This window comes from Apium graveolens, chromosome 10, assembly GCF_009905375.1.
Source record: "Apium graveolens cultivar Ventura chromosome 10, ASM990537v1, whole genome shotgun sequence".
In the NCBI taxonomy this organism is placed as follows: domain Eukaryota; kingdom Viridiplantae; phylum Streptophyta; class Magnoliopsida; order Apiales; family Apiaceae; genus Apium; species Apium graveolens.
The window spans coordinates 126,579,860-126,651,948 of record NC_133656.1 but is presented as its reverse complement, the minus strand read 5'-3'; the positions used below and the strand labels follow the sequence as shown (position 1 = coordinate 126,651,948).

The window sequence follows — 72,089 nt, the reverse complement described above, 5'->3', positions numbered from 1 at the left end:
AAATATTGAATATTTGACATTTCCATAATTTTATAAAAATAAAAATATAATTTTTGTGGACTTTTACCTCCCGGTAGGGGCCAAAACGTCATTTTTCACGAAATAAAACACTTCCTAAATTATCTGGATGTTCAGAAAATTACTATGATATAAGCCATATGATGCAAAATAAAGCGACTTGCTCTATACTAAATATCAACTATTAAAATGAAATTTAAAAAGTATAATTTTTAATATAAATCCATTTAATACGTAACAAAATACCTAAAAATATCCCAAATCACACAGAACACATATAGCAAGTAACGGATACTCAATTATGATCAATCATAATTTATAAAACATAAATCAACTAATACTCATTTAATATATCACAAAATAATCATAAATTTTTTGGTCGTTACAAATAAGTTCATTCAACCGTGGATTAAGGGGTTAAAGATATTAGAAGCAGCTATTAGGATTAAGTGTAAAAAGTAGAAAGAGTGAAATTAGTTGTATAGTGTTGTATATGTGAAAGAAATCTAAGTGTTAAATACCAAAATATTGTTAAGTGGAGAGAACGCTTAGAACAAGTCTGTTGTAGATTGATACCAATTATTCTAAGTCAATGAAATGCTATAGGTAAACCTTATGGATTTGGCTAAGTAGTCACATAACATGCCTATTTTCTTATCTATATCTAATATATGTGCAATCCAGTAACTAGGTGGTTGTGAGACGGTTTATTCGTAGTAAAATTACTAAATTACCGCTTATAATTGTATGTTATTAATTATTCTCATTTAATATACATGTATTAATTACATCTAATTTAAGATGCCTGTATTCACTACTCTAAATCATTATTATACAAATTTATTACTAAATTATTATTTGATCTTCAATAATTATTACTATATATGGATAAATTAGATACTTTTTTAGGAAAAAAACATGATTAGTGTATGTAGACTTAAATATGAATAATAAAAATTCTTCTTGATTCTAACAATACAAGATTATATCGAAATTTATAAAGATATATGTGATATAATGCTAAAAATCTCTAACCGTATTTATATATAACAAATATTGAGTTTTCATTAAATGGACAACATATAGTTCGAGTCGAGGGGATAATTAATACAACGACACATACTTCAGTCAAATCATTAATCATGTACCTCACTCATCGCAATCGTACTCATAGCATTCAAATATGTTGATTATTTTGAAAGAATATTTTATTCAAATTTTGAAAATACCCAAGCCTTGTACGCAAAAATAATAGTACTAGAGAATTTTACTGTTTCATCTTAATGTTAAATATCCCAAAATATGTCGAGCACCAATATAACCGCACCCCAAAAAGGCAATAACTAGTTATATACACAAACAAATATTTTAATGTCATTAATTCATCAAAAAATTACATGAATATACCATTAAGAACTATAATAAAAAAATATCAATTCATTCGGTCTAGACCTTGCCCATGCATCTTACGGGTTATATAGAGCTAGTTGCTTGATGATAATATGAGAAATTTGCATGATAGAAAGATAATTTTTGTTAGTGGTAAATACTATATAGGCAACCCTACTATAGGTATACAAATGTACACGGAACATTGATGGAATATTGCAAAATTTTGCCCAAACATGTGCCTGTACTCTCTTGTGGCGCACTTGGCAATTTTAAGGTTTATTTTCTCCCAAATCTTCGACACAATTAAAGAATGTAATGGCATATGGGCTCTCCTCTTGTGTCCATAAAAATGCAAGTATGCTCGAGCACACGTCTACGAGCACACGTCTATGAGAATGTGATAGGTCACGTCTATGAGACTATGACATATGTCTATTTTGAAGGCTATCTTAAGTAAAAATATTAAAAGCTTGTATTGCTAGTTCATTGTTTAGTGTGCTTTCTCAAAGTAATAGATATAATTATAAGTGAGTTTTAATAAATTGTATCTAGTGCGCACTATTTAATTTTGTGTTGCAACAATCTTCATGATTGTTGGCGTAAGTACCATTGAGGGTTAATATTCTTGAATAAAGTGTATTTACCACCGGAACTTGTAACTATTTTTTTTTCATTCTGATTTGTGATTCATAATATAAATTTTCAAAAAATGAGATTTAGTTATATTTAGCAGGCCCTCTTTATAACTCTAGTTTGGACTTAACATCAATAATGCTTACGTGAGCACTTATAGTACCATAAAATGCAAAGACTTTCAAAGTTTTCTCAAGAATATAGAAGTTTAAAGACACTGAAAATGATAGTTACTGAGGTGATGAAGGAGTTTTTGTTGTGGACACTTCATATTTTGTTACCCGCGCGTGATTCTTAAAGTAGTGAGATCAAATATTTTGCTTGAGAAAAATACCTCACAACTTTATTCCATGATACATAAACATTGGGCTATACGACTTGCAATACTTGAAAGTAGTCAGATAAAAATATTTACTTGAGGACACTATTGAAGAAAAACGAACTGCAAATACTATGTATATATGTAATATATATATATATGTTTATGTTTAAACGAGAGAACAAGTAAGAAGTAAAGCTGATAAACTTATTATTAAAACCAACACGATACAAATATATATGAAAGACTATTAGAGAACTACTACCTACGAAATAGGAAATGATAAAACAGAAATGCTAAACAGACTCCATACTGCTACTAACTCCTAGAAAGACTCAGGCCAGTTTGCAGACCAAGTCAGGCAAACCAAAAACCCACAAACACGCACGTACATCATTTATTTGCATAAATAAATAAATGAACAATGTTTAGATTAAACCAACAAACAACCCCTTAATCTAAACTTGTTCTTCTAGATTCTTCACACCCAGGAGTTGTCTCATTTTCTCAAACTTCACAACTGGTAACGCCTTTGTGAGGACATCCGCTTTCTGTTCATCTGTCTTAACATACTTGATAATTATTTCACCATGTTCAACGCACTCCCTGATGAAATGATATCGAATGTCTATGTGTTCTTCCTATCATCTATGTTTCCCACCAGATCGCTATCCGAGTAACCAGTTAACATATTATTCTCACTATTCTTCGAGTATACCAGTCCAAAACTCAATGTTCCCTTAACATAACATAATATACGTTTGGCAGCATTTAAATGCATATCTGTGGGACGTTCCATAAACCGACTGACTATCCCTACTGCATACGAAATGTCGGGACGTGTGTGCATAAGGTACCTTCAACCTCCAATCATGCTCTTGAACTCCGTAGGATCTACAAGCTGACCTCATTCATCCTTGGTAATGACCAGTTTTGGATCCATAGGATACTTGGTGGGATTGCAGCTTCCCATGCCTGCCTTTTCCAAAATTTTCTTTGCATAAGCGGTTTGTTTTAGCTCCACGAAACCTCGTCCCTGTTCTACTTCGATGCCCAAATAAGAAGCAAGATTTCCCAAGTCGCTCATTTCAAAAAGAGCATTCATCTTTTCCTTGAATCATTGTATCACCTCACTGCTTGTTCCAGTCACCAATAAGTCGTCCACATACACAGCAACGATCAAGACTCCATCTGGTTCTTGTTTAGTGTACACGGCATGCTCGTAAGGACAGCGTTTTAGACCCATATTTTCAAGACTTTTACTCAGCTTAGAATACCAAGATCGTGGAGCTTGGCATAACCCATACAACGCTTTGTACAATCTGTATACTAAATGCTCCTGTCCTTCCTTCACGAACCCCTCCGGTTGTTTTACGTATACCTCCTCCATCAACTCACCATTTAAAAAAGCGGATTTAACGTCTAAATGATGCATTTCCCGCTCATTTGTTGCTGAAATTGCTAAGAGAAGAAGGACTGTTTCTAGACGTGTGACGGGGGCAAAAATTCTTCAAAATCAACCCCGTACTCTTGAACGTACCCCTTAGCTATAATCCGGGCTTTGTGTTTCACCACCTCCCCTTTAGTGTCCTTTTTTAATTTATAAACCCACTTTAAATCAATTGCTTTCTTTCCCGGTGGCAATTTTGTCAAGGCCCATGTGTCATTTCTTTCAACCGCCTCAATTTCCTTCTCCATAGCAAGTCTCCATTCCTGATTCTTAGAGGCCTGGGTGTAGTTTATGGGCTCATCTACCCCCATCAGCATTAACTCATCCATCAACTCCACTTTCACTGTGTCATCATATATGTCTCTGATGCTTCTGTGCCTTTGCCTCACAGGTTCAGTTTCAGTGCTATCACCAGAGTCTTCAGGGCTTATAGTTGAAGTTGCTCGTGAGTGCTCACTACCATCACTGTCTACTACATTCCCAAAAATGTATAATCCATCCGTCTCACATGTGCTTGAATCAGCTACAGTCTCTACCTCTGTGGAATCACCTGCTGCTTCTGTCTCAGTAAAATGTGATCCAAAAATAGTGAAATAATTTTTCTTTGAGTGTCCTCCGTCTTCTTTTTCAATTTGGGACCAGTTCCATACTTTATTTTCTTCAAAGACCATATCACGACTTACACAGACTTTCTTGATGATTGGGTCAGATAGGCGATATGCCTTTGTTCCAGGTTCTTTCCCCAAGTTTATCACAATTCGGCTACGATCATCCAACTTTGTTACTTGTGAACTAGGAACCTTCATATGAGAGACACAACCAAACACACAGACATGCTTTATATTTGGTTTGTTTCCCATCCATACCTCATAAGGTGTTTGATTTGACAATGCTCGAGTGGGCAGACAGTTTAAGATGTATACTGAATGACGTACGACCTCCCCCACAAGAATAATGGCAGTTGCATCGACTTCAGGAAGCTCCTCGCCATGGCCACCACTGTCCTGTTACGCCTCTCGACCACACCATTTTATTGTGGTGTGTACGGGGCAGTGTAGTGGCGTAAGATTCCAGTCTTCTTATAGTATGCATTGAACTCTTTTGAGCAGAATTCCCCACCTCTGTCCGTGCGAAACACTTTTATCTTTTTTTTGAGCCAGTTTCAACTTGAGCTCTAAAATGTTTGAAAGCAGCAAATGCCTCGTCTTTACTTTTTAAGAAATACACCCATATTGCCCTGCTGTAATCATCGACCAAGAACAGGAAGTATATGTTCCATCCTGATGTTTCTGGCATTATAAGACCATAGAGATCACAATGAACCAGCTCAAGAGCACATGTCACTCTATAACTTGCCTGAGATGGAAAAACACTTTGAGTCTGCTTCGACATTAAACAATCTGTATAAACTTTCTTTGGTTTTGCTAGTGTGGGAATGCCATCAACCATTCTATTTTTTGATAGAAGAGTCATTGCCTGAAAATTAACGTGACCAAGACGACTATGCCATAGCCATAAAATCTCATCTATCTTTGATATTAAACATTCAGGTTCTGGACATTCTAAAACAATTTTATATAGTCTATTTGAGGATCGTTTAACTTTCATAAGCAGCACACCCTTGTCATCATAAATCAATAAATAAATACCACTCATAACAACTCTATTTCCACATTCAGATAGTTGTCCTAAACTTAAAATATTGTTGCACAAATCAGGAATAAAATATACCTCTTTGAATGCTCGTTCCTCGCAATTTTTGCATTTGAAAATGATTGTACCCTTCCCTCGAATGCTTACGGTTGAACCATCACCAAACCGCACCTCTCCTGTCACCCTTTCATCTAGTTCAGTAAATTTAGAGCGTTGTCCTGACATGTGGTTACTAGCACCATTATCCAAATACCAGATATTAGAGCTTACTTCCTTGTGTTCAGTACCGGGAGCCAACCTGGGTGTTGTGTATTTCTCATTCAGCAAAACTTTCTTCTCCACACACGCAGCCATAAGCAAGGCTGGTTCATCATCATTTATTTGTGTCATATTCACTTCTAATTTCTGTTCCTTTTCAGGTTTTGGTTTACGGCACTCTGCTGCAAAATGGCCATATGCCAAACAGTTGAAGTAGCATATTTTACTCTTGTCTCTGCCACCACGATTCCCACAATAATCTCCACCATTGTTACGTCCTTTGAAGGATGATTTCCTTAACCATTCCTCCCTTGTAAGCAGCAGTTTCCCTTCGTCAGCTTCTCTTTTAACCCACTCCTCTTCCGTGAGTAATAACTGGCCACTACTGGGTTCACTCGAACCACCAAGCCTCTCTTTATGGGCCTTCAGTGACCCAACCGCTTCCTCTACTGTCATACCCTCCAAATCTCCAAATTGTTCGATTGCGGAAGTGATTTGTAGAAACTTAGTTGTAGCCACCCTTAACAACTTCTTTGCCACATAATTCTCTTCAATGGTCTCGCCTAATGCCCTGATGTTTGCAACCAAACCATTCAATTTAATACAAAAATCGTCGAGTTTCTCTGTATCTTTCATTTTAAGTGCTTCGAACTCTGATTTTAACGTCTGGACCATTGCTTTCTGGACACGATTAGCACCAAGGCACATTGTCTTTATGGCGTCCCATGCTTCTTTAGCTGTCTCTTTCTCTGCTACGATAACAGCATATCTTCCGGAATTCCTTGTTAAATCGCAGCTAAAGCCATTTTTTCGAGACGTTCTTCCACAGCAGCCTTTGGATTTTTGGGTTCTATAGCATCCCCCACGGCATGAGCTTGCATATAGACTTTCATTTTAATAGCCCAGCCTGTGTAATTACTACGAGCCAGCATTGGATAGTTCAGTGTCACTCTTGTTTCTTTGACTTTACTTGTCTCCATCGTTATTCTTTTGGACATGTATTTGGGCATCCGTTACGAGCCAAGCTCTGTTACCAAAATGAAGAAAAATGACCTACAAATACTATGTATATATGTAATATATATATATATATATATATTTGTTTGTGTTTAAACGAGAGAACAAGTAAGAAGTAAAACTGATAAACTTATTATTAAAACCAACAGGATACAAATATATATGAAAGACTATGAGAGAACTACTACCTACGAAATAGGAAATGATAAAACAGAACTGCTAAACAGACTCCATACTGCTACTAACTCCTAGAAAGACTTAGGCCAGTTCGCAGACCAAGTCAGGAAAACCGAAAACCCACAAACACGCACGTACATCATTTATTTGCATAAATAAATAAACGAACAAAGTTTAGATTAAACCAACAACTACATTACAACTTTATTGTGATGATGTGTAATATATATAGCTTATGATTGTATTTTAGAACCAATTTCTATGTATACTACGTTTTTGTTGGAGATCACGGAGAGCTTATGTTCCGCAACTATAATCTTGCATAAAAACATTGTAAAACATATTATTTTTTGAATAATGTTCTATAAAGACCATTATTTTATTCAAAATCTTAAATATCATACATATATCTCATGTAGAACATTACAAAATATTTTATTCTACGAAACATGTTTAATTTGCAGAACTTTTGTTGAAATTGCGGAACTTACACATTGTACTTATTAAAATTAAATGATTTTTAACAATTTTAATGAATTTGTGGTTTTCGTAGAACATACTTCAAAAATATATATATATTAAAGTGTTTTCATTGTAGAACATAGGTGGTCTCCAAGGTCTGTGATAAAAATATGGTATCCATAGAACTTTTGTCTATAATTTTATTATTGTAGATATCATAAAATCTTATTAATGTAATAATAAACTTTTTTGTACAAAGGAGAGTGATAGGTAGTTATAGTAATAATTTTATCATATAATATTGATGGAGTGAAATCTTTGTGAAAATTTATTATTGCAGTGTTGCTCCTTCATCTTAAGGCGTCTAAGCCTTATCTTTGTTATAATAATACATTTCATTTGGACAAAGGATAACTTCAATATAATGTGAAAAAATTATAAATATCACATATAAAACATTCATTTCGTGGGGTCTTTAGTTTTTACTAATCCTGCATGGGAAACTAAAAAATTAAACCATCCTTTTAACTAGTCATGGCCTCCAAGTGTCCATTATAATTATGAACCATTAAAGAAAACTTACATTGATCAGCGTCAATATTCGCTTTAAGTGTGTCTTTTTCCGATTTTATCTACTTCTCAAGACAATCTCCTATTATAAGGGAATCGAAAGAGATTACCTATCTTGAGCATTATATCATTTTTCAACGGTTATTGAGTCATAATCACTTGTGTAATTGATGATATCGATAAATATAGACAAATATATATCATGCATGCATATAACTAACCAATATAAAAGTGTATTATATATATATATCTGTGTGTGAATGTTCAAATATCATATAAGGAAGTTAAGGGAAAGCAAGTACAAAGCCATACATATCATTTCGCTAAAAGTGCTAATTTGCAATGATTTTTTAACCATTACAACAAAAGTGTTGTAATAGTTTACTTATCAGGAATAAAACTACACCTCATGTTATAGTAAACATTACCTAGTGTTGCTTATTAATGATGGTACTGCAACATTGTGCAACTATATGTTATATAGTGTTGTATTAGGTATATGACAAAATTATGTGATGACGTGGTAGGTGATTAGACATATGGGTCACACATAATAGACCCCATTTTCTAAAGTGTTATACAATGTAGCAGGTGATTTCACAAATGTGTGCCCGAGTTTACTAACGTGGTAATCCAACAAAGGGTCCCACTTTGTGGACATGACAAGACAAATGTCAAGTGACATCAGAACACAAGGACCAGTATGCTAATTTGGCACACCACATAGCAAGTGTACATGCAAGCCGTCTCACTTTGCAGATGTGTCATGACATGTGGCAGGTGAGTTCGATAGTCTGCCCAATTGTCATGTGTCAGTGTTCCAGTTCGTGGGCAGAAAACCTTGAATTACTTGTCAAATCCCACCATAGCTGGTGCAACTCTCATTTTTTGTTGCATATTTTAAAATAAAAGCTTAATGTAATGCTTATTTGACGTATTGCCATATTAAAAAATATTGAATATGAGCATTTTTTACATAGTGTATGTAAAATTGATAATATCTTGTGAAGAAAAGTATTTTGAAAAAAAACTGTAACGTAGACATTTGATGAAGTTAATGTGATACATGTCCACATGATTGTGATTGTTAAGGTACATAATAACCATATTTCATTTTAATTTTAGCTCAAACGAACTTTGTCCATTCTCTTGAAGTCAAAGTATTGATCTTAGTATGGGTTACGGTTGCACCGGTCTTCCTTAATATTTATATATTTTTGTTTAATTTTATATAATTTTATTAAAATTCTATATAAATAATTAAATTCTAAATAATGATAATATAATTATAATTTTAGTATGTATAATTTTAATTTATGTTCAAATAGTATAAATAGTATATTATTGGTGAGATCTTATTCATAAATAATAATATAAATATTTGTTGATAACATTTAAATATGGGAACTTATATGTATCTTTATAAATAATAATATAAATGTTTATTGTTGAAAACCTGAAAATTTGTGGAGTGTATTTTTTATAATATTTGAATCTAACGGTTGTAATTATTTGATGAAAAAGATTCGACCCTATTGATGGGAATGGATAACCAAGATGAGGGTTAACCAAATTATAAATTATATTTGAGTTATTATAGTACAGTATAGATTCTTATTTGTCCAAACTTGGAATATTAATATAATCCACACTCTAAATTAACGCGGCCTCACCCTGTAGATTACTTTCAACCTCTTTTGCTCAAGTCGGAATGCCTAACAGTCAAAATTGCACAATCTTTCATATCTCATACACAATATATTATTTACATATATTGTGTGATAGGATATTTAAATATACTAGATATATTTAGTTTATTATATATATATAAATAAATATTCGTTAAATAAATAATTAAAGAAAAATAATGTAAACCGTTAAATACGAAAAGAATATTGACTATCCATAAATATTCTTTGGATTTTTTTGAAAGAATATTAGTATTGTATTTATAGTAGTTTATTTTTTTGGTATATATGTTTCAATCTTTATACTATTGATATGGATAATTGGTTAGAAAATAGGTGCAACCTAAGCTGTCAAAGAACACTAATGAATATCACATATTGATATCTACTATATATAAAACTATACAATCGTATCTGATATCTATATATAGATACATTTAGTTTATTATCTATAGATATTTGATAAATATAATAAGGATATCTATGATATCTTCGCATGTGAATAGCTAGCCTCTTCAAACCCTAAAAAAAGCTTTGTCAACCTCTCTTTTTTTCTAGCCTCGGTTCGGGGCTTCCATCGGGTTTTACCGGTAGAAAGCCTCAAATCATCTATTTTCCTTACTTTGGTCGTATTTTTCAATAATACTCCTCCCCGGGTAAGGATTTTTATGGTTCAAGATTATATTTTTGTTTGATAAAATCTTTGTTGGGTGAGATTTGTTCCTAATTTATTTGGGTTTTATTTATTCTCTCCTTGTGAGAGCTTGGTGTATTTTTTTGGTGTGTTTTGGTGTGATTCGATGTCCAGGACGTCAGATCTGCCGAATTTTCAGAGGTTTGATTGAGTGATAAAGATTGACGTGGGATTGCAATTATGACCGATAGCTCAAACTAGTTTTGGGGAAGGTGATACATGTCTATATATCAATTTCAACAAATCGCTTGTTTGTGTCTTCTTAAAGACTAAATTAATCAGCGATATGATCTGTTTTATGTTTGTTCGACTCGATTGTTCTTGTAGATGCCGTATGGCTTTTCATTATTGAATTAATTCTGATTTTTTTCAAAAATAATAAGGATATATACTATCCACCCATATCTATTAAATTTTTATCCACGTTACATATCATTTTATTATATATCCATTAATCTTCACAGGATTGACATGAAAAATTGTTATAAATTGGATGCAACCCAAGTTCTTTAGCAACCACAAGATACAAATTCAAAAATCAAAGAAAGATGTATAAGTTTTTGGTGGTGGACGATGATGAGACATTGAGAACTCAAATTTGTAACATGCTTCAAGAATGTGAATACGAGGGTATTATTTTGTATTTATCTACTAATGTATATCTTGAATTTTTTAACATATACAACACTTGTATATACACACACTCCTCTTTAAAAATCTTTCCACCTTATGTGTGCACTGCTAATGATTTTCTTAAATGAATTTCAGTAATGTGTGCAAAAGATGGTGCTGAGGCTTTCATGTTAAGGAATGATTTGTTTGATCTCGTTATTGCTGAAATACACATGAAAGACATCAACGGTGTTCAACTAATGCAACAAATTCATGAAGAATTCAAGTTACTATCAGTTATTTGTGAGTTTGAGTTATACAATATTATATAAGATTAAAGTTGAATAAACATAAGAATAATTAATATTTACAAATAAATATATATGACAATGATTTACCTTTATTTGTGAGTTGATTTAATCCTTTTTTGCTTTGTTATGGATATAGACACTGATATATTTTAGTAGTTTTAATATATTCACATTCTTTTTTATATGGGTCAGATATATCCTATATTTTTCAAAGCCTTTTATTCACTTTTAAAGTTATACATGTTCTAATAATTATTGTTATGTATAAATGGAATAATCTTATATTTTTACATTCAATTTCATTACCTAATTGTTCTCATACATGCAGCAATATCATCTGATAATAAAAGGGAGGTTATAATGAATGCAATTAAGAAAGGAGCACAAGGAGCACAACAGGTCATTTCGAACACAACGGGTCATTTGGAAGGATAGTATTACCATAGATGATTTTAAAAACATATGGCAATATGTGATACTATGGAGAAAGAAGATTTATGAGGAGGTAGCTCATGTACTTTATTTATTTTTCCAATTAACATGTGTGTATGGGAGAGACCTAGAGGGAAAGATGTAGATAAATGAAGATAGAGAATGTGTAATTTTCTTTGTTTCATAGAAAAATAAGTAATAGTTTGTTAATTTGTGGTTGTGTACAAGGGCAAGGATAAGCAACAGGTTGATCTCTCACCCAATCAAGATCTTAGTATCTCCTCTAATGAAGATGTTAGTGTCTCATGTGAGGATGAATGAGGACACACAAGGGGGAAAGTCACATTTATGAATGAAGACAAGGAGAAAAGTCATAATTCATATCTTCAAATATTTGTTCATTGAATAATAATATTGAGTTTGGGAGAAATTTTAATGATTCTATTAATCTTTCTTTTTATGTACAAAGTGGGTGTTAGTTTTTTACTTACTTTTTTTTAATTTAAATAATTAAATTTAAAAGAAATATATAAATAGAGGTGTTACATATTTATTATGTGAATAAATTTAAAAGGAGTTACGTATCTTATTTCTAACACCCCTTTAAAAATAATAAGAGGAGATATTACTTAAAATCCATAAATCTGCAAACAAAGCACTAATATATTTCTAAACAATAATTAAACAGTTTAAAATCTCCAAAATAATATTAGTTCTCCAAACTTTCAAAATTAATAATATAAATGTTGAAATCTCTAAATAAATGATTAAGTCTAGATACTCATAGAGTCCGAAATCCTAATCAATAAATGTGTACCCCTCCACCATACAGTCGCAGAAGGCATGAGCCAAATATCTAGTACGAATATGGAATGCAATTTATAAAACAAAAATCAGAAATGAAGATTTCACAATTTATAATAAAATAATAATTTTAAAAATAAGTATGGCTCAAATAACGAGGGTTAAGATATTCCATACCGAGATCAGAACAGATAAAAATACACACATTATAGGGTACGCCATGTGTGAAACGAAATGGACAACGTGTACGACATATACAATGTCACCTTATATCCAGTCACGCATTGAACTCTAGGTGCACCCACGTATTATGAACAAATATAAGAGCTAACACAAGGATAGGTCGTGACCAATCACACTGTCACGCACGTGTCATGTCACTGGTGCCGCAATGACATGGCATTAATACCCCTACACCTCGTTAACTCGGTATACCCTATACCCTATATTACTCTAAGGGTCAAATGAAAAAATATTCTCGCAAAATTTTAAAAATCACTTGAGACAAATAATTCAGATTTCCATAGTGGAGGGTGCAATAAATAAATTTTAAAAATCAAGACATTTAAAATTTTCCAAAATCAATTTTCAAAACAATTTTCGGATGTTAAAATGATCAAACAATATTAATGGAGCAAATAAAATATTGAATTCAACAAATTAGGGATATTTTATATCTTGTAGGAGTAGCGCCGAATAAAAAGAGATAGAATCCGTATCTCGAATATCACAACTAAAATACTAACAAATCTGCAATTGAGTCAATAAATTTCGGGCCCGCGATCTAAATACAAAATTATAATTTATAATTAATATTTTATGGATTCTTAAATTAGTTAATAATTTATTTGAAAGCAATATTTATATTAATCTAAAATTGTGCGGCAGCTGTACTACTGATTTTGGCACTACAAGACACTACAACCACACACGTTAGAACCATATCCTCATGTATAAAACAGGACATGTACCAAATTCAGAAATGGATCAAGTGAGCATAATAATTAATCAAATAAACAATATAAATATACAAACTGATGTTGACACCTAGTCATGCAACAATTAATTAATTTAATTCACCACTATAATCATTACAAATATATTAACTAATTACAAAACTAAAACATACGTATACTATTAGTTCATCTGATAATTAAAAAAGTTTTACCGATAATATACATAAAATCGATAATGAGTCTCCCCACATATAATAATAATAATTGTTTGTGACATAACTAATAAATATGAAACACGCTATAAAAACTATTTTATTTTATTAGCGAACTCATGATTTGGTTAATTACTATAAAAATTACAACTTTTAAATAAACATGATATAATATAATTGAAACCAAATAACCATTCATGACTTCATATAAAATTAAAAATCAAAGAGCAAAACCATCATACACTAAACATATATAAACATAGTATTAATTATTAACTCAAAACATCAAATAATTTTATATAGGTATTAATCATCAAATCGGAATCATATATATATAAATAAATAAATATAGAGTAAAGTTCTTTGGATACTAACAATTATGCTTCAAAACTTATTTTAAAATATATAATATTCATGTATATTATATATATACCCCCTTAAAAAGAATTTCGTCCCCGGAATCAAACGAAACTAAATATTTGTACCTGATTCAAAACAATGCTAATATATCTCACGAATAGAGTCTTCTAACTACCAAGTCGTCTCTCTCTCAGAATGACTTTTACACAAAACCTTCACAAACAGAATGGTGTTCTTCCTGTAGACTCACTCCTCTCGAGCTAAAATAGCCTCAGCTTCTTCCTAATATGAAAGATCTTCTCTAATATTATGTAATGTCACGAACCCACAGTACTAACTAGCAGAAATATGCATAATATCAATTAAACTGTAAATTACTACAAAAAGATAGAATATTAAAGCTACAAAGCTTAGCCACAATCCCCGGATCTACAGGAATGAGTTTGAATAATATCTAACATCTTTTAATATTACAGACCAAAATATCTTAAGTCAAATTACTACCAAATTTTAAACCCAAAGTTTATAAACATTAGTGAACTACTAGTTCCCCACCTTCTCCAACATCTGATGGTAGGCATACCCCGAGTCCCCGAAAGTATTACGTGCTGTTTGCTTGAAATGAACCATTTTCGGGTTTCACTGAAGGGATAAATTTAATAACAATATTAATGAGCAAAACGCTCAGTAAGTAAATAATAGTGAATAATAATGCATCATATACTCAATAAGACGATAACAGAAGATAATCAATAATATGAAATCTCAAATAAAAGATAAAGTTTTTAATAAATGAATGGAATTGGAAATCTCATGGCTCTATGAGCGATGAGGGGTGATCAGCCCACATCAAAGCTCCAAACCACATAACAAGTGATTCACAACTATTGAGGATCATCGGCACACATCGGAAATATAAAACCATCAGAAATATAAAACCATCAGGCTCCCCGCTACTGATGTTTAACAGTGACTAGCGCCTCAGTCTTACTAGGATATACCATCCAATTTCTTTTAATCAATTCATTTTAATTTCATAGGGTTTTTGGTCAAGGACAAGATAACAAGGGTTGGTATTGTCAAGGTTCAAGTGACATGTTTTCTAAAATTGAGGAATGTTATTAAGATCAGGGTTCCCAAAGAAATAATTCAAATTTATGTGGGGTTTAGGGTTCACATGATATATTAAGGGATTATTTAGGGGTATCGATGAGGGTATGAGGTAATATGTGATGAAAAGAGTTCAATTCAAGTATGAAAGCAGTTAACTAAATCCCAGATCTAATCATTAGGTTATGTTAGGGACTATTTAACTCTATTAAAACTGTAGTCATGCATTAACAGGGTATTTAATCACAAGAAGCAGAATTATAGAGGTTAGGTGAGAGTTCACTTGCATGGATTACCCTTACTGAACACTTGTATGGAATCATCTATGGGCTCCTTTCCTGGCCTCCTACTTGGACCTATAATAAATAGTATCCTTGTCATAACTTTTGCTAACTACCCTTTCATGTATACTATAAATATATATATACATATATACACATATATATTCTTAAATTCTACTAATTACAAGTAATATGTGCATCACATAAAACACATAACACATAGCAAGAAATGGCATGGCAATTTATCACTTAATTAATAGTGCATACCTAGACTCTTTTTACGAACTTAGTCACTTAAGAAATTAACCATATAACATACAAATATCATGACCAGTACTCCTAATTCTCCTTAACAGACCTCAACTCAACCTAGATTTAGTAAGGCACACTTGTGCCTCACTTTAAATAACTCACAACTGCAATACACACTACTTAAGTTACCGAATGTACACCTTGGCACCAATTGTGTGCCTTGGAAAAAATATAGATTTCTACCTTGGGCCTTTGCTATATTCTGACTCGTATGACTTCTTATGAATTTCAGCTAACTTTAGCAATTGGTTTGCCATCAAGGTCTCACCTAAAAGATACACAAATGCAATGCACTTCTCTAAAGTTCCCAAAGGCAACTCTAATTGTGACTCTCGTGTGTTTTGGTGGAAATAGGGTATCTACACCTTGGGTCTTCACTGCAAACCAACATTAAGACTCCAAACTGACTGTCAAAGTTGGAATGACTCAAAGACGTCACTCAAGCCTCCCTAGGCCATAAGTGGAAGTGGACTCAAAACTGCCTCCCCTGATTTCCAAATTGCCCTGTTTTTACCAACTTAATACTCACTTATCTAGTTCATTTATTGATTTTAATGGCTTGTTAAGCTTCCTACGACTTTATTATATCTATTTAGACCAAGGACCCATCAAGGCCTAACCTTTGACATGATGAGAATCAATCAAAAGTCAAGTTTACTCAAATATGCCATGTTCTGAGCTGCTCTCGGGTTTGTGTGTGTGCACCTAACCAAATGCAAGTTTTTATTGATTCTAAAGATACTGGACTCAAGTATGAACCAAGTTCCAACTCCCCTGAGCTTAGGCCTACCAAGGCCTTAATAAAACTCATCTAAAATGACCTAAACTTATTGTATCTTGAAGAAAAAATGGAATGCAGGAATTTAAACTTGATAAAACAACATTTTTAAAGAAAAAGACTTTCAAAAATAACATGCATGGTCATTTTTATAAAAAAATTACCCAAGATCAACACTTTAAACATTAGACTCTTAAGAAATCATTGCCAAATGTTTATAAACAAGATTATAACTTGGAAAAATAGAAGTGTAACACCACTCCAAGATCACATCTTCCTCATGTCTATAAACCACCATGGTTGAAACCTTGAGTTCACAAGAACTAAGGGCTTAACTCCGACTATAACAATATGCACCCACAAAACTAACCTTAAAATAAAGATACTCCTCTAAATTATGAAGGCCTTGGCTTGAATAGCTTGAGAAGTGAAAGAAAATGAAAAAAACTGAAGAAAAATGGCAAGAGTGGGGCGGGGCTGTGCTTATCCGAGAGGGAGGGAGGAGAGGAGAGGGTGAGGTGTTTGAGTGGGTGTGAGGTGAAATGAGCGCATTTCCTTGGTTTTGATACTTTGATTTGATTAAAAGTGGTAGTGGAATGAAGAAATTATACAAGTGTCCCTCTTGCTAGTTATGACAGAAATTGCATGCAAGGTTAAAGGAGTAAACTAGCAAGTTAGTGGGGTTGGAAGTTATGGTATTAGCCTTCGACTCTATTATAATCTAAAATGCATGCAAGGGTGTACTAGTAATCTATTAAATAATAAAAGTATAATTAAAAAGAATGGACTTTAGTAAATAAAATACAACTCCATAAATCACAAAATTAATACCATAAATACTATGAGATTTTAGAAGTTTTATAAATTTGTTCTCAAAAATTTTGAACAAGAATATATTTTAAAAGAATTTTCTAAAATTAATATTCTAATATATAAGCCACATAAAAAAATGATTAATAACTCTCAGCCACATAAGAAAATACATGTAATTTGATTTTAAGCCACTATTATACGAATTATCATTTATTGTCTAATCGCAACTTTTATTATCCAATCGTGATAAACTCAAAAATTAATTAATTGCGTAACGAAATTTTCTTGCGTACGCTTATAAATAATCTAACAATGTTCGCAATGCCACACAATGAAGAATGTGCATGAACGTTGGTTTAAATAACCAAGAGAGAGAAGGAATATTAAAGGACTATAGGTTTGATTAATTATTAACTGCAGAGTTAACTTAATGATTTAACCAAAAATAATATTTTATTGATGCGCGTCTCCCTAGACTGAATTGTAATGATGACAATGATATATATTCATACATGCACATTTAGCAAATAAATTCACTTAATTTATCATGCATATAATATAATACATCAAAAATTCCCAATGTAATATCTTCAATAGTATTCAGGACATATCAGGATTTGATCAATATACATCGGGATTTGATCAAATATAAATGAAAAGGAAATTATATGTCCCAATTAACCATACCAAGTTCATTGACAAGCTTTGTAAATGTTGTTTTAGGTAACTGCTTTCGTACTTGAATTGACCCTTTTTTATCGCATAATTTCTGACATCTATTACATAAAATATTATATAGTGCACAAAACAGAATATTATATTACATTCATATCAAATATTTACAGGTGTTACAACCTTCCCCCCTTAAAGGATTCTTTCCCCAGAATTTAAGTAAACAGATGAGGATACTTATCTAACATATCACTTTCTAATTCCAATGTTGACTCTTCAACTTTAGGATTTCTCCACAAAACTTTAACTAAAGGAACTATTCTATTCCTTAACACATGAGGATACTTATCTAATATATCACTATCTAAAATGCTAATCGATTACTCAACATAAGACAAATCTGACACAATTTCTACTGGTTCATTCTCTATGATGTATTTGGTGTCAGGGTTAAACTTCTTAAGAAATGATACATGAAAATGTTATGAATATGCTGCATTTGAAGTGGTAAGGCCAACTCGTACGCCACTCTTCCAACTTTACCCAAAATTTCAAAAGGTCCGACAAATCTTGGACTCAACTTTCCTTTCTTGCCAAACCTAGTTATCCCTTTCCAGGGCGACACGTTCAATATAACGGTTTCTCCTATTTCTGAGTGGATCAGCATACTTTTGTTGTTTATCCTGAGCCGCAATCAATCGGTTACAAATTAACTCTACAGCTTCTTTCATTTGTTAAATCAGTCCGGGGCCAATTACCTTTCGCTCTCCAACTTCATCCCAATAAATCGGTGCTCTACACTTTCTTCCATAAAGAGCTTCATACGGGGGCATTCCAATATTGGCATGAAAGCTATTGTTATACGAAAACTCTACCAAAGGCAAATGTTCATCCCAATATCCTTTGAAGTCCAAAGCACAAGATCTCAGCATGTCTTCTATGGTCTAAATAGTGCGCTCACTTTGTCCATCCGTCTATGGGTGATAGGGAGTGCTCATCTTGAGTCGAGTTCCTAAATGTTCTTGGAATTGTTTCTAAATCTGGAGTTGAAACTAGGGTCTCTATCTGACACAATAGATACTGGAATTCCATTACGAGTGACAATTTCCTTTTGATACATATGAATCAGCTTGTCCATTGAGAATTTCTTGTTAATCGGTAGGAAATGAGCCGACTTGGTCAATCGATCAATTATTACCCAAATAACATTGTGATTAGATTTTGTCCTTGGTAATCCAACTATAAAGTCCATTGCAATGTGCTCCCACTTCCATTTAGGTACCTCTAAGCGTTGAATTAGTCCACTTGATTTATGATGTTCAGCTTTTACTCTTTGACAAGTGTAACATTACTAATCCATTATGCAATCTCCTTCTTCACATCCGGCCACCAAAAGTTCCGTTTCAAATCTTGTTTCAAATTCCGAGTTGTGAGCATCCTTTGAAATCTCATTCTTCAATATTCCATATTCGGTATCCAAATTCTTGATGAGAATCTTAGAATTCCTTAGTTGTCTTTTTGAGTGTAAATCTCTGCTCCGATCAACTCATTCATCCTTTGATTCATCACTTTTTCTTGGCACTTCTTAATCTTTTGTAATAATTCTGGTTGAAATGTCATCGTACAAATTATTTCTGTAGGTACATTTGGAGCTCGAATCTCAATTCCAATTTTCTCAAATTCCTTTAATAACTCTTGGGCCATAGTCAACATATTCAATCTCTCTTTGCGACTTAAAGCATCCGCTACTACATTCGCTTTCCCGGAATGATAATTGATCATGCAATCGTAGTCCTTAATCAACTCCAACCATCTTCATTGCCTCATATTTAATTCCTTTTGAGTGAAACTGTACTTCAGGCTCTTGTGATCTGTATATATCTCGCATTTCTCTCTATATAGGTAATGTCTCCAAAGCTTCAAAGCAAATACAATCATAGCCAATTCCAAGTCATGAGTTTGGTACCCTTGCTCGTGAGGCTTAAGTTGTGTTGACGCGTAGGCTATCACCTTCCCTAGTTGCATTAAAACACATCCCAATCTTTTGTGTGATGCATCGCTGAATATTACAAAGTCTCCTTGATCGTCTGACAGGGCTAATACTGGAGCGGTGACTAACTTCTACTTCAATTCTTGAAAACTCTTCTCACAACTCTCCGTCCATTCAAACTTCTCATTCTTTCGGGTTAATTTTGTCAATAGTACTGCAATCTTTGAGAAATCCTTCACAAAGATTTGAAAATATCCCGACAATCCCATGAAACTTCTGATTTCAGTCGGGGTCTTCGGTCTTTCCCAATTCAATATAGCTTCTATCTTCGCTAGATCAACTCGAATACCTTCACTTCCGACAATATGCCCTAAAAATTGAACTTCTCGCAGCCAGAATTCACACTTTGAAAACTTGGCGTATAACTTCTCATTCCTTAAAGTCTCCAAAGCTATTCCAGATGTTTAGCATGTTCTTTTTTGGTCATTGAGTATATTAGAATGTCATCGATAAACACAATGACAAACTTGTCCAAATACTCCTTGAATGCTCAGTTCATCAAATCCATAAAGGCGGTTGGCACACTTATCAATCTGAATGCCATAACTAGAAACTCGTAATGTTCGTATTCGGTTCTGAAAGCAGTCTTCAGTATGTCATCCAGTTTAATCTTAACTGACGATATCCCGATCATAAGTCAATCTTCGAGAAGTAAGCTGCTCCCTTAAGTTGATCAAACAAGTCATCAATATGAGTTTTTGAACTCTCATACTTCCATTTTTCTTTTTCACAAACAGAACTGGAGCACCCCATGGAGATACACTCGGCCTTATACCTCCTTTATCCAATAACTCTTGTAGTTTCCTGGCCAATTCCTTCATTTCTACTGGTGTCATACGATAAGATGCCTTCGATACAGGTTCCACGTCGGGTGCTAACTCGATAGAAAAATCAATTTCACGGTTAGGCAATAATCCAGGAAGTTCGTCAGGAAATACATCGAGAAATTTTTTAACTATCGGGATACCTTCTATATTTGGCGTCTCCTTAGATCTATCAATTACATGAGCCAAATACCCTTCACACCCTTGTCTTAACAACTTTTTCGCTTGAATCATCGTCAAAATGTTTTAACTTGTTTCTGCCTTATAAACTCTACTTTCTTTCCTTGAGGGGACTTAAGAATTACTTTCTTCTTCTTATAATCTATTTGAGCACCAAGTTCTTCTAACCAATCCATTCATAATATAACATTAAATTCTCCTAGTTGAAAAGGTATAAGGGAATCAGGGAAACTATAGCCTGAAATCTCTACTTTACACCGGGGGCAAATACTTTTAACAGGTACTCGTTCCCGATTAGCTAAAATGATAGATAAGGGTTCAACTAACAGTTCAATTTCATAATCCAACTTACCAACAAATGATTCAGATATGAAAGATCTAGTAGCTCCAGAATCAAATAGCGGTTTAGCATTAATGTTGTTGACAGAAAGTGTACCTGCCACAACTTCAGACCTTTGAACAACATCTTTGATATTCATGCTGAATATCCTTGCATGAGCAGGATAGGAAGGTGGGAACACTGGAGTTGCAGATTCAAAAGGTAGATTTGAGGGTGGTTGAAGAGTTGGAACAGAAGATGTCATTGCTTGATTGTAAGGGGCGGCCGCCAATTGCATCAACTTGTTATTTCCGGGGGTCTTACAATCCATAGACATAGACCGCTATTTCCATACTTGAAGCATGTAATAGGAGGCTCCGGGTTCCGGAACTCATTCGCATAATGACCTTTCAAATTACACTTATAACAAATGATGTCAGCCTTATTGCAGTTATCAATGTGTCTCTTGTTGCAGAATTTACACTACAGACTTGTTGCTTGCTGGGATCATTGACCACTTGGCCCTTGAATCCTATTCTTCTGAATTTATTATCACCCTTCCTAAAGCTTCGGGGTCCTCCTAGGTTCTGGAATCCAGACTTCTTGAAATTCTTGCCACTTTAGCTCCCTCGAGCCAATCCTTCACCATTGCTTCCAAACTTTCTTTTCTTACTCACTTTCTCCTTCAAGTTTTGATCACTTTTTCGTTCAATTACCATTTCCTTCTGGACCACTTCAGTATATGTGGCCAATTCAAAAGTAGCCACTCTGCTTCGTAGCCAAGGGTTCAATCTCTATTGAAACCTCTTCGCGCTCTTTTCATCCGTGTCCACATAATCTCCAACAAACCTAGCCAATTCAGTAAATTTCTTCTCGTACTCTCCCACAGTCATTCTTTCTTGTTTCAATTCAAAGAACTTCAATTCCATTTGAGTCTGTATACACTACTAGAAATTTGTCAATAGACATCATTTATTAGCCGATGTCTATTTAAGATCCAAGCGATGTCTTTGCATGCGATGAGAAAGGTAGGTGCATTACACATCGCTTATTAGCCGATGTCTATACACAGTTTAGACATCATTTTTCTTAACAATGTGATGTATTTTTCTTCAATGTATACCTTCACTATGGTTTCAGTTATTCATTCATATGTCATGTATATCATTTTAATCTTATCACATATAAAGCAATATGATACATTAACATCGAAAAACTTGTTAAACTGATGTGTAACTTAACATATTATATCAGTCTTTTATCAGAAGCGATGTCGTACCTTTCTTTTTTTAATGAAACTGATGTCTTTGTGTGTGTTTAACATCAGTTCTTTCAAAATGTGATATCTATTATATTGTTTTACATCAGTCATTTCTTGTGAGCTGATATATATGCCTGCTTATGACATCAGTTTATTGTATGAAATATCTTATTTGACTACATTTTACATCAGTTATTTTGTTCATGAAGTGATGTTTGTTTATTTATTTTATTCATGAATCCCCTGTTTCAATCAAATGCCCAAAACCCAAACAAGAGTCATCCAAAAACATACTAACTGCCATTTTACCATACCAAAACTAACCAAACCAAAACAAACGCAAAAACAAACATACATTCATTGATTTACCATAGATTATACCAATTACGTACATATATCCACCACCAACCAAAATTCATAATCCAAACAAACTACATAACTGCAAAAGCAAGTACTAGACATCCACCATCGATCATTTACATAGTTCATCCCAAACAGAAATACATCTGCTAAACAAGCTGAAGCTCTTCTAAAATTTAACAGCTGCTAAACCAGCTGAAGCTCTATATAAATTAAACATGAGTTGAGATGAAACCTCGGCAGCAGCAAATCTCATCTTTGCTTCATCTAGCTCTTTCTGTGATCCCCTGGACGATACCCAGATAGACTGCAACAGAAGTTTTTTTTAAAAAAATATGAGCTTTACGAGACTATTCATAATGTAAACATATCAGCCATTCCAAATATTGCATATTGGAAACCTAACCAGAACACAGTCATAGGCAAAGGCTCTGCAGAATCAACCATGTTGTACTCGACAGCAACAGATTTGCGGTGTATCTCTACTATTCCTGCCACAGCCATAGAAATGGCTGAGAGAACGAGTCCAACTCCTATTCTTTGGAGGTGTGTGACTCCAGTGGGAATCCCTGTGAACTTTCGGAGAATTGGAACACAGACACGATCATATATTGGGATCAATATAAACATAAACACTAGTGAAATGCCAGGGATTGAAGATCCAGGGACTTGAAAACCAAGAAGATTTCTGTTCATCGTATTACTCTATTGAATGCTGAAAGTTTGGAGTTGAGCCAAACATGTATTCATGAAGATAGTGCTTAAAATTATCGAGAGCATCCGAATTTAAATTTTTGTTTCCTCGACTTGTGTCACAGTACACATTTTCCAGGGTCCTGGATTGTTAACAGTAGATGAATCTGTAGTCACAATAACTGCTGCGTGATCCAAGAACCTACAATATAGAGAGATTAAATTTTTCGAACACTAAGAATCTCCACTAGCTAGCTAAGATGAATAAGAGTAGGCACCTGAATTGATTTGTTCTGTGAAGAGTCTCAGATTGTTTATCATGAACCTCGTGGAATCCTACTGCGTTTTCTGGCAGAGAAAGATTATGGTTTCTAATTGCAGCCACAAATACCTAGTTTAAGAAAAAAGCATTTGAAGTCATGAATTAGCCCCATCAAAATAATGGACATCAAAGTATATCTATCTGCAATTACAATGACCATGCTTACATCCTGTGTAATTGTACAAAATGGTGCACACCTGCATTATTTGACTGAGTGGGCTTCCTTTTGGGACATTGTTCCTGTAAAGTGATTTTCCCATGCACAGGAACAAGATTGCGATTGCTACTGCAAAAGTAGACACCCCAAATCCCCAGTTCCAGCCTTCATTTTCACTAATCCAGACCAAGAAAGTGACACCAAAGATAGCCCCAGTAACAACAAAAAAGAGGAACCATTTAAAGAAACTAGAAAGGGTATTAGACTCTTCAGGGTCTGACTCATCAAACTGGTCTACTCCCAAGGAAGGAAGCGCCGCTTTTAGTCCACCAGCCCCAAATGCGACTAAATATAGGCCAGTGTATAGAATCGCAGCTTCGCTACTATCTGCAGCCTCACTTTGATTTATTAGTAATATCTTAAGCATCTCAAATATTTGCAGAATTCTGAAGATCCAGTGTAGACTATATGTATACAATTGATTAGAGAACTCTTAGAATGTAACTTATCATACAATTATTGTATCATTCAACTCAAGATGTTCATATTTCTATGTTATGCAAATAGCTAGATCAAATATGAAGAATTCCAAAAAGATTATGATATAGGGGATAGTCTACCTGTATGGAAAGGACAACAGCAATTGTTAAGATCTCCTCGGAACATCCAAGCTCATCTGAAGCTAAGATCATTTTTGAGAACATTGGTTCCTACATAAAGTTAAATATTCTGAGTACTAGAAATCATGAAATCAGTATAAATTATGTTTACTATGTGGCTAGGTAGGTGGTTTTGCACTTGGATAACAGAGAGAAGTGCAGAAATTATACCAGGCATCTCTTGTGTGTGTGCTCAGGAAGAAAGATAAAATTATTAAATTTTTTAAAAGAAAGATATACTGCAACATACTAATGGAATTTCAGCTATTTGGAAACCAGATGGTGAAGTAAGTTAGGCATCATCATCAATTACAGAGGAAACAAGACTTGTTCTCTGAATCTCTGGAATCCCCTCTGTAGATAATTCATTGATGTAATACTCCTCTGTGTAGAACCTAATATCGTATAGCTCAAATTAATATTATTCAACAAAGTCTTGCTCTCCAGCAAAATCAAAACAAAAACTTAATAAATTTACGAACAAGAACTCATGCAGTGATATTTGAGAAGAATGCCGAAGATGAATTATAATTAAATTCAACCATCCATTTTCAATAACAAAAACACCAAAGAGGTGGAACTTGGACATAATTGCAATAAAAAATAACAGAGATATCCAGTGCCAGAGATAAGCTCAAAAAGTAGAAAGATAAAGACATGCATATACATATGAAAGCGTAATATCAAAAGCATGAGTTATCGAGCTGTTAAAACCTAGAATGATCAATCAAAGCTGAAATTACATATAATAAACACCTACCGACTAGTATTTTATTCATTAAGTCTAGTTGGATGATATAAAGGGAGAAATTATTCAAGACTCGGCCTACACAGGTAACCCCTAATTCAAACCAGGAGAGATGCTATGGAAGATATTCACCCATCAATCTATGAAAATTAACTCATATCACACCTTGTTTTTCAAGATCTAATTCACTTCAAACTGTGCACACAGTAGGCAGAATTTGGTCACAGTATCACACCTAAACCATTAAAATCTTCTTGATATTTAGAATAGATAATAATAATAGGCACAACTTCTAAACAGAAACTATTCTCAATAAAATGAGAACTTCTCAGTTCAGCACTTATAACATTTTCCAGGACGTACTCTTCCTGCCCTTCCAACTCTTTCCCTAGTTGATGCTTTTGATATTGGTGCTACTATCAAATTTTCAACATCTGTAATCTGCAAAGTTGTAATCAGAGTTATGTTAAAAATCAAAGACAATGCTGCATATTTAAATATAATTTCATATATGATATATTACAACCAGAAACTGGAGATTACTCTAAGCAAATTTGTAACCAAAAGAAACCTACTGCCCAAAATGCAATATACTACATTTGAACTCTTAATGGCCATGTAGCATCTTTTCGACACTGACACAAACTGAATTATTCTGCCTAGGAAAACTAAGAATATCTGAATACATGATTTTAAGATTATAATATGAATTAGTAAACAGACTAAACACATATATATTTACAAACAACACAAACACAGATATATACAAGCACTTGTTATTACATGTAAATCCGTATTTTAACTACACATACAACTACACATGCAACAACTACATATTTCAATTTCACATGCATACATACAACTACACAAAATGCAGCCCAAACATATATAAATAGATATGTAAAGAAGAATATACCTAACAAAGCAAGCTCCAAAATCCCAAAAAACACAGCAACAAACTCCAAGACCAAAATCCAACTTAATTAGCTCCGAGATTTAAGCTTTAATAAACCCTTAGCTACAAGATTTAGCTCCAAGAAACTCTACTCCTCACCTTAAACTTCAATGAACACACTTAACTCCTTAATCTTCGAATCTGTCAGAAAAATTGAAACAGATGAGAAAAAAAACATTTGAAAAAAAGACACTAAGAAATTAAGAGATGAGTTGAAGAAATTGAGAGGTTTAATTGGAGATTCAAGGTCTAATCGGAAAGAGGGGAAAGACAGTAAGCATATATTTGAGAGTTCTAGGTTTAGCAGTCGAGAGAGAAAGGGGGAATGACTCAATGAGTTTTTGTTTTTGTGGAGATTGTAATTTTTTGTTTTTGTTTTGATTTTGATTTATTTTTAATTTTATGTTATAATGTTATTAAAGTGAATGAGTGAATAGGCGGGATGGGGAAATATACTAAGGGGGAAAAAAATTGGCTAAGGGCGGGGAGCAAAAGGGAGAAGCAGCGGGCTCTAATTTTTTAAAATTGAGCTTAGACATCGGTTATTATGTCAACCGATGTTAAAAAAAATTGGACATCGGTTTATATGTTAACTGGTGTGACATAGTTTTTAAAAGAACAACTTAGACATCACTTTACTCAAAAGCTGATGTAAACATACCAAAAAGACATCACTTTTTTTTATATGATGTAAAAAAGGCTTTTAACATCAGTGACTTTTCTGACTAATGTCTAATGTGCGATGTCTAATGCTAATTTTCTAGTAGTGATATTCCTCCGTAAATACTTGTCTAAGAAAATCTTCTTGAATCTACCCCAAGTGTTAACTTCTTGAATCTTCTTGCATAAGTTGAGTCAAGTTGTGTGGTGGATCTTCATGATCCCCGATATTGGTGTTGCGAGCTCTAACAGGAGGCATGATTCTGAATATAGGCAAGAAAGGTTTATTCACTTTTCAATATTTGCACACACAAGTTATAAAAAAAGTAAATATCAAGTAATAAGGTCTTATTCAAGGGATATCTTAGGGAAAGATTAAACATGATCAAGTTCTAAAGGGATCAACATAATTTAAACAACAAAATTCTATTTAAGCAAGTATATAGCATGGTAATGAGATTGCAATCTTATAGAGATAATCAAAGTGTGAATTTAACATTAGTTCGAATGAAAAGTGCAAATAAAGTATGAACAGGAAATAAAGTGCAAATAAAGTCTTCCCGAAACAATCCGGGTACAAGGTACAAATAGAAATCAAAGTACTAATCAACAATGATGCTGGAAATAGGTAGACTATATGATACTCTAAGTGGATGGTGGGGGAATAGGGGCATGTAGATGGCTAATCACTCAGTGGAGCTCGTCGGTAATGGTGGTAGGAGTGATCTGACTTTCTCTCTTACGGTATGGAATCATCAATGCCAATCAGTCCTCAACCATCTAGATGATCTCCTCAAACCTGGCTATTAGTCGGGGTCGGTTGGACTCGTCATCAAAGTTTTCGTTGTACAATCGATCAACCCTATATCGAAGATTCCCGTTCTCACTTTCCAGTCGATCAACCATTCTTACCATCTTCTCGTAAAGAGGGAATGGCACAGTAGTATGGAATCCGGGAGTCTATGAGGATGATGCCTGTCAAACAGTTATATATATATATATGCTGTTATAAATAAAAGGGTCAGAAAACCTATAGATTCTAACGTCTCAAATCCAAAATGATCTAAGTTCGTCGCATCCTCTAAATTCCTATCTTATATTCATTTATCATATGTTGTTCAGTAAATCAAACCTGTGGCTTTGATACCAACCTGTCACGGACCCACACTACTAACTAGCAGAAATATGCATAATATTAATTAAACAGTAAAGTACTACAAAAAGATAGAGTATTAAAGCTACAAACCATAACCACAATCCCCGGATCCACAGGAATGAGTTTGAACAACATCTAACATCTTTTAATATTACAGACCAGAATATCTTAAGTAAAATTACTACAAAATTTTAAACCCAAAGTTTATAAACATTAGGGAACTATTATTTCCCCACCTTCTCCAACATCTGATGGTAGGCATACCACGAGTTCCCGAAAGTCTTACGCCCGGTTTGCTTCAAATGAACCATCTTCGGGTTTCACTGAAGGGATAACATCAATAACAATATTAATTAGCAAAATGCTCAGCAAGTGAATAACAGTGAATAATTAACAATATGAAATCTTAAATAAAAGATCAAGTTTTTAATAAGTGAATGGAATTGGAAATCTCATGGCACTATGAGCGATGAGGGGTGATCAGCCCACATCAAAGCTCCAAACCACATAACAAGTGATTTACAAATATTGAGGATCCTCAGCACACATTGGCCATATAAAACCATCAGGCTCCCCGCTACTGATGTTTAACAATGACTAGCAACTCAGTCTTACCAGAACATACCATCCAATTCCTTTTAATAAATTCATTTTAATTTCAAAGGGTTCTTGATCAAGGACAAGATAACTAGGGTTGGTATTGTCAAGGTTCAAGTGACAAGTTTTCTAAAATTGAGGGAATATTATTAAAATCAGGGTTCCCAAAGAACTAATTCAAATTTGTGAGGGGTTTCGGGTTCACATGATATATTACGGGACTATTATAGGGTATCCATGAGGGTATGAGGTAATATGTGATGAAAAGGGGTCAATTCAAGTATGAAAGCAGTTAACTAAATCTAAGATCTAATCATTAGGTGATTTCAGGGACTATATAATTCTATCAAAACTATAGTCATGCATTCACAGGGTATTTCTTCAAAAGAAACAGATTAGAGGTAAGTTGAGAGTTCACTTGCCTAGACTACGCTTACTGAGCACTTGTATGGAATCGTCTATGGGCTCCTTTCTTGGCCTCCTACTTGAACCTATAATAAATAGTATCTTCATCACAACTCTTGCTAACTACCCTTTCGCGTATACTATAAATTTATATATATACATATACACACATATATATATACTTAAATTCTACTAATTATAAGTAATATATGCATCACATAAACCAGATAACACCTAGCAAGGAATGGCATGGCAATCTATCACTTAATTAATTGTACATACCTAGACTCTATTTACGACCTTAGTCACTTAAGCAATTAACCATATAACATACAAATATTATGACTAATACCCCTAATTCTCCTTTACAGACGTCAACTCAACCTAGATTTAGTAGGGCATACTTGTACCTCACTTCAAATAACTCACAAATACAATGCACACTACTTAACTTACCGAATGTACACCTTGGCACCAATCGTGTGCCTTGGAAAAAATATGGATTTCTACCTTGGGCCTTTGCTATATTCTGATTCTATACTTCAAATGACTTTAAGCTAACTTTAGCAATTGGTTTGACATCAAGGCCTCACTTAAAAGATACACAAATGCAATGCACTTCTCTAAAGTTTCCAAAGGCAACTCTAATGGCGACTCTTGGGTGGTTTTGTGGAAATAGGGTATCTCCATCTTGGACCTTCACTCCAAACCAACTCCCAAAAGTTATTAAGACTCTAAACAGACTCTAAAAGTTGGAATGACTCAAAGAACTCACTCAGTCCTCCATAGCCCTTAAGTGGAAGTTGACTCAAAACTTAATACTCACTTATCTAGTTCGTTTACTGATTTTAATGGCTTGTTAAGCTTTCTAAAACTTTATTATATCTATTTAGACCAAGGCCCATAAAGGCTTAACCTATGACATGATAATAATCAATCAAAAGTCAAGTTCACTCAAATCTGCCCTGTTCTAAGCTGCTCTCGGGTTTATGTGTGTGCACCTAATCAAATGCAAGTTTTAATTGATTCTAAAGCTATTGCACTTAAGTATGAACCAATTCCCAACTCCCCTGAGCTCAGGCATACCAAAGCCTTACTAAAACTCATCTAAATTGACCTAAACTTCTAGTATAAAATTCTGCCCTGCTAAGACTAATGCGACTCATTCCACCTTAGCTCCCTTCATTACACAAAAATTAATCAACAATCGACCAAGGAAAGTCCTAACATACACTAACATCTACTGACTTACAACTTATAAGGTCCATTTCCAATTTATTTAGCATGAAGATCACTTATAAAGACAAGCAAAGTAATACATCACAAGACAAGCCATCACTTAGCATTTTATGGCAAAAATTCGAAGTAAACATGCATGGTAACATCATGAAACTTACTGACCATAAGCTCATATCATCATATATAATCTAAATTAGCATTTTATTAAAGGAATCATGGCATGCAACTCACAAAAATCAATTATCAAGAGGTTAAAAGAACAACTATATTGGAAATATCATATCTTCGAGTTTTTAAGGTGAGCTTTAAGTAAACTTTTGTTGATGGCACTAGTAGATGCTTGAATTGTTGTTTGGGTGTCATGAATAAGCTTGAATAGTGTGGACTGGAGATATGTGTAATAACATTCCTTATGCATCATCCATGATGGAGGTTCTGCATCTCCCCTTATACTCATACCTTCTATTTCATCATACTCACTATCATCCCCAAATGATTCTTCAGCATATTCAAAATCATCACCCGCTGTGGAGGGCATGTCAGTGATTGCATCATTGGCCATTTGCATAGAAGCCGTTATCTGCACCAAATTTAGAATTCTCTCAGCAGCTACATTGTTTTGTTCAGCTAGAACTTGATAAGCTGAAATAGGGTGAGTAACTGCCTCAGCTTCATAAGAAAGAGAGTGTAAAACAGCTTGATAATCTTTCTGAAATAGTTTTTTTCATGGATAGCCTATCTGACCCTTCCTGTCAATCACCATCCTATATTTATCTTATCTCTGTATTTACTTGTCTCATTACCATACACAATCAGACTTTACTTTCACTATCATTGTCTGGCTTTCAATACCTTGAACTAGGTATATCTATCATAAAAGATACTATTCCAATTAACAAGACAAAACTCAATCGACTTAATTATATATCTGAATGTCTACCCGATCATTTATACTTAATCATGGCCTTGAAAACTGTAAACAGATAGCATGCGGGTCACATAGCACGTAATCATGTTATTCATATAACACATGAACATATAATTCATGTAACATATAAGACACGTATCACATACTTCATATAACATATAACTCAGTTCGTCAAAACATTCGACTTGATACGTTCACAACTGAAATTGGGGCGAAATATGACTTTTTCGGTATTTATGCAACCTAGAAACGTTTAAAGAATCAAGAAACCTTTTGAAATGAAAGATTTTATGCCTCGAAAGTAATTTTAATAGAATTAGAATATTTTTTCGACTCTAGACGCAGTCATTTTGTATTAAACAGACGAATGGTCTATTTATTATGAATAAAATAAGAATAAGTTAATTAATAATAATATCAATTAATTTTTAAGTAGTTAAATTTATATTTAAAAGCTCAAAAATATTTTTAAATCATCTTTAATTTAATTATAAATAATTACATTTCATTTATTTATTTATAGATAAAATTAATTAATTAAATGAATTAATTAATTAATTAAATCCATAAATAATTAGTTATAAATAAATTATAAATAATTAAATCATTCAGATTTTTGAAAATAATAAAAGAAAATAATATTTGGAATTGAAATAATTCAGTTAACTATTTACAATAATTAACAAAATTATTTTTGAATCAAAATAAAATTTTGAAATAAGGAAAAGAATTTTAGTTTATTTTTAAAAAAAATATTCTAGAAACATAAAAATTAGGATTAAAGTCAGGGGAATGGATCAAACAGCAACTCAAGTGAAGAAGACGACCGGAAAATTTTGAAGAACTCTCCGAAAACTTTACAGAATCCGGCGAGCTTCGAAAACTCCTGTAACGTCGGATCTGACCCAAAACGATCTGTTTGCTTCGGTCTTCAACTCCAAACAACTTTAAATCACTTCCTCCATCCATTAAATCACATGATATCCACACCCAAAACTAGAATCAACTTATCCGGCCAAAAACGAAGCAATTTTTGGTGACATAATCGGAACAAGTGAAATAACACAACCAATAACGAAACTCGACAATCTAATCTGAAAATGAAGCTTGTAACTCATACCATCAATTTTTAGGATTAAAACTGACATCCAAAGCATATATAATCCGGAAAATGAAAACAAAAAACGGTTTAACTCGAAACTCGACTAACACTATCCCGTACAAACACATAAAATTTATACACGAATCGATTCCCCAGTGCATGATAAACCTTATTCACGCATCAAATACAATCAAAAATCAACACAAAAGAAACGCCCAAATTCGACTACAAAGTACTTCAATTTCGTTACCTCAACGTTCGATTTGGATCAGAGAAACACCCTCAAATCTCCTTTGATCCTCAAGAACAATCGAAGAACCCTACCCCTAATTTTCATAGATTTTTTTTAATTTTTTTTATATTTTCTGATTTTTATATAATTAAATAATAATTAAATAATAAATAAGTGGTATTTATAGTTATATTAATAATACTACCAAAATTATTTAGGGCTTAATTATATCATTAATAAAATAATTAGCCCAAAATTAATAATTAACGGGGAATATTTGTTTTAATCCAATAAATGCAAAATTATGCCAAAATTTCCAAAAAATCATGAATAATACAGATATACATAAATATTGAATATTTGACAGTCCCTTAATTTTATAAAAATAAAAATACGATTTTTGTGGTCTTTTACGTCCCAGTAGGGGCCCGGAAAAGTCATTTTTCACGAACCAAAATACTTCCTAAATTAACTGGATGTTCAAAAAATCGCTATGATATACGCCGTATGATGCATAATAAAGCCAATTACTCCATATTAAATAACAACTACTCCCTCCCTCCCTCCCAATTGTTATCGTTTCTAGGAGAGTGTTTGGCATGCATTTTAAGATGAATAGAAAGTATAGTTCTATAACTTTTAAAAAAAATCTTTTTCTGAAAAAAATAGAATGTGTAAACTTTTATTCAAAAAAATAATTTTTTTTAAAAAGCTAAAGAACTATACTTAATTTTCATCTTAAAATGTGTGTCCGGTACTCTCCCAGAAACGATAAGAATTGGGAGGGACAGAAAGAGTATTAAAAATGAAATTTGGAAAGTATAATTTTTAATATAAATTCATTTAACATGTAATAAAATATCCAAAAATATCCCAAACCATACAGAACATATATAGCTTGTAACAAATACTCAATTATGATCAATCATAAATTATAATAGCATAAATCACCTAATACTCATTTAATATATCACAAAATAATCATAAATTTTTCGGTCATTATATCGTTCCCTCCTTAAATGGATTATGTCCTTAGAATCATGCTAAGGCACATATAATAATAATTTTTAAGTATCTCATTTGCAATTTTATTCAGGTTAATTTTATTCCAAAGATCATTAAAAATGACTTGTTGACTGCCCGAAGAAATCTTCATCTTCGTTATCTTCGTCAACAAGAACGGATCATCCGTCTTGCAGTGTTCTTCGTCAGCAGCAGAAGGAGTTAGTCGTTAGGCTTCTGAGTTTAGGACTAAAAGCTGTTGATGTTAGGAATCGTAGCTTAGGACTATCTTTTAATTTTTGCATATAATTCCTAAATTTCATCGCATGTAATCATCTGATACATTAATCAAATTTTAATTAATTGCAGTATTTTGTCTCTAAAACGTTTAATATTCTGATGACCTGTTAAATACTGATAATAATCAAGTTCTGATGACCTGTTAAGTTCTGCTAAAAATCAAGTTCTGATGGTAACGTGGCAGTATTTGTTTACTTGGTTTATTTTTGGTCATTACCTCATTGGTCATATTTTTACAGAACATTGGTAAAGCAGTAATAATCATTTATTTAGTGGTAACAGTTTTTTTAAAATTTTAAAAAAAAACTGAACGTCCTTGACTAATGGGATTACTTGGTTAGTGGAACAATTTTTTTTCCTTGAAAACTGCATGTGATAAGTAATGATTACTGAATACCTGTGCTCATTAATTATCTTTTACTGCTGCATGTCTGACAGGTGTCTCAACGATTATTTTTTTATCGTGTATAAGTAAAAGACACAAAAGATTATAAAATCTTTTATTCACTTTGACACTCTATCTCTCTCTTTTTACTCTTATTCTCTCTCACAACTACTGAGGATTTATCATACAGATATTTTATCAAACATCTTACAGGCAACCTAATTTGTCACTTACTTCTCAGGGCACCCAAGGATTTGATTGTATATGGAGTCAAGTTTATACCTATCAACTATGCTACAATCTTGAACAAGGCTGAAGCTCCATCTGATTTGCACTTTGTGCAAGATTTTTTAGCAAATAGTGAGATTGGGTATACTTTGACCCAACCTCAAGCCATTTCAAGCCAACAAGTTCTGACGTTCTGGGCATTTTGATAATGGTGGTGCTACTAGTACTCCAAGCATCATTTTTAAAGTGAATGATGTTGAGCATGTGGTTACTCTTGGAGCAGTTCGTAAAGCTCTCCACTTACCAGAAGGCTGTATTTTTTTAACAGTGGAGGAACCTGTTCTACAGCAGCTCATGGCCAGTTTCGGTTATGAGGGCAGTTTGGGAAAGCTTGGACAATTAAAAAGAGCGAAAATCAGGAAGGGATGGAGCTTTTTCTTCGATTGTATCACTAAGGCATTCGCCAATAAGTGCTTTAACTTTGATTCCATTCCAATTATGAGTCAGCACATCGGGTATGCTCTTATTCATCAAACTCACTTTGATTTTGCAAGTGCTGTGCTAGTGTTCATAGGGGATAGGATGATAGAAGATAGGAATGTAGTGTACTTTGCTAGATTCTGTCAGCTTATATTTAATTTATGTTATGCTGATGAACCCCAACCTACCACTAATTTAATTCCACCCTTTAAGCTTGCAAAACGGGCTTTTAATAATTTGTTAAATGCTGACATAAAGAAACAAGTGGTTAGACCCTTACAGATACCTCAGTCTGTAAAACAGATCCTGGTAAATGCTGATCCTCAAACCTACACATCAGTTTTCCCTCCATCAGAACATATTTCAAACCATCACAGACATCTCAACCTTCACCATTAGCACATCCTGTGAGGCCTTCATCTTCCAAACCTAAGAGGACAAAGACTGTACCTCAGACACAACAGAAGAGAAGGAGGATTATTCTGAGAGATGAGTCAGACAGTGAGCAACAGGTTCCAGAATTAGAACCTATTGTTGAAGAAGCTGAGAACATTTCCTCTCAGAAGGGTGTTACAACTGGGAGTTCTAATCTTCTCAAAAGACTTAGAAGGATGTATTCTGATGAAACTCCTAAAGTCTCTCCACCTTTAAAGAGACATAAAAAGCAAAGAGACAGGAGACATGTTAGTATATCATCACATTATGAAGAAACTCTGGAAGAAGGAGCTAAGGAAGGGGGTCAGGAATCTCTGATCCCAACAGAACCAATTGTTGTTCATTTTCTTCCTTCAGCACAACCAGAACCTACTCAAGACAGACTGTCAACTCCTCCTATATCTCCTATAAATGAACAAGTACATACTGACGACCCAGGCACAAGTGCTGAGATTGATATTCATAACCTGATTATGCCAGAGGTTTTGTACTTAGAAGCTCCACCAGCTCCAATCACTCCACCACCAACACCACTTCTTGATGCTGATTTTAATCCAGAATTTCCTAGAACACCTTCCCAGCATCTAGATACTGAAGATCAGATTTTAGGTGAGCATCAGAATATGGACGTTGATCAGAACTTAATTGGAGATCAGCAATTAGAGGAAGATGTTGAAGCCTCCATAGCCTCTCATACTATTCTTTTATCAGAGGATGCTGATGATGCTGATTCTATAAGTTCTGATGCTGCTAATGATGAAATTACAGGTGAAGCTGCTGCTCCAAATGTAGATACTGATGCAGCTGGTCCATCAGGACATGCACCTCAACAAACTATTCATAAAGCTGAGATAGTCAAGAAGTTTGTTACAGGGAAAGCACCAGTACCTTGGAGTGAAACTCCTACAGGACAGGAGTGGACTAAGGAGTGGAACACAGTTAGTTTTGTTCATTCTGAAAAGATTTTTTGTTGAGCATCTTGCAGAAGCTGATGAAATGCTGATAAATGATGATTTCAAGGCACATATGCGAATTACTGCATTAAGTACAAGGCACCTTCAAGGTCAACACTCAATAACTCATGACAAGGTGAATAAAATTCAAGAAACTTGATCCAGCAAGATATGAATCGGAAACTTGAAAATAAAAGGTTTTTCCAACCTACCTTTGACAAAATTGCCTACATTGAGAAAACCCAAGAGAAGCAACAGTTTCAGATTGATGAAATTTTGAAGAATCAAGCTTCTCATCAAAATCAGCTCAATGAGATCCAATCCTCAGTGGAATTGCTTGTCTCTCTTCTATTACCTGCTGATGCCAAAAATGGGGAAAAATTAATTAAGTCCAAATTCCAACCTATTAAGACACTTAAGGGAAATGATGATGGAAAAGATGATCCGGGAAACTCTGGAATGGGTGGAGGTCATGGTCAAGGTAAAGGTCTTTCATCAAGTAGAACTGGAACTACAAGTCAAAGAACAAGTTCTGATACTGAGAGAAGAATAACTTCTGATACCGGTAAAAGGATAAGTTCTGATGAACATCTGGAACTTGATGAGGAGATTTCAAGATAGTTATTTCTGAAAGAAAATCCAGGAATGGACTTTGAGAGCCTAAAGGAAGAAGAAGCTAGACTTAAGTTAGAAAAAGTCAACTCCAAATTTGAAGCTTCTGTTGTTAAAAAGAAACTTTCTAACGCTAAAGGCATTGTGATAAAAGAAAGGACAAATCCTGAGGCAACTATGGCCAAATTACAAATGGAGATAGATACAAGGTCCAAGGGCAAAGAGAAAGTTGGTGAACCTGTAAAGGTTTATGTGCCTCCTATGGATGAAGAAATATCTATTGAAGATGCTAATCTTACTCTGATTTCAAAGAATATTTCTCAAACAACCTCTGATATGGCTCAAGTTGTTCAGAGTCAAGATATAGTAAGTTCTGGTATGACAATGAAGCAAGCAACCTCTTACATAGCTCAAGTTGGCTTGATATCAAATAAGTCGTTTCATGGCAGTTCCGTCTAATCTTTGAAGACTGCAACAAGTGGTTTTGAATCTGTACAGATGGTTTACCATACCTTCTTGAAAGAACACATCTTGTTATATTTTATGACAGATGGAAGGGTTTACCACATAAGGGAGAATGCTATACCACTGAAGTATTTTAAGGAACTAGAACATGTTCTATTCTTACTTCAAGTGAAGAACAGATTAACAGAAAGTGCTGCAAATTATTTGAAGACTCAAATTCAAAGACAAAATAAGCTTTATTCTGTAAAATCTGACAACACATACTGTCCCAAGTACAGAGATCACAAAGGTGATATTGTTGAGATGAAGCCTAAATCTCCTAGGATTATAACTACCTGTCTGGGTTATAAGGCTGTAGAATTCAATCTTGAGTCTGACAAGGCATATTTGATCAGACTAGATCAGGACATAAGGAAAGCTAGAATAAATTATCTCAGGGCTGCTATCTTTCAAATTGGTGAAGATACAGTTGAATTGAAGAATGCTAAAAGGAGGATGATTGATGAACTTAAATATGTTAAGAGATGTTTGTTAAAGAACTATCCCAGAACAACTCCTGACATCAAAGAGATCAGTAATTGAAGCCAAGTCAAGATCTACAACTGCTCAAATTCTGATTTGTACACAGTCTGAAGCTGTTATCAGAAGTTAAAGTTGGTAAAGCTTTAAGGACTGTAAGTTGTTGTTATATAGTCAAATTCTCATGCATTTGTACTTAATATTTTTGACATCATCAAATATCTGTTAAACTTGTATATTATGCTAATTTATAAGTTGGGGGAGATTATTAGATATATTTGATAATGTCATGTCTAATATGATTTGTGTTTAGTTTTCAGATCTTACTTAAACAGGACAAATCAGTACTTAATTAGAAATCAGCACTTATACTAAAGTCAGAACTTAAGTTTTCAGAACTTAAGTTATCAGGAGATATTTATCAGAAGATAATATCAGGACTTAAGGAGACTTTTAAATAAGGAAGGCAGTGGATTGAAAGGAAACAAGATCAAGACAAACGCAAGAAGAGATATGCATGAAGAAGGAATTCTATGAAGAATATAATACTTGGAAGAAAAGATAACTAGTTGATATATTTAAGGAAGCAGAATTATATTCCATATCAATTAGCGATTATCTTGTAGCTGTGTAGTATATAAACATAGACATAGGGTTTACACTATATGTGTTATCATTATCGAGAATAATATTCATTGTAACCCTAGCAGCTCTCGTGATATTTGTTCATCACTGAGAGAGGACAGTTCCATATTATAACAAAGTTTAATAAAGTTTGTTTTATGTTACTTGTGTTCTTTTAATTCGATTTGATTGTGATAAACACTGTATTCAACCCCCTTCTACAGTGTGTGTGACCTAACATTATAAAATGAAATTGAGTAGTATTCTACTATAATTTTTTTTAAATACGATGTTAGTTGAAATTGATCGAATTCAGTTGAATTTACGTTGCAACCAAGAATAGTTGAAATTCATTTTCGATTTCATACGGTCAAATTTAATATTTTGGTGGTATTCTTAAAAAATTTCAAAAAAAATTATTATTTGGAGGGAGTTTAATTTTTCTCAAAATATTTAATTATTTGGACGGGATTTTCAAATTTTAGGTGAAAAATTAAATTCAACTGCCCTCGGTCGAATTTTTTTGGTTGAATTTTACGGGTCGTAAATATTCGGTCGTAATTAGCCGGTTAAATTTATTTAAATACGACCGAACTCTTAAATTCGACTCCCTTTATTACAACCAATTCAAAATCGGTCGAATTTAGTTAAACTCGACCTCGCGCGATCGAACTAAGCTAAATTTGACCAATTTTTTAAGTTGAATTTAGCCTTTTTTCTTGTAGTGCTATATCTTCATTTAACTCTCTGTATTTTATCATATTCTTAGAATGGTATTTCCATTTCAAGTTATAGGCATTTTATTACAACCTTTACTTTAGCCCCAACACGTATGACGTCCATAATTTACTTAAAAAGTTTCTTTATCATCTTTTTGATTCCACTTCTTTTCCTATTTAAGTTTTCCATTCCCTTGTCTCGTTATTTCTTCTTAACATAAGTAAATCCTTCTTCCCAATAGTATTACTCGGTTCTTCATCACTAAACTATTCCTGTGGCTAACTCTGGAATGAAATCTTTCAATTGATAACTATTTGAATTCTTTTACTATGTTTGCTAATAAAGTTATCAAAGTCCATCTTTTCTTTTTGCTAAATTAATAGCTACCTCAATAGCCTTGCCCAAATAATTTCTAGTCGCGCAACTTTTTTTTTAACTAACTACAATTATCCTCTATCTCATATTTGACTTCCTCAAATTGAAAATATACTTCAAATTATTGGGTTATGTGCAAGTTATATGCCTTCTTTCCTACATAATCAATACCTTCCCTTCTTCAGTTCACATACTATCATTTCCAACTTCTACCATACATCGGATACTTGTATTCAAGAGTTTTCTAGTATTTCGGAGTATTTCTCATTACTTTGTCGCTCTATATTAGTATACCTTCAAGTCCTTTAATAAAACCCTATTGCAGATGATAAAATCTCTTTCATTATCTAACAACATCCATATTGGCATAATTACTAATCTCCTTTTTATTCAACCTCCCTTCTTCATCCTCTTCCTTCCTTCCTTTTTCTCTTATTTTGAACCTTTAGTTATTGAAAATATTCTTTTCACTTGCCTCTATAAATAATTTTTTAATTCTCTTATCTATTACAAAAGGGCATATTCATCTAGTTAATGTCTCGCACACTTGCTGTAACACCGTGCTAATTCCACTAAATTTCTGAATTCCACGAGTATCCTTACTACCTCCAAATTTCGAATTGCTTTGATTTCGGATCTAAAAGTCACGTCAGAATTTAAATTACTATGATATAAGCCATATGATGCAAAATAAAGCGAATTGCTCTATACTAAATATCAAATATTAAAATGAAATTTAAAAAGTATAATTTTTAATATAAATCCATTTAACACGTAATAAAATACCTAAAAATATCCCAAATCACACACAACACATATAGCAAGTAAGAGATACTCAATTATGATCAATCATAATTTATAAAATATAAATTAACCAATACTCATTTAATATATCACAAAATAATCATAAATTTTTCGGTCGTTACAAATAAGTTCATTCAACAGTGGATTAAGGGGTTAAAGATATTAGAAGTAGCTATTAGGATTAAGTGTAAAAAGTAGAAAGAGTGAAATTAGTTGTATAGTGTTGTATATGTGAAAGAAATCTAAGTGTTAAATACCAAAATATTGTTAAGTGGAGAGAACGGTTAGAACAAGTCTGTTGTAGATTGATAGCAATTATTCTAAGTCGATGAAATGCTATAGGCAAACCTTATCGATTTAGCTAAGTAGTCGACATAACATGCCTATTTTCTTATCTATATCTAATATATGTGCAATGAGTAACTAGGTGGTTGTGAGACAGTTTATTCGTAGTAAAATTACTAAATTACCGCTTATAATTATATGTTAATAATTATTCTTATTTAATATACATGTATTAATTACACCTAATTTAAACATGATTAGTGTATGTAGACTTAAATATGAATAATAGAAATTCTTCTTGATTCTAACAATACAAGATTATATTGAAATTTATAAAGATATATATGATATAATGCTAAAAATCTTTAACCGTATTTATATATAACAAATATTGAGTTTTCATTAAATGGACAACACATAGTTCGAGTCGAGGGGATAATTAATACAACAACACATACTTCGGTCAAATCATTAATCATGTACCTCACTCATTGCAATCGTACTCATAGCATTCAAATATGTTGATTATTTTGAAATAATATTTCATTAAAATTTTGAAAATGCCCTAGCCTTGTACACAAAAATAAGAGTACTAGAGAATTTTACTATTTCATCTTAATGTTAAATGTCCCAAAATATGTCGAGCACGAATATAACCGCACCCCGAAAAGGCAATAACTAGTTATATACACAAACAAATATTTTAACGTCATTAATTCATCAAAAAATTACATGAATATACCATTAAGAACTGTAATAAAAAAATATCAATTTATTCAGTCTAGACCTTGCCCATGCATTTTACGGGTTATATAGAGCTAGTTTCTTGATGATAATAAGAGAAATTTGCATGATAGAAAGATAATTTTTGTTAGTTGTAAATACTATATAGGCAACCCTGCTATAGGTATAAAAATGTAGAGGGAACATTGATGGAATATTGCAAAATTTTGGCCAAACATGTGCATGTACTCTCTTGTGGCGCACTTGGCAATTTTAAGGTTTATTTTCTCCCAAGTCTTCGACACAATTAAAGAATGTAATGGCATATGGGCTCTCCTCTTGTGTCCATAAAAATGCAAGTATGCTCGAGCACACGTCTACGAGCACACGTCTATGAGACTGTGATAGGTCACGTCTATGAGACTATGACATATGTCTATTTTGAAGGCTATCTTAAGTAAAAATATTAAAAGCTTGTATTGCTAGTTCATAGTTTAGTGTGCTTTCTCAAAGTATTAGATATAATTATAAGTGAGTTTTTATAAATTGTATCTAGTGCGCACTATTTAATTTTGTGTTGCAACAATCTTCATGATTGTTGGCGTAAGCACCATTGAGGGTTAATATTCTTGAATAAAGTGTATTTACCACCGGAACTTGTAACTGTTTTTTTTTCATTCTGATTTGTGATTCACAATATAAATTTTCAAAAAATGAGATTTAGTTATATTTAGCAGGCCCTCTTTATAACTCTAGTTTGGACTTAACATCAATAATGCTTACGTGGCACTTATAGTACCATAGAATGCAAAGACTCTCAAAGTTTTCTCAAGAATATAGAAGTTTAAAGACACTGAAAATGATAGTTACTAAGGTGATGAAGGAGTTTTTGTTGTGGACACTTCATATTTTGTTACCCGCGCGTGAATCTTAAACTAGTGAGATCAAATAATTTGCTTGAGAAAAATACATCACAACTTTATTCCATGATTCATAAACATTGGGCTATAGCACTTGCAATACTTGAAAGTAGTCAGATAAAAATATTTACTCGAGGACACACATTACAACTTTATTGTGATGAGGTGTAATATATATAGCTTATGATTGTATTTTAGAACCAATTTCTACGTATACCACGTGTTTGTTAGAGATCACGGAGACGCTTATGTTCGGCAACTACAATCTTTCATAAAAACATTGCAAAACATATTATTTTTTGAATAATGTTCTACAAAGATCAATATTTTATTCAAATTCATAAACATCATACATATATCTCATGTAGAACATTACAAGATGTTTTATTCTACGAAACATATTTAATTTGCAGAACATTTGTTGAAATTGCGGAACTTACACATTTTACTTATTAAAATTAAATGATTTTTAACAATTTTAATGAATTTGTGGTTTTCGTATAACATACTTCAAAAATATATATATATTTTTTAGTGTTTTCATTGTAGAACATAGGTGGTCTCCAAGGTCTCCGATAAAAATGTGGTATCGATAGAACTTTTGTCTATAATTTTATTATCCTAGATATCATAAAATCTTATTAATGTAATAATAAACTTTTTTGTACAAAGGAGAGTGATAGGTAGTTATAGTAATAATTTTATCATATAATATTGATGGAGTGAAATCTTTGTGAAAATTTATTATTGCAGTGTTGCTCCTTCATCTTGTCTAAGCCTTATCTTCTTGTCTAAGCCTTATCTTTGTTCTAATAATATATTTCATTTGGACAAAGGATAACTTCAATATAATGTGAAAAAATTATAAATATCACTTATAAAACATTCATTTCGTGGGGTCTTTAGTTTTTACTAATCGTGCATGGGAAACTAAAAAATTAAACCATCCTTTTAACTAATCATGGCCACCAAGTGTCCATTATAATTATGAACCATTAAAGAAAACTTACATTGATCTCTAAATATAACAGCGTCAACATTCGTTTTAAGTGTGTCTTTTTCCGATTTTATCTACTTCTCAAGACAATCTCCTATTATAAGGGAATCGAAAGAGATTACCTATCTTGAGGATTATATCATTTTTCAACCATTATCCATTATTGATGTCATAATCACTTGTGTAATTGATGATATCGATAAATATAGACAAATATATATCATGCATGCATATAACTAACCAATATAAAAGTGTATTATATATATATCTGTGTGTCAATGTTCAAAAATCTTATACATATAAGGAAGTATAAAGCCATACATATCATTTCGCTAAAAGTGCTAATTTGCAATGATTTTTTAACCATTACAACAAAAGTGTTGCAATAGTTTACTTATCACGAATTAAACTACACCTCATGTTATAGTAAACATTACCTCATTGTGCAACTATATGTTATATAGTGTTGTATTAGGTATATGACAAAATTATGTGATGACGTGGTAGGTAATTAGACATATGGGTCACACATAATAGACCCCCATTTTCTAAAGTGTTATACAATGTAGCAGGTAATTTCACAAATGTGTGCCCCAGTTTACTAGTTTACTAACGTGGTAATCCAACAAAGGTTCCCACTTTGTGGACATGACAAGACAAATGTCAAGTGACATCGGAACAGAAGGACCAGTATGCTAATTTGGCACACCACATAGCAAGTGTACATGGAAGCCGTCTCACTTTGCAGACGTGTCATGACATGTGGCTGGTGAGTTCGCTAGTCTGCCCATTTGTCATGTGTCAGTGTTGCAGTTGGTGGCCAAAAAACCTTGAATTACGTGTCAAATCCCACCATATCTGGTGCAACTCTAATTTTTTGTTGCATATTTTAAAATAAAAGCTTAATGTAATGCTTATTTGACGTATTGTCATATTAAAAAATATTGAATATGAGCATTTTTGACATAGTGTATGTAAAATTCATAATATCTTGTGAAGAAAAGTATTTTGAAAAAAACTGTAACGTAGACATTTGATGATGTTAATGTGATACATGTCCACATGATTGTGATTGTTAAGGTACATAATAACCATATTTCATTATAATTTTAGCTCAAAGGAATTTTGTCCATTCTCTTGAAGTCAAAGTATTGATCTTACTATGGCTTACGGTTGCACGGGTCTTCCTTAATATTTATATATTTTATTTTAATTTTATATAATTTTATTAAAATTCAATATAAATAATTAAATTCTAAATAATGATTATATAATTATAATTTTATTGTGTATAATTTCAATTTATGTTCAAATATTATAAATAGTATATTATTGGTGAGATCTTATTCATAAATAATAATATATATATTTGTTGGATTCAAATATGGGAACTTATATGTATCTTTATAAATAATAATATAAATGTTTATTGTTGACAACGTGAAAATTTGTGGAGAGTATTTTTTTTAATATTTGAATCTAACGGTTGTAATTATTTGATGAAAAAGATTCGACCGTATTGATGAGAATGGATAACCAAGATGAGGGTTAACTAAAATATAAATTATATTTGAGTTATTATAGTACATTATACATTCTTATTTGTCCAAACTTGGAATATTAATATAATTCACACTCTAAATTAAAGCGGGCCTCACCCTGTAGATTACTTTCAACCTCTTTTGCTCATGTCGGAATGCCTAACAGTCAAAATTGTACAATCTTTCATATCTCATACACAATATATTACTTACATATATTGTGTGATAGGAGATTTACGTATACTAGATATATTTAGTTTATTAATATATATAAATAAATATTCGTTAAATAAATAATTAAAGAAAAATAATGTAAACCGTTAAATACGAAAAGAATATACACTATCCATAAATATTCTTTGGATTTTTTTTGAAAGAATATTAGTATTGTATTTATAGTAGTTTATTTTTTTGGTATATATGTTTGAATCTTTATACTATTGATATGGATAATTGGTTAGAAAATAGGTGCAACCTAAGCTGTCAAAGAACACTAATGAATATACACATATTGATATCTACTATATATAAAACTATACAATCGTATCTGATATCTACATATAGATACATTTAGTTTATTATCTATAGATATTTGATAAATATAATAAGGATATATATGATATCTTCGCATGTGAATAGCTAGCCTCTTCAAACCCTAAAAAAAGCTCTCTCAGCCTCTCTTTTTTTCTACCCTCCGTTCGGGGCTTTCATCGGGTTTCACCGGTGGAAAGCCTCAAATCATCTATTTTCCTTGCTTTGGTCGTGTTTTTCAATAATACTCCTCCCCGTGTAAGGATTTTTATCGTTCAAGATTGTATTTTTGTTTGATAAAATCTTTGTTGGGTGAGATTTGTTCCCAATTTATTTGGGTTTTGTTTATTCTCTCCTTGTGAGAGTTTGGTGTATTTTTTCGGTGTGTTTTGGTGTGATTCGATGTCCAGGACGTTAGATCTGCCGGATTTTCAGAGGTTTGATTCAGTGATAAAGATTGATGTGGGATTGCAATTACGATTGATAGCTCAAAGTAGTTTTGGGGAAGGCGATACATGTGTATATATCAATTTTAACAAATCGCTTGATTGGGTCTTCATAAAGACTAAATTAATCAGCGATATGATCTGTTTTATATTTGTTCGACTCGATTGTTCTTGTAGATGCCGTATGGCTTTTCATTATTGAATTAATTCTGATTTTTTTCAAAAATAATAGTGATATATACTATCCATCCATATCTATTAAATTTTTATCCACGTTACATATCTTTTTATTATATATTCATTAATCTTCTGAAGATTGACATGAAAAATTATTATAAATTGGATGCAACCCAAGTTCTTTAGCAACCACAAGATACAAATTCGAAAATCAAAGAAAGATGTATAAGTTTTTGGTGGTGGATGATGATGAGACATTGAGAACTCAAATTTGTAACATGCTTCATGAATGTGAATACGAGGGTATTATTTTGTATTTATCTACTAACGTATATCTTGAATTTTTTAACATATACAACACTTGTATATACACACACTCCTCTTTAAAAATCTTTCCCCCTTATGTGTGCACTGCTAATGATTTTCTTAAATGAATTTCAGTAATGGGTGCAAAAGATGGTGCTGAGGCTTTCATGTTAAAGAATGATTTGTTTGATCTCGTTATTGCTGAAATACACATGAAAGACATCAACGGTGTTCAACTAATGCAACAAATTCATGAAGAATTCAAGTTGAAGTTACTACTAGTTATTTGTGTGTTTGTGTTATACAATACTATATAAGATTAAAGTTGAATAAACATAAGAACAATTAATATTTATAAATAAATATATATGACACTGATTTACCTTTATTTGTGAGTTGATTGAATCCTTTTTAGCTTTGTTATGGATATAGACACTGATATATTTTAGTAGTTTTAATATATTCACATTCTTTTTTATATGGGTCAGATATATCCTATATTTTTCAAAGCCTTTATTCACTTTTAAAGTTATACATGTTCTAAAATAATTATTGTTATGTATAAATGGAATAATCTTATATTTTTACATTCAATTTAATTACCTAATTGTTCTCATACATGGAGTAATATCATCTGATAATACAAGGGAGGTTATAATGAATGCAATTAAGAAAGGAGCACAACAGGTCATTTGGAAGGATAGTATTACCATAGATGATTTTAAAAACATATGGCAATATGTGATACTATGGAGAAAGAAGATTTATGAGCAGGCAGCTCATGTATTTTATTTATTTTTCCAATTAACATGTGTGTATGGGAGAGACCTAGAGGGAAAGATGTAGATAAATGAAGACAGAGAATGTGTAATTTTCTTTGTTTCATAGAAAAATAAGTAATACTTTGTTAATTTGTGGTTGTGTAGAAGGGCAAGGATAAGCAATAGGTTGATCTCTCACCCAATCAAGATCTTAGTGTCTCTTCTAATGAAGATGTTAGTGTCTCATGTGACCATGAATGAGGACATAATGGGGGAAAGTCACATTTATGAATGAAGACAAGAAGGGGAAAAGTCATATTTGATAACTTCAAATATTTGTTCATTGAATAATAATATTGAGTTTGGGAGAAATTTCAATGATTCTATTAATCTTTCTTTTTATGTACAAAGTGGGTGTTAATTTTTTACTTACTTTTTTTTAATTTAAATAATTAAATTTAAAAGAAATATATAAATAGAGGTGTTACATATTTTTTATGTGAATAAATTTAAAAGGAGTTACATATCTTAATTCTAACACCCCTTTAAAAATAATAAAAGGAGATATTACTTAAAATCCATAAATCTAGAAACAAAGCACTAATATTTTTCTAAATAACAATTAAACAGTCTAAAATCTCCAAAATAATATTAGTTCTCCAAACTTACTAAATCAATAATATAAATGTTGAAATCTCTAAATAAATGATTAAGTCTAGATACTCATAGAGTCCGAAATCCTAATCAATAAATGTGTAACCCTCCACCATATAGTCGCAGACGGCATGAGCCAAATACCCAGTACGAATATGGAATGCAATTTATAAAATAAAAATCAGAAATGAAGATTTCAGAATTAATAATAAAATAATAATTTTAAAAATAAGTATGGCTGAAATAACGAGGGTTAAGATATTTCATATAGGGATCAGAACAGATAAAAATACACACATTATAGGGTACGTCATGTGTGCAACGAAATGGACAACGTGTACGGCATATACAATGTCACCTTATATCCAGTAACGCATTGAACTCTAGGTGCACCCACTTATTATGAACAAATATCAAATGACCAAAAACTCCACCCAAGAGCTAACACAAGGATAGGTCGTGACCAATCACACTGTCACGCACGTGTCATGTCACTGGTACCGCAATGACATGACATTAATACCCCTACAGCTCGTTAACTCGGTATACCCTATACCCTATAAAACTCTAAGGGTCAAATGAAAAAATATTCTCGCAAAATTTTAAAAATCACTTGAGACAAATAATTTAGATTTCCAAAGTGGAGGGTGCAATAAATAAATTTTGAAAATCGCATAAACAGACATTTAAAATTTTCCAAAATCAATTTTCAAAATAATTTTCGGATGTTAAAATGATCAAACAATATTAATGGAGCAAATAAAATATTGAATTCAACAAATGAGGGATATTTTATATCTTGGAGGAGTAGCGCCGAATAAAAAGATATAGAATTCGTATCTCAAATATCACAACTAAAATACTAACAAATCTGCAATTGAGTCAATAAATTCCGTGCCCGCGATCTAAATACAAAATTATAATTTATAATTAATATTTTGTTGATTCTTAAATTAGTTAATAATTTATATGAAAGCAATATTTATATTAATCTAAAATTGTGCGGTAGCTGTACTACTGATTTTGGCACTACAAGACACTACAACCACACACGTTAGAACCATATCCTCATGTATAAAACAAGACATGTACCAAATTCAGAAATGGATCAACTGAGCATAATAATTAATCAAATAAACAATATAAATATACAAACTGATGTTGACACCTAGTCATGCAACAATTAATTAATTTAATACACCACTTTAATCATTACAAATATATTAACTAATTACAAAACTAAAACATATGCATACTATTAGTTCATCTAATAATTAAAAAAGTTTTACCGATAATATAAATAAAATCGATAATGAGTCTCCCCACATATAATAATAATAATAATTATTTGTGACATAACTAATAAATATAAAACACGCTATCATGATATTACCTACAAATAAAAACTATTTATTTTATTAACGAACTCATGATTTGGTTAATTACTATAAAAATTACAACTTTTAAATAAACATGATATAATATAGTTGGAAACCAAATAACCATTCATGACTTCATATAAAATTAAAAATCAAAGAGCAAAACCATCATACACTAAATATATATAAACTTAGTATTAATTATTAACTCAAAACATCAAATATTTTTATATAGGTATTAATCATCAAATCAGAATCATATATATATATAAATAAATAAATATAGAGTAAAGTTCTTTGGATACTAACAATTATGCTTCAAAACTTGTTTTAAAATATATAATATTCATGTATATTACATATATACCCCTTAAAAAGAATTCCGTCCCCGGAATCAAACGAAACTAAATATTTGTACCTGATACAAAACAATGCGGATATATCTCACGAATAGAGTCTTCTAACTGCTAAGTCGTCTCTCTCTCAGAATAACTTTTACACAAAACTTTCACAAACGGAATGGTGTTCTTCCTCTGAACTCACTCCTCTCGAGCTAAAATAGCCTCAGCTTCTTCCTAATATGAAAGATCTTCTCTATTATTATGTAATGTCACGAACCCACACTACTAACTGGCAGAAATATGCATAATATCAATTAAACTGTAAATTCTACAAAAAGATAGAATATTAAAGCTACAAAGCTTAACCACAATCCCCGGATCCACAAGAATGAGTTTGAACAATATCTAACATTTTTTAATATTACAGACCAAAATATCTTAAGTCAAATTACTACCAAATTTTAAACCCAAAGTTTATAAACATTAGTGAACTACAAGTTCCCCACCTTCTCCAACATCTGATGGTAGGCATACCCCGAGTCCCCGAAAGTATTACGTGCGGTTTGCTTGAAACAAACCATTTTCGGGTTTCACTGAAGGGATAACATTAATAACAATATTAATGAGCAAAACGCTCAGCAAGTAAATAACATTGAATAACAATGCATCATATACTCAATAAGACGATAACAGAAGATAATCAATAATATGAAATCTCAAATAAAAGATAAAGTTTTTAATAAATGAATGGAATTGGAAATCTCATGGCTCTATGAGCGATGAGGGGTGATCAGCCCACATCAAAGCTCTAAACCACATAATAAGTGATTCATAACTATTGAGGATCATCGACACACATCGGAAATATAAAACCATCAGGCTCCCCGCTACTGATGTTTAACAGTGACTGGCGCCTCAGTTTTACTAGGACATACCATCCAATTTCTTTTAATCAATTCATTTTAATTTCAAAGGGTTTTTGATCAAGGACAAGATAACAAGGGTTGGTATTGTCAAGGTTCAAGTGACATGTTTTCTAAAATTGAGGGAATGTTATTAAGATCAGGGTTCCCAAAGAAACAATTCAAATTTGTGAGGGGTTTAGGGTTCACATGATATATTAAGGGACTATTTAAGGGTATCGATGAGGGTATGAGGTAATATCTGATGAAAAGGGTTGAATTCAAGTATGAAAGCAGTTAACTAAATCCAAGATCTAATCACTAGGTGATGTTAGGGACTATTTAATTCTATTAAAACTGTAGTCATGCATTAACATGGTATTTAATCAAAAGAAGCAGAATTATAGAGGTAAGTTAAGAGTTCACTTGCCCGGATTACCCTTACTGAACACTTGTATGGAATCATCTATGGGCTCCTTTCCTGGCCTCCTACTTGGACCTATAATAAATAGTATCCTTGTCACAACTCTTGCTAACTACCCTTTCGTGTATACTATAAATATATATATACATATATACACATATATATATAAATTCTACTAATTACAAGTAATATGTGCATCACATAAACCACATAACACATAGCAAGAAATGGCATGGCAATTTATCACTTAAATAATAGTTCATACCTAGACTCTTTTTACGACCTTAGTCACTTAAGAAATTAACAATATAGCATACAAATATCATGACCAGTACTCCTAATTCTCCCTTACACACCTCAACTCAACCTAGATTTAGTAAGGCACACTTGTGCCTCACTTGAAATAACTCACAACTGCAATACACACTACTTAAGTTACCGAATGTACACCTTGGCACCAATTGTGTGCCTTGGAAAAAATATGGATTTCTACCTTGGGCCTTTGCTATATTCAGACTCATATGACTTCTTATGACTTTCATCTAACTTTAGTAATTGGTTTGCCATCAAGGCCTCACCTAAAAGATACACAAATGCAACGCACTTCTCTAAAGTTTCCAAAGGCAACTCTAATGGTGAGTCTCGTGTGTTTTGGTGGAAATAGGGTATCTACACCTTGGGTCTTCACTCCAAACCAACTCTCAAAGGTTATTAAGACTCCAAACTGACTGTCAAAGTTGGAATGACTCAAAGACGTCACTCAGGCCTCCCTAGGCCATAAGTGGAAGTTGACTCAAAACTGCCTCCCCTGATTTCCAAATTGCCCTATTTTTACCAACTTAATACTCACTTATCTAGTTCATTTATTGATTTTAATGGCTTATTAAGCTTCCTAAGACTTCATTACATCTATTTAGACCAAGGCCCCATGAAGGCCTAACCTTTGACATGATGAGAATCAATCAAAAGTCAAGTTTACTCAAATCTGCCCTGTTCTGAGCTGCTCTTGGGTTTGTGTGTGCACCTAACCAAATGCAAGTTTTTATTAATTCTAAAGATACTGGACTCAACTATGAACCAAGTTCCAACCTCCCTAAGCTCAGGCCTACCAAGGCCTTACTAAAACTCATCTCAAATGACCTCAACTTAATGTATCTTGAAGAAAAAATGGAATGCAAGAATTTAAACTTGATAAAACAATATTTTTAAAGAAAAAGACTTTCAAAAATAACATGCATGGTCATTTTTATAAAAAAACTACCCAAGATCAACACTCTAAACATTAGGCTCTTAAGAAATCATTTCCAAATGTTTATAAACAAGATTATGACTTGGCAAAATAGAAGTGTAACACTTCTCCAAGATCACATCTTCCTCATGTCTATAAACCACCATGGTTAAAACCTTGAGTTCACAAGAACTAAGGTCTTAACTTCGGCTTTAACAATATGCACCCACAAAAGTAACCTTAAAATAAAGATACTCCTCTAGATTATGAAGGCTTTGGCTTGAATAGCTTGAGAAGTGAAAGAAAATGAAAAAAAAGTGAAGAAAAATGGCAAGAGTGGGGCGGGGCTGTGCTTAGCCGAGAGGGAGGGAGGAGAGGAGAGAGTGAGGTGTTTGAGTGGGTGTGAGGTGAAATGAGCGCATTTCCTTTGTTTTGATACTTTGATTTGATTAAAAGTGGTAGTGGAATGGAGAAATTACATAAGTGTCCCTCTTGCTAGTTATGACAGAAATTGCATGCAAGGTTAAAGGAGTAAACTAGCAAGTTAGTGGGGTTGGAAGTTACGGTCTTAGCCGTCGACTCTATTATAATCTAAAATGCATGCAAGGGTGTACTAGTAATCTATAATAAAAGTATGATTAAAAAGAATGGATTTTAGTAAATAAAATACAACTCCATAAATCACAAAATTAATACCATAAATACTATGAGATTTTAGAAGTTTTATAAAATTATTCTCAAAAATTTTGAACAAGAATATATTTTAAAAGAATTTTCTAAAATTAATATTCTAATATATAAGCCACATAAAAAAATGATTAATAACTCTCAGCCACATAAGAAAATACAAGTAATTTGATTTTAAGCCACTATTATACAAATTATCATTTATTGTCTAATCGCAACTTTTATTATCCAATCGTTATAAACTCAAAAATTAATTAATTGCGTAACGAAATTTTCTTGCGTACGCTTATAAATAATCTAACAATGTCCGCAATGCCACATAACAAAGAATGTGTATGAAATTTGGTTTAAATAACCAAGAGAGAGAAGGAATATTAAAGGAATATAGGTTTGATTAATTATTAACTGCAGAGTTAACTTAATGATTTAACCAAAAAAAATATTTTATTGATGCGCGTCTCCCTAGACTGATTTGTAATGATGACAATGATATATATTCATACATGCATATTTACCAAATAATTTCACTTAATTTATCATGCATATAATAAAATACATCAAAAATTCCCAATGTAATATCTTCAATAGTATTCAGGACATATCAGGATTTGATCAATATACATCAGGATTTGATCAAATATAAATGAAAAGGAAATTATATGTCCCAATTAACCATACCAATTTCATTGACAAGCTTTGTAAATGTTGTTTTAGGTAACTGCTTTCGTTCTTGAATTGACCCCTTTTGATCGCATAATTTCTGACATCTATTACACAAAAAATTATATAGTGCATAAAATAGAACATTATATTACATTCATATCAAATATCTACAGGCGTTACAACCTCCCCCCTTAAAGGATTCTGTCCCCGGAATTTAAGTAAACAGATGAGGATACTTATCTAACATATCACTTTCTAATTCCAATGTTTACTCTTCAACTATGGGATTTCTCCATAAAAACTTTAACTAAAGGAACTATTCTATTCCTTAACACTTTATCTTTTCTATCTAAAATGCTAATCGACTGCTCAACATAAGACAAATCTGGCACAATTTCTACTGGTTCATTCTCTATGATGCATTTGGTGTCAGGGTTAAACTTCTTAAGAAATGATACATGAAAATGTTGTGAATGTGCTGCATTTGAAGTGGTAAGGCCAACTCGTACGCCACTCTTCCAACTTTACCCAAAATTTCAAAAGGTCCGACAAATCTTGGACTCAACTTTCCTTTCTTGCCAAACCTAGTTATCCCTTTCTAGGGCGACACGTTCAACATAACAGTTTCTCCTATTTCTGAGTGGATCAACATACTTTCGTTGTCTATCCTGAGCCGCAATCAATCAGTTTCGAATCAACTCTACTACTTCTTTCATTTGTTAAATCAGTCCGGGGCCAATTACCTTTCACTCTCCAACTTCATCCCAATAAATCGGTGCTCTACACTTTCTTCCATAAAGAGCTTTATACGGGGGCATTCCAATATTGGCATTAAAGCTGTTGTTATACGAAAACTCTACCCAAGGCAAATGTTCATCCCAATATCCTTTGAAGTCCAAAGCACAAGATCTCAGCATGTCTTCTATGGTCTAAATCGTGCGCTCACTTTTTCCATCCGTCTATGGGTGATAGGGAGTGCTCATCTTGAGTCGAGTTCCTAAATGTTCTTAGAATTGTTTCTAAATCTGGAGTTGAAACTAGGGTCTCTATCTGACACAATAGATACTGGAATTCCATGGCGAGTGATAATTTCCTTTTGATATATATGAATCAGCTTGTCCATTGAGAATCTCTCGTTAATCGGTAGGAAATGAGCCGACTTGGTCAATCGATCAATTATTACCCAAATAACATTCTGATTAGATTTTGTTCTTGGTAATCCAACTATAAAGTCCATTGCAATGTGCTCCCACTTCCATTTAGGTACCTCTAAGGGTTGAATTAGTCCACTTGATTTCTGATGTTAGACTTTTACTCTTTAACAAGTGTAACATTACTAATCCATTATACAATCTCCTTCTTCACATCCGGACACCAAAAGTTCTGTTTAAAATCTTGTTTCAAATTCCGATTTGTGAGCATCCTTCGAAATCTCATTCTTCAATTCTTCCACATTCGGTATCCAAATTCTTGATGAGAATCTTAGAATTCCTTAGTTGTCTTTTTGAGTGTAAATCTCTGCTCCGATCAACTCATTCATCCTTTGATTCATCACTTCTTCTTGGCACTTCTTAATCTTTTGTAATAATTCCGGTTGAAATGTTATCGTACAAATTATTTCTGTAGGTACATTTGGAGCTCGAATCTCAATTCCAATTTTCTCAAATTCCTTTAATAACTCTTGGGCCATAGTCAACATATTCAATCTCTCCTTGCGACTTAAAGCATCCGCTACTACATTCGCTTTCCCGGAATGATAATTGATCGTGCAATCGTAGTCCTTAATCAACTCCAACCATCTTCATTGCCTTATATTTAATTCCTTTTGAGTGAAACTGTACTTCAGGCTCTTGTGATCCGTATATATCTCGCATTTCTCTCTATATAGGTAATGTCTCCACAGCTTCAAAGCAAATACAATCATAGCCAATTCCAAGTCATGAGTTTGGTACCCTTGCTCGTGAGGCTTAAGTTGTGTTGACGCGTAGGCTACCACCTTCCCTTGTTGCATTAAAACACATCCCAATCCTTTGTGTGATGCATCGCTGAATATTACAAAGTCTCCTCGATCGTCTGACAGGGCTAATACTGGAGCGGTGACTAACTTCTACTTCAATTCTTGAAAACTCTTCTCACAACTCTCTGTCCATTCAAACTTCTCATTCTTTCTGGTTAATTTTGTCAATAGTACTGCAATCTTTGAGAAATCCTTCACAAAGATTTGATAATATCCCGCCAATCCCATGAAACTTCTGATTTCAGTCGGGGTCTTCGGCCTTTCCCAATTCATTATAGCTTCTATCTTCGCTAGATCAACTCGAATACCTTCACTTCCGACAATATGCCCTAGAAATTGAACTTCTCGCAGCCAGAATTCACACTTTGAAAACTTGGCGTATAACTTCTCCTTTCTTAAAGTCTCCAAAGCTATTCCAGATGTTTAGCATGTTCTTCTTTGGTCATTGAGTATATTAGAATGTCGTCGATAAATACAATGACAAACTTGTCCAAATACTCCATGAATACTCAGTTCATCAAATCTATAAAGGCGGTTGGCACATTTATTAATACTCACTTATCTAGTTCATTTATTGATTTTAATGGCTTGTTAAGCTTCCTAAGACTTTATTATATCTATTTAGACCAAGGCCCCATAAAGGCTTAACCTATGACATGATAATAATCAATCAAAAGTCAAGTTTACTCAAATCTGCCATGTTCTGAGCTGCTCTCGGGTTTATGTGTGTGCACCTAATCAAATGCAAGTTTTAATTGATTCTAAAGCTATTGCACTCAAGTATGAACCAATTCCCAACTCCCCTGAGCTCAGGCATACCAAGGCCTTATTAAAACTCATCTAAAATGACCTAAACTTCTAGTACAAAATTCTGCCCTGCTAAGACTAATGCGATTCATTCCACCTTAACTCCCTTCATTACACCAAAATTAATCAACAATCGACCAAGGCAAGCCCTAACATACACTAACATCTACTGACTTACAACTTATAAGGTCCATTTGCAATTTATTTAGCATGAAGATCACTTATAAAGACAAGCAAAGTAATACATCACAAGACAATCCATCACTTAGCATTTTAAGGCAAAAATTCGAAGTAAACATGCATGGTAACATCATGAAACCTAGTGACCATAAGCTCATATCATCATATATAATCTAAATTAGCATTTTATTAAAGGAATCATGGCATCCAACTCACAAAAATCAATTATCATGAGGTTAAAAGAACAACTATATTGGAAATATCATATCTTCGAGTTTTTAAGGTGAGCTTTAAGTAAACTTTTGGTGATAGCATTAGTAGATGCTTGAATTGTTGTTTGGGTGTCATGAATAAGCTTGAATAGTGTGGACTGGAGATGTGTGTAATAACATTCCTTATGCATCATCCATGATGGAGGTTCTGCATCTCCCCTTATACTCATACCTTCTATTTCATTATACTCTCTATCATCCCCAAATGATTCTTCAGCATATTCAAAATCATCACCAGCTGTGGAGGGCATGTCAGTGATTGCATCATTGGCCATTTGCATAGAAGCAGTTATATGCACCAAATTTAGAATTCTCTCAGCAGCTACATTATTTTGTTCAGCTAGAACTTGATAAGCTGAAATAGGGTGAGTAACTGCCTCAGCTTCATAAGAAACAGAGTGTAAAACAGCTTGATAATCTTTCTGAAATAGTTGTTTCTTGTCTGCTTCATTGACATCCTTTAACTCAATAATAATGGGCTCTTTCCAGTCTGACGTACTTGTTTTTCTCTCATTATCTCTCTGTTTTTGCATCAAGGGATCCCCTTGGCTCCTCACCCTCACACCCTCACCTTCACCCACTAAGGTGGGACTCCACTCACTCACTTTTTCCAAACTGGAAAAAATAGCTTACATATTTTCACTCTTCTCCTCTCCTTTTGCCGGAGAGCAACTCAACTTTTCACTCTGTTCACCCCCTTCCCTTAATCCTAAGAGTGATTGTACAAGTACTAGATGACCTGCACTTGTTAATAATTTTGAAAATTGAAGTGGTGCAATGATGTTCAACGGATGAGAAACATCCGTCGAGGTAGTACTCGAGAGTTTTAACGAATGACTACTGTTCAACACATCCGTCGAGATATAATCACTAGTTGATAGATTAACAATATCCGTCAAAATAGTAAAAATGACAGAGTAACGAGTTGAAACTACTGCAGAATCTGTGGTGATTGATTTGAGATTTTGCACAGATTTCTCAGTAGAATCAGAAAAATGGCAAGTGAGCCAACAAATAATCTAAAAGATGATGCTCACTAGCTGTAGATTATGGCTTCTCCATTAATGTTAAAGATGGAGAATGAGGAATTAATGTGTGAATCATGTCTACATCCAAAGAATTTGGTGAGTTTGTTGTGTGAGGTGCCTCTATTATTAAACTGTGACTCCATATTTACAAGAGTCACATCAATCTGACTTTGAGTCTTTGACTACAGTTTGCACAGTGTGTACATCCTGTGTATCCCCAAGTGTTTAAGATTTCTTCTTTCTCGCATAAGTTTGGGGTGAGCTTGTGTGCCTAACCCTCTTGGAATGTGCTCTTGGTTGAGGACTTGTTTTAGTAGTGATATCCTTATGGTTTATTGGGAAACTGCAGTGTGGATAGGTTTGGTTACACACACCTCTCCCTACTTATTCTTAGGGCTTCTTTTATTTTCACCCTGTCCCTCACCAAAATTACTTCCCTTCACACTCCCCTCTTGGTTCTTAGTGGATGTTATAACTAGATTCTTTTAAGAGAAACTAGAGGGGGCTTTCTTTGACTTGGATTTTGAAATTCTTGATTTTATAGCTTGGGTAGGCACCTGTTAGGTCACTGTCACAGGTGTCATGGCCACAGTTGAATACAAAGAAATATGTGGTTGAGAAGTCGTAGGGACAAAAATATTTACCTCACTTACCTGAGGTTGTTCCATCATTGGCATGTAAATAAGGGGAACATCCTTGTGGTGATTTTCCATGTTCAAGTCACCAATAATTCTTCTCTCTTGGACCCAAAAATCTAACTTGTTTGTTGGGTTCTCAATTGAGAGATTCTTAGAAACAAAATTAAATAACATCATTAAGAATCTAGGATAATAGATGTTCTTAGACCTCTTCTTTATATCTCCTAACTTACTCTCTATTTCATATATGACTAAAGTGTTGAAATTAAATACTTATCACTTAAAAACATGTAAAGCATATGAACAAGTGAGTAAGTTACAACATCAAAATTGCTAACTTTGCTTGAAACCACCTTAATAAAAGAATCACATAGAAAGCTCCATTTTTTCCTAAGACCTATTCTCCTAACATCACCTAACTAAGTAGCATTACGAGCATAACCCATAGAAACTAACATGGTACTCACATCAGTATTTGTGTGTGGAGCAAGTGTGTTATTCTAAGGAAGTTTAAAGCACTTTTCAATTATATCACAGTTAATACATCGTTCATTACCTTAGAGAGTGAAGGTAATGGTTTTGTCCTTTGAGTTGAACACTGTTGTAGTCCAAGTTTTCTCGACAACACTATGTCATAGATTGGATTCTGCAACCGTTCAGACTGGCGTTGCAAACAAAAGTGTAATAATAGCCTTCTAAATAAATGTCTATCACAACCCCTATTTTTTAATGTTGTGGTATAGTCAAAATGTGTTACCAAATTAAATGGCATATTTTATTTACATAATTATTTACATAAAAATGAGTTAATAATTGAAAAATATATTTTATTTATTTATTAAAGTTAATAATATTAGTGGAGTAATTTATAATATATTTATCAGTTGAAAGTTATAACTTAAAAAGTCACCGGTGGAGTGATTTACAATATATATTATTGAATTTATTTAATTTTTTTATAGTTAAGTGTTAAAAAAATATTTATTAAAAGAAAAAGAATTTAATAATTTAAATTTGAAAAAAAAAGTTGTACCGAATTGTTTATTTTGAATAAAATTTGGGCCGAGATTTGAGATGGGGGAAGGGTTGAAAATTAAGTTGCGGACCAATGTTAATGAAATTTTTTACATCAATTTTACTAGAATTGATTATAAATTACTTTATACACATCAATTATTATTAAAACTGATGTCTCAATTACTTTATTTAAAAATAAAATAAGACGCTCTCGTATTTTCCCCTACTTTGAAACACTTGCCCCTTTAAATTTTCATTTCCCCCGACTTTCTTCCCTCTCCGCGCTCTCTCAAAACCCACCCTCAAAGACCCACATACAGATCCACAAGCCCTATACATATACATAAGCCCTAACTTTTTTCTTCACACTAAAATCTTAGATTGAATAGAGATGGTCAATTTTCAATTTGGCGAAACACTAACTTGTGTTAATTGTCTCAAATTATAGTTGTGTTCATGTGCAATTTGTAAGTTCTTTTCAAATTTATTAGTCTTAGGCACTTCTACTAACTCTTTTTTCTGTAGCTGTTTTCTTTTTCTGAAATTAAGTTGTCTCCACTCTATCCCTAGAAGCTGGTTGAGATATTTCAATTCACAGGTAACCCTATTTCTTTCTATTTTAATTGTGTTTTGATTCATCTACTAGCAATTATCTACACATCATGTATGTAACTGTACTTAATTGTATATATGTATCACCGCTTTCTACCTAATTTGGTTTTGTATTCTACTGTTCTGGTATGCTCTGTTATACTTTTAAGGGGCTCTCTTTCTCTTCTGTCCTCAACACCAGATTAGTTCCTGGTAGTCTCTCCCTCTCCATTTCCCCCATTTTCACCCTCCTTCCCTTTGTTTTTTACATTTTTTACGTGTACATCTTTCTTGTTTATGCATATATTTAAATTAACATTTTGATTTCCACGTTTTCTAATTTTCAATTATTTTTGTTACATTATCTAGATGCAATGTTCCATTACAGAAATTGTAGGTGCCTCTCCCGGGAACAAAAGATTGACTACAGTATTAGGGATTTGAACCTTTTTTACTTGTTAATTACACACACACTTTTAAGTTAATTAGACACACACTTTTAAGCTTCCTCAAAAGCCTTAATGCTACTTTAGAAACTTTTTTATTGGATTGTTTTTTTTCTACTACATGGTTTTATTGTGTTGATGATGACGTAAATGGTAATTATTCCTGGAGCCTGATTTTATTTTGTTAGTGTTGATAAAATAAATAATTTTTCTCGCAGCCTGATTTTATTTTGTTAATGTTGACGTAATTAATTTTCCTGGATTGCCTGCACCTGGTTTATTATTATGATATTGAATTAATTAGTATACTATAGCTATTCTCAACTAGTTCTATAACAAAGTTTATTTGAGCTTAGTAAAGTATTTTCATCTATTTTAATGCATAGTAGAACTGTTGACATTTAAATGACTTATATGCCTAGTGAGGAGAGGTTAGAATTACATGTTTGGAGTACACTTCATGTAGTATAATTTAATTCTTGACTAGATACTCAAAAAGAAAACAAATAAAACCTGTAGATTCATTCCCTAATGGATCAGTGAGAGACTTCTTAGATAATTTGATTTAAGTCTGCTGCTATTTTTTTAAGTCTGCTGCTATTCTACAAAATTTGATTTTTTGTACATTGCACGCAACTAACTTTTTATTAACCCAACTAACTTTTTGCAGGCAACTAAAGGGTACATTTAAGCCAACCAAAGTTTTAAGGTTAAACTTGTTTCATATTATGTTTAATTTCTGAATTGTGTAAACTAGTGCCTAGATTTGGATGTGCTCACCCTCTTATATCTAGCTTTCCTCCCACACCCTGTCCTGGAGTGTTTTTTTTGATGTATTATTTTTGTAAATTGAGTTGTATTATTTACATGAGCTGTCATCTTGAATTAGATCCCTAATTTACCATTTTCTGCACCCCCCCTTGTTGTTATCATCTTGCACGGTTTGTGTCTCAACCTGAACCCACCATTTGGGGACTCTGACCAACAGAGTCTGGACATATGGATTTCGACGGTGTTAATTTGATTTGGGATGGGGTTTACTATCACCCTCATTTATTCGGTGGTTTGATGCTCACTGCTGCTTTGATTGGGCTGTCCACTAGCTATTTTGCTGGGATCAGGGTCCCACACTTGCCCTACATGTTCTCCGATTTTAAACTTTTTCAAAAGAAGAAATATCAGAAAAGGCTTGTTCGGGTTTACATGGATGGTTGTTTTCAATTCTCTTCTTGATTTTCAGCCTGAAAACTGGGGCTTACCTCCATTTCAAGATTGTAAACATCTTCACCTTTTCTAACAAGTAGGGGGATAAGTATAATTTAAAGATAAACTTGGACTAATGTTTTTGTTCTGTCCAGGGATCGAGAGTACGTTACCGGTAGAACCTTGGTATATTGGTGGCCCTGTGATCATTTTTAATTATTGGTGAGGCTACTGTGAAAGAGAATTCAAAGTTGGTATTAAACTCTTACATAGGGAAACCTCACTTTTTTTAATTATTTTTTGTACTAGTGGTTTTTCTTGTTCATTCTCACAAAGTTCATTCTAATCTATATTCAAGTGAAAGAAACTGCAGAAAATAATTATGAAGCAGTGCGAGAGCTTCCCGATGCTAATTCTGTTTAAATTATTGAAATTACCAGACCTGGTTTAAATTTGTGACATTGCTTTACTTAAACAATCCTTCAGATGCCAGAAGACTTATGGAAAAATCACTCCAAGGTGGTTCAGCCAAAGCCTCATGGGGTTAGTAGTTATCTTAATAGACAAATGCTATTTTAATTTTATTTATGTACCATTGTAGAACCTAAAACATCAAGAGATGTCACGTCACTTACACCATTTTCTTCAATAGGGTCATTTTTTAACGCATAATATAAGGTTGCAACTGCTTGACTTGTCATACGTAGAATCGCTTAGATCAAAACTGCAAAATAATGTCTATGGAAGTAATTTTATTTGAAATAATTACAAGTTTATAACAAGTAACAATAGCTCACCTACAACTTTTAATGGAAGTTCCTGTTTAGACTTAGTGCAGCAACAGAGCTAACATTAACAGAGAATGTGTTACCTGCTTTAACACCCTATTTGTTTCTCAGTTTCTCTTTAATAGTGTGTACTTGAGGGATTGCAGGGAACCAACTCAACCCGGAGGGATTGCAGGTATATATGGAACATAATGGTATATAGCTCTACTAGATTTTGAATAGGTTTTTATTTTCATTTGCATGTTTTTCTTCAAATTTAAGGTGTTGGAGCACAAAACAACATGGGGCTCGATATGTTGATGAATATGTTTAGCGGACTTTGAGCCAGTGGCTTAAATGTCCGATCTAATCCTGATTGTATGTTTTCTTATGATTGAGCAAAATATTTTTAAATTTTTTGCCTTTTTTGTATCTGCATTTGTTGCCACACTGAAGTTGTTTCCATGCTCTGTCTTTGTAGTGCCTCCAGAAGAGCTCTATGCTACTCAGTTATCGCAATTTCAAGTGGCCTGGTCATCATTTTTCTTTAATGTTTTTTAAGAGAATTGCATTATTATATTGCGATGCTAAATTTCAGTTCATTCACTATATGTACCAACATTCATTCATTGTGTTGAATTATTCGCAGGGGAACGGGTACAATGTCGGTTTTGATACATGCTCTAGAAAAAATATGCCTTCATTTCCTTGATAAATCCTTCATTGGCTGATAGGTGAAAGCATGTGTCTCGCTAGATGATCAGGAAGAGTATGGCATAAAATGCTCTCAGACTGTGTGTTGATTTAAGTCATATATCAGCAATCTAGTCATGTTTATGTTCTTTCCTGTGTAATAGTGCAGTACTGTCTGTAAAGATTTTAAAATAGTATACATTACTGCTAATATACATTTTAAAGAGATTTACCTGGATTGTATTGGTTTTAAGATAATGGTCTTATTTATGGGCATGTTAATTTACAAACAGTTCCTAACATTTTTTTTTGTAATAGCGTTGCAATAGGTCTTTATAGTGTTGCTAATAATCACTAAAAAATATTGTTAAAAACACTAAAAAGTGTTGCAAAAAAAACAAAATAGCGTTGCAAAAGGGTTACATCGATACCCCACATGTGGGCCCCATTATGGGGCCCACAAATATTGGGGCCCATAAATATTGTACTGGTAGCCCAAACCCTTTTGTAACACTTTTCAAGATCTATTGCAACCCCATTGGTGTTGCAATAACACGTTTCTGTAACAGATAAACAAGGGTTACAATAGGGTGTCACCGGGGTTGCAAAAAACTCTATGGCAATGCCTAACATTGCAACCCCGAAAAAGAGTCGCCATAGCCTTTTTTTGGCCTGTAGCAACGCTTTTTTGGCATTTTGTAACGGTTTCTTGGGGTTGCGGAATCCATTTTATGGTGTAGTGCAACTTCATAGTAAATGGTTGGAGACTCAAGCATTGCATACCTCAGTTTATAGTTCAGGATTAAGTCAATCATTTTTTGATAGTCTTCTGATGATGGAATTTGCCTGTTCACCAAAGCCAAGAAGTTGTTCTTTTCATAAATGTATCCAGTTGAGGACATGATCTTGAGTACATGTGTCATTGTTGTGATTGAAATTAGTTTTAGAAAGGGAGTATTTGCTTTTTCAGAAGAAGAGAGTTAGAAAAATTGCTTCCAAAAGATAAAAGTAGAAATAGAATTGAAATAAGCTTTTATACTTACTAAGAAATAACCTGTCAAAAATTAAAAAGTAAAATAAAGTAGCCAATCAAATTTGCCCAAAATAGCCATTTTAAAATAACGAAATCTGTCAAAATTCTAAAATTATCCATTGAAATATACATACAGGTTGTAAGTAAATTCTGCGGATAATGCTCAGAATTAACGGCTAAGATTGAGAGCAATTCGACGGATAAAAGTACAAGTACCCAGAGTACTGTATGATACTCCGAGGGATAATGAGATTCAACGGATGTTCATTTTCAACGGATAATGAACATCTGTTGAGATGTAAATTCAGACTTAGCCAAAATATTATCTTTTAACTGGAAGCATCAAATTTTATTCTGGTTGCCTTTCAATTTTCTTAGAGATCAAAACAAATTAAGAGTAATTAAGCATACCTAACTCAATTACCAACCTAGTGAAGGTGGATTCATCAAGTGGCTTGGTAAAGATGTCTGCAAGTTGCTTCTCACTTGTAAGAAAATGAAGTTTCACAGTACCATTCATGACATGTTATCTAATGAAGTGGTACTTTATGTCAATGTGCTTGGTCCTTGAATGCTATACTGGATTTTCAGTTATTTGCAATGGCACTTGTGTTGTCACAGAAAATAAGAATCTTATTCTCCTATAGACCATAGTCTAACATTTGATTTTTTATCCATAAAATATGTACACAACAACTACCAGTAATAATATATTCAGCCGCATCTATAGAGGTAGAGACTAAATTTTGCTTTTTACTGAACCAGGATACTACCTTATTTTCTAGAAATTGGCAGGTTCCTGTTGTACTTTTTTTATCAATTTTGCAACCTACATAATCTGCATCTGAATAACCAGAATCTCTAGGATACCAAATGCCAAGTTTTGGAGTTCCTTTGAGATATCTGAAAATTCTCTTAATAGTTACTAAATGAGATTCTCTAGGATCATCTTGAAATCTAGCACAAAGACAAGTAGCAAATATTATATATGGCCTACTAGCTGTTAAATATAACAGTGAGCCAACAATGCCTCTATAACTTGAAATATCCACAGACTTTTGAGTAGTGTTTAATTCAAGTTAGTTGCAGTGGACATGAGAGTTTTTTTGGATGTGCAATCCATTAAGTCAAACTATTTCAAAAGATCATAAATATATTTGGTTTGACTAATGAATATTCCATCACTAACTTGCTTAACTTGCAAACTTAGAAAGTAAGTTAGTTCTCCCATCATGCATATTTCATATTTACTTTGCATCAATTTGACAAACTTTTTGCAAAGTTTTTCACCTGTAGAGCCAAATATAATATCATCTACATAAATTTGAACAAGTATACTAGAGCCATTAATATTTTACAGAATAAGGTTTTCTCAACAATAACTCTTCAGAAATGATTTTTTAAGAGAAACTTTGACAAAATGTCATATCAGGCTCTAGGTGCTTGCTTTAGTCCATAAAGTGCCCTCAAAAGATAGTAGACATATTTGGGAAAATTTGGATCTTCAAAACAGGAGGCTGACTGACATAAACTTCCTCCTCCAAATCTCCATTTAGAAAGGCTTTCTTGACATCCATTTGATAGACCTTGAAATATGCATGGGCTAAGAAAATTCTGATGGCTTCAAGTCTTGCAACAGGAGCAAAAGTTTCATCAAAATCTATTCCTTCTTGTTGGAAATAGCCCTTACCAACAAATCTAGCTTTGTTTCTGACTACTATGCCATTTTCATCCATCTTGCTTCTGAATACCCACTTAGTGTCAATAGGATTGTTTTCTTTAGGCTTGGGTACCAGCTTCCAAACTTTATTCCTTTCAAATTGGTTTAGCTCCTCTTGCATAGCTAAAACCCAATCAGGATCCAACAAAGCTTCTTCTACCATTTTAGCTTCTTCTTGAATTTATTTTCTTGTTTGCAGTCTTAAGGATGCATCCCCAATAGTTAGTTCAAAAGGGTGATCTCTAGTCCATTTTCTCTGTTGTGGTAGATTTGCTCTAGATGAAGACGCCTCATAGTTGTCTTGATGTGTGATTGAATTTGGATTAAAAGAAATTCCCCTTGAGTTTGTGGATCATTTACTTGTAGTTGGGGTTCTTTCGGATTGTGATATGTATTGGCTTTCAATTTCTATTGATGGTTCAACGGATGTTGATCTTTGCCTTTTGACGGATGATTCAGATTGTTTTTCAACGAATGATGCACTTGGTCTTTCGACGGATGTTGAATTGTGTACTTCATTAGTTGTATATTTTTCTTGATCACCTTGATCATCACTATCATCGCAAATCATCTCAACATTATCAAGTTTGAGGCTTTCAGGGAAGTCTCCATCTTGCAGTCCTTCAATCTTTTTATCATCAAACACAACATGTAAAGATTCCATAACAATGTTGGTTCTGAAATTGTAGACTCACTATGTTTTTCCAATTGCATATCCAATAAAAATTCCCGCATCAGCTTTGGCGTCAAGCTTTCCATGTTGATCAGTTTGATTGCTTAAGATATATCATTTACATCCAAAGACATTAGCAAAGTTTAATGTTGGCTTCCTAATCTTGAACAATTAGTAGGGTGTCATGCATTTTACTTGATTAACCAAGGAAATAATATGAGTGTAGCATACGGTATTTACAGGTTCTGCCCAAAAATATGTTGGTAAGTTTGATTCTTCTAGCATTATTCTTGAAGCTTCAATAAGAGATCTATTTTTCCTTTCAACCACTCCATTTGGTTGTGGGGTTCTTGCTGCTGAAAACTCATGCATGATCCCATTCTCTTCACAAAATAATCTCATCACAGAATTCTTGAACTCAGTTCCATTGTCACTCCTGATTCTTCTAACTTTGAAATAAGGATGATTGTTAACTTGCCTTATGTGATTGATGATGATTTCACTAGCTTCATCTATGGATTTGAGAAAATATGTCCAAGAGAACTTTATGAAATCATCCACAATTACTAGGATGTATCTTTTCCTTGAGATGGACAATATATTGACTGGTCCAAATAAATCCATGTCCAGTAGTTGTAGAGGTTCTTCAATTGTTGAATTAAGCTTCTTTTTGAATGATGTCTTGATCTGTTTTCCTTTTTAAAATGCATAACACAATCCATCCTTTGAGAATTCCACTTGTGGAATGCCTCTTACCAAATTTTTTCTGACTAGCTCATTCATAGTCTTGAAGTTAAGGTGGGACAGTTTCTTGTGCCATAGCCAACTCTCATCCTGACTTGCTTTGCTAAATATACAAGTAATAAATTCTGCATTTGATGAGTTGAAGTCAGTTAGATACACATTTCCTTTTCTCACTCCGGTGAGAACCACTTTGTTGCTTTCTTGTTGGTCACAACACATGCTTTAGAATGGAATGGTACTGAGTTGCCCTTATCACACAGCTGGAAGATACTCAACAAGTTGTGCTTGGGTCCATCCAGTAGGGAAACTTCCACAATGATGATATTATCCTTTGAAATCGAGCCATATCGCACAGTATAAACCTTCTTGTCATCTCCAAAAGTGATACTCGGGCTAGCTCTCTCCTTGAACTCAGTGAGCAGGGTAGAATCTCCAATCATGTTCCTTGAGCACCCACTATCTAAATACCATAGATTCTTTATGTCTCCCTACACACATCAAAATCAAATCGAGTTGATGTTGGTACCCAAGTTTCCTTGGGTCTTGTTTTGTTAGCCTTTTTCTCAGGTTTCTTAGGCTTATCCTCGTTTGACTTAGGCATTTGAAGTTCATCCTTAGTCAATTGAGTGGAACCCTTCAAACCATTCATCATTGCAGAATTATCATGCACAGACTGGTTAATATGGAAAGGCATATTATGTGCCAACATGTTATTCTAGTGTGGCATGCTAAATGGCATTTGTGGCATACTAAATGCAGCATAGTAAGGATTTTGTGCAAATGATATATTGGCAAACTATGCATTCAAATTATGTGGAGGCATAACATTCACAGGCATTGTAGGCATACTAGGAAATGAATGAGGTGGAGACATGGGAGCAGGCATTCTAGGTGCATATTTATCAGGCGTGTAGTTATTATATTTGTTAATTCCTACTTTCCCATTTCTATTATTTTTCCTTTTTGATTCTGTTTTAACCTCAATTTTCTCCAATGTGTCATTCAATTGCTTGATTGACAGATGCTCTACATTAACTCTCTTGTCCGTTTTTACTTGAATTGTTTCTCCTGGAATAAAGTTCTTAGAAACTGATCCATATTTTTCATTTAGTTTAGCTAGCTTGGCTTTGCTAACTGTCTTACTTTCACTCAACGGATGTGGTTCCTTGTCTTTCGAAGGATAATATTGTTGTTCATTTGACGGATAACATTCATCATTCATCGAATCCACATCCGTTGAAAGTCCTTCAACCAAATTGGAATTAAATTTCTCCATGCTCTTTTTTCAGGCTTCATCACGAAAAGATTCTATACCTTGAACTTTAGTAATTTGAGCATGGACATCTCTAGATGATTTCCATGCCTTAATTACCTATTGTTTTCCTTCAAGTTGCTTTTTTAAAATCTCCTCTTTCTTTAAGGATTCGGTTAGTTCATGTTTGGCAGTTTTGTACTATATCTTCAATTTTTCAAACTCAACAAATTAAGTTTCAAACACACTGTTTTTTTCACTTAAAAACAAATTGTTCCCTTTAATCTTAGTGTTTTCTTTAGTGAGAGATTTGAGTGTAACACGCAGATGATGTAACTCAGTAGATATGTCATTTATAGCATCATTGCAACCATCTTCAGATAAATGTTCTAGATTTGTGGTCATTACCTGATTACTGGATGAACTGACTTCTGTTTCATCTGATTTGACCATAAGTGCTAGATTGACATAACTTGTATCATCATCCTCTTCTAGTCCATCTGCAACCCAGTCATTTTCCTGTGTGATAAAAGCCCTTTCCTTTTATTTGAGCAACTCAAAATATTTCTGCTTATAATCCATAGGCTCAAACTTCTTTTTTTCAGAATCAGACTTTCTGCATTCACTAGGAAAATGACATGCCAGGCCAAACTTGAAACACTTGAATTTAGATTTTTCAACCATGTTCCTGTTTGACTTGGATTCTCCAAAATTCTTCTTAAATTTGAGCTTGTCAAACCTTGTGGATAGAAAATCGAGATGCTCATCTATGTTATCCATGTCATCTTGACTAAGATGATCTTCATGTCCATCTACTAGTCCTTTTCTCTTGCCTTCACAAAGTCTAGGGTTTGGTGCAGATTCAACAGCTTCAACCTTTAACTCCTTCTCCTTTTCTTGCTCAGCAACCAATGAAATGGATCCTCCTCTCTTTCTTCCTTTCTCCAGCTTCTCATCTTTCTCTATTTCAACCTCATAGGTTTTTAGAATCTCACAGTCTATCGAAGTTAAATTTCTTGTAATCTTGAGAATTTCTTAATGAGACTGTCATAGGTTTCCATTCCTTTGATAGAGATCTAAAGAATTTGAGGTTTGAGTCTTTTGTCTGATAGACTCTTCCATGCAACTTTAGAGCATTTAGCAGTTTTTGAAATCTATTGAAAATGTCAGTGAGTGAATCACTTTCTTTACTCTAAAAATTCTTATATTGCTGAACCAAGAGTTACATTTTATTTTCCCTTACTTGCTCAGTTCCATCACATATAACCTCAATAGTATCCCATACCTCTTTAGTAGTTTTGCAGTTTATGATGTTGTTAAACATGTCACAATCAACACCATTAAACAAAATGCTCATGGCCTTCTTATCCTTATGAACTTGTTCAATATCTGGATCAGACCATTTTGCTCTAGGATTTGGGATGGATTGTTCATTTCCTATAGCAGCTCTCATAGGGACATGTAGACCTTTCTCAATGCAGTCCACATATTCTTCATCTTGAGAGAGGAGATCCAAGTGCATCTTCACCTTCCAATGGTGATAGTTGTCTTTGTCCAGAAATGGAATTTTTAATCCAACATCTTTTTTGCTCATCTTGTTAGTTGTTGTGATCTTTAAACTCTTTGTTCTTCAAGAGCTTGCTCGGATACCAATTGTTATTCCCAAAGAATCTAACAAAGAATTACAGAAGGGGGGTTGAATGTAATTATGGCTTCTTTTTTAATTTTAAGAATAGTTCTACTATGAATATATAACCATATTTGATTACAGAAATCAAATCACAAAGTAATTAAATATAAGTACTTAAAAACTTTCTGTTGGATTGAACTTTTTCACCAGAGATATATATTAAGAAGAGAACTTTGTGTTACTATATTGTACACAGCTGCTTACAAGTTGAACTCACAAAGAACAAATATTTTTTTACATATGTAGCTATTTTTATTTCTCTGGTAATTGCTTACTTAGATTGATGTTCTACTTGCTACTCTTGGTTTATATATCACCAAGTCACATGATAAAGAGATAAACAAATAAGACAAAATATTTCTAGCCTAATCTCATGCTTCATCATTCCTCAATCCAGCATCTTTGAATATCTTCAGTTTAGCATGAAAATAGAATTGCTTCCATGTTCTTTAAAACCTGAATTAGGCTACCACATTCCATTTACATACAATCAACGCATGTGACTATCAAGTCACTATCAACTGCTCTTTTGAATTTGATCATTTGTTGAAACTTTATTGTATCATCCGTTGAAACTATGGTAAATCTGTTGACGCCGAGTGAAACATGCGTTGAGACTGTCTTCATGGCACTTAACTCCATTTCATTTATACAAAATTACAAGACATCTAATATTTACAATTAACCAACTGATCTTGCATATCAAACTAGTAGTTAACATGACTTAAATATTCTACAACATCTAGTTCACTAACACATTACAATATTCAGAAATGTGCTCCCTAAACTTATTATTACATAAGCTACTCTTTCAACCCATGTTGAAATGATCATCTCTTGAAACCTACAAGTACACTTAAATAATATCTACTAAGTGTTTTGTTTAACTTATCATCAAGTTAACAACTTATTCTTAACAATATCACAAAATCTTATTCAAGTCTCCTTTAGAGTAAAAAAAACTCTCTGAAAATATCTGTTAAAGAAAAAATATAAGCACAATATCTAACTCTTGATAACACTTTATTCAGAAAAAAAATTCATTCAATTCTTATACAAAACCATGATATAGGCGAAGATTCTTACTTACGCACACATTTAGAAAAGAACACATGAGTTCTTACTCAGGCATTTTGAGGAAAATATCAAATGACATATTCCATGACTTATATAGAATTTTTTCTAAAAATCTATGTATTCATAGACTCGAACAACTCACTAAAAAATATTTATGATTTGGATTTTATATGCATATAGGCCAATAAAGTTGAATATAGAAAATAAAAATAAATGTACCAATAACTTTTCTCACTACATGAATCTAGCAGCATATTATGCATATCCTATTAGTTAAAATTATAATTTTAACAGTGCCAATGAATCTATTATTTGTTTGCGGAATTTTGAAATTTTCACATCACTTAGGTTTTGTAACACCCCCAAATCCGGGGTCGGGGATTCGGGTTGTCACGAGTTCCATTTCCCTTATCCATACTTAATCTTAAAAGTCAACCAACTACTGCATACTGTGACCCCACAATATACACACACACACACCACAAGTTATAGTCTCAGAGATGAATGCCAAAATAACACAAATCATTTAATTCCACAATTATA

At 33.1% G+C, this 72,089-nt stretch overlaps 1 long non-coding RNA gene and 1 pseudogene across 10 annotated transcripts; one reads left to right on the top strand and one right to left on the bottom strand.

The window, feature by feature from the left end:
• Nucleotides 1-23,332: 23,332 nt before the first annotated feature.
• LOC141690949 (protein NRT1/ PTR FAMILY 4.5-like) lies at nucleotides 23,333-57,249 on the bottom strand (annotated as a pseudogene).
• A 2,661-nt stretch (nucleotides 57,250-59,910) lies between these two features.
• On the top strand, nucleotides 59,911-63,596 carry LOC141693696 (uncharacterized). Of its 10 annotated transcripts, none has more exons than XR_012563191.1 (7): nucleotides 59,911-61,968; nucleotides 62,053-62,119; nucleotides 62,338-62,440; nucleotides 62,797-62,860; nucleotides 62,947-63,042; nucleotides 63,146-63,197; nucleotides 63,314-63,596. It is a non-coding gene; the product is annotated as an uncharacterized LOC141693696 (long non-coding RNA). The 10 variants fall into 10 exon arrangements; XR_012563189.1 differs by having other exon boundaries at nucleotides 62,053-62,147; nucleotides 62,384-62,440; XR_012563190.1 differs by having other exon boundaries at nucleotides 62,053-62,147.
• Nucleotides 63,597-72,089: the final 8,493 nt, after the last annotated feature.